The sequence below is a fragment of the Schistocerca americana genome, chromosome X (assembly GCF_021461395.2).
Source record: "Schistocerca americana isolate TAMUIC-IGC-003095 chromosome X, iqSchAmer2.1, whole genome shotgun sequence".
In the NCBI taxonomy this organism is placed as follows: Eukaryota; Metazoa; Arthropoda; class Insecta; order Orthoptera; family Acrididae; genus Schistocerca; species Schistocerca americana.
Window position 1 is genome coordinate 968,495,774 of NC_060130.1, and position 72,089 is coordinate 968,567,862.

General features: G+C 41.8%; 1 pseudogene; it reads right to left on the reverse strand.

Annotated features, from left to right (window-relative positions):
• Positions 1–29,017: 29,017 nt before the first annotated feature.
• On the reverse strand, positions 29,018–29,135 carry LOC124557133 (annotated as a pseudogene).
• Positions 29,136–72,089: the final 42,954 nt, after the last annotated feature.

Below are 72,089 nucleotides of genomic sequence, written 5' to 3' on the forward strand. Positions count from 1 at the left end.
ACCAGTCCTTTCATCTCTGCCGCGCAGCCGCCCCCATCTCCACTTCCCGTGGGCGTCCGCGGTCAGAGATAAGCGCCCACCTTACTTTCGCTGCAGAGATCCGCTACAGGTAGGATTTATAGCTAGCCTAGGACAAGTCTGTATAAGGAAATTCCGAGTATGCGCACTTCTATCGGTCGAAGTTACATGTACGTTTATTTCTGTAGATGAGGATAGCGGTTATCTGCAGGATTTCAAATGAAAATTGCACTTGATTATACCAGGCGCAAGAAGGCTTGTAAGTTGCGTTCACATTGTCAGAGGAGTTAGAAATTTGGCGAATCACAACTTTGATCAACGCACAGCCTTTCGCTGGCAATGGTGACTCTTTTGACAACACTCTCGATTCTACACAAGGCATCAGCACATCACTGAATCCTCCATTTAGGAGACTTGTGAGTGAGCCCGTCAGGTGCAACCTGATGCCTAGGGCAGGGCTCCAGAACGATAGGCGCTTGGATTTGAGCTCCGTGGCGTACCTGCAACACTATGTAATAAAAAGTATCCGGACAGCTGGCTGAAAATGACTTACAAGTTCGTGGCACCCTCCATCGATAGTGCTGGAATTCAATATGGTGTTGGCCCACCCCTACCCTTGATGACAGCTTCCACTCTCGCATGCATACGTTCAATGAAGTACTGGAAGGTTTCTTGGGGAATGGCAGCCCATTCTTCACGGAGTGCTGCGCTGAGGAGAGGTGTCGTTGTCGGTCTGTGAGGCCTGGCACGAAGTCGGCGTTCCAAAACATTCCAAAGGTATTCTACGGGTTTCAGGTCAGTACTCTGTGCAGGCCAGTCCATTACAGGAATGTTATTGTCGTGTAACAACTCCGCCACAGGCAGTGCATTATGAACAGGTGCTCCATCGTGTTGAAAGATGCAATCGCCATCCTCGAATTACTCTTCAACAGTGGGAAGCAGGAAGGTGCTTAAAACATCAGAGTAGGCCTGTGCTGTGATAGTGCCACGCAAAACAACAAGGGTTGCAAGCCCCCTCCATGAAAAACACGACTACGCCTTAACACCACCGCCTCCGAAATTTACTGTTAGGAGTACACACGCTGGAAGATGATGTTCACCGAGCATTTGCCATACCCACACCCTGCCATCGGATCGCCATATTGTCCACTGTGATTCGTTACTCCACACAACGTTTTTCCACTGCTTAATCGTCCAATGTTTACGCTCCTTACACCAAGCGAGGCGTCGTTTGGCATTTACCGGCGTGATGTGTGGCTCATGAGCAGCCACCCGACCATGACATCCAAGTTTTCTCACCTCCCACCTAATTGTCACAGTACTTGCAGTGGATCCTGATGCAGTTTGGAATTCCTGCGTGATGGTCTGGATGGATGTCTGCCTATTACACATTACGACCCCCTTCAACTGTCGGTGGTCTCTGTCAGTCAACAGACGAGGTCGGCCTGTATGCTTTTGAGCTGTACGTATCCATTCGCGTTTCCACATCACTATCACATCGGAAACAGTGGACCTAGGGATGTTTAGGAGTGTGGAAACCTCGCGTACAGACGTATGACACAAGTGACACTCAATTACCTGACCACGTTCGAAGTCCGTGAGTTCCACGGAAGCTTATATGGAGTACCTGGCAGTAGGTGGCAGCACAATGCACCTAATGTGTAAAACGTATGTTTTTGGGGGTCTCCGGATACTTTTGATCACATAGTGTATCCGTACTGGCGGATGTTCCTAAACGAATCTCACGAACGAGCGATTGCAGCAGTTTGTTGGACAATCAACAAAGTGCCGGACAAATAAGCCAATTGCCTGTAGTGTGAGTCGATAATCCGAGAAGTGCTTTATGTCAAAGCAGTTACATGGGTTAGGTTTAATTCTGTTCTGATGAAAGAGATAACTGAAGTCTGTGTAAATTTTGCTACAATTGTGATAGTAAGGCCACATCGAATCCTCATACACGCATTGTTAACGATCATCTTCATCATCGTCAACCAGTTGGCAACCCACTGCTGGTTAAAGGTTTCTATCAGACTTATGCATACATTAGGATCTTTAGATATACGTATACATGTTAATCCTGCATGTTTTCTAATCTGGTTTAAACACATTACATCACGACACCGTCTCCGTCTCTTATTATATACCGGCCGCTGGTGGCTGAGCGGTTCTAGGCGCTTCAGTCTGGAACCATGCGACCGCTACAGCCGCAGGTTCGAATCCTGCCTCGGGCATGGATGTGTGATGTCCTTAGGTTAGTTAGGTTTAATTAGTTCTAAGTTCTAGGGGACTGTTGACCTCAGATGTTAAGTCCCATAGTGCTCAGAGCCATTTGAACCATTTGAGTCTTATTATATCTTTAAATCAAGCAAAGTACTTCCTTGATCCCTCTAGCATCTATTCGTTTTGTTCCATGTCCCGACCATCTCCATCTCAGTTTCAATACAGTCATACACTCTTCCACTGTAGTATGTTTCTTTATCTGTTTGTTTTCCCGTCTCTCCAAGTAATTGCAGACATGCATCTTTCTGATGCGCAATTACGCGTCACTGCAGTAAGTCAAAACTTGTAAAACAAACAGGATGTGAACTTTCCGTGGCAGTCACACCGCAAGTCTGGTTTTGCAAGTGCTGTATAGTTGACCGAGAGAACTCGAGTCCATTTTTACTCTCCCTATTCGTTAATTTTGCTTCCCATCAAGTGATTGTCTTTAATATTATTTTCATTTTATCTACATCTACATGGATACTCAGTAAATCACGTTCAAGTACCTGGCAGAGGGTTCATCGAACGACCTACACTATAATTCTCTATTATTCCAATCTCCTATAGCGCACGGTAAGAACGAACACCTATATTTTTCAGTGCGAACTCTGATTTCAATTATTTTAACGTGATGATCGTTTCCCCTATGTAGGTCGGTGTCAACAAAATATTTTCGCATTCGGAAGAGAAAGCTGGTGATTGAAATTTCGTGAAAGGTTTCGCCGCAACGTAAAACGCCTTTGTTTTAATGTTATTTATCCAAGTCCTGCATGAGGTTCGTGACACTCTCTCGCCTCTTTCGGAAAAATACAAAACGTGCTGCTCTTCTTTGAATGTTCTCGATGTACTCCGTTAATCCTATCTGGTAGGGATCTCAGACCGCGCAGCATTACTCCAAAAGAGGATGGACAAGCGTGGTGTAGGCATTCTGTTTAGCAGATCTCTTACATTTTCTAAGTGTCCTGTCAGTAAAACGTAATATTTGGTTTGCCTTCCCCAAAACATTTTGTGTGCTTCTATTCAATTTATATTGTTCGTAATTGTAATTCCTAGGTATTTAGTTGAATTTATGGCCTTTAGATTTGACTGATTTATCGTGTAAACGAAGTTTAACGAGTTCCTTTTAGCACTCATGTGGATGACCTCACACTTTTCATTATTTATGGTCAATCGCCAATTAACGCACCATTCAGATATCTTTTCAAAAACGTTTTGCAATTTGTTTTCATCTTCTGATGAGTTTACTAGACGATAATCGACAGCACCATCTGCACACAACCTAAGATGACTGCTCAAATTGTCTCCTAAATCGTTAACATAGATAAGGAACTGCAGCGGGCCGATAACACTACCTTGGGGAATGCCAGAAATCACTTATGTTTCACTCGACGACTGACAGCCAGTTACTACGAACTCTTGAGCTCTCTGACAGGAAATCACGAATCCAGTCACGTAACTGAAATGATAAGCACGCAATTTCACTACAAGCCGCTTGTGCGGTACAGTGTCAAAAAACATATTTGAGAAATGATTCGTCTAAAAGCAAAAAATAAAATAGATTAGAGGAACATTTGACGAGGCTTTGAATGATGCTCGAGGTCATGTACAGCAAATGAGACGTCGACTGAGAATTTAAATCTGCGGTAGGTATGCGTATTCAATGTCAGAGATATGTAAACAGGCAGCATACGGCGCTGCGGTCGGCAACGTCTATATGGCAAGTGTCTGGCGCAGTTGTTAGATCTGTTACTGCTGCGACAATGGCAGGTTACCGGGATTTAAGTGAGTTTGAAAGTGGTGTTATAGTCGGCGCACAAGCGATGCGACACAGCATCTCCGAGGTAGCAATGTAGTGGGGATTTTCCCGTAAAATCATTTCATGCGTGTACCGTGGATATTAGGAATCCGGTAAAACATCAAATCTCCGACATCGCTGAGTCCGGGAAAAGATCCTGCAGGTACGGGACGAACGACAACGGAAGAGAATCGTTCAACGTGACAGATGTGGAACCCTTCCGCAAATTGCTACAGATTTCACTGCTGGGACATAAACAAGCGCCAGCGTGAGAAGCATTCAACAAAATATCATCGACATGGGCTTTCGGAGCCGAAGGCCAACTCGTGTACCGTTGATGACTGCACGACACAAGGCTTTACGCTCGTCTGGCCCCTTCAACACCGACATTGGACTGTTGATGACTGGAAACATGCTGCCTGGTCGGAGTCTCGTTACAAATTGTGTCGAGCGGATGGACTTGTACGAGTATGGAGACAGCCCCATGAATCCATGGACCCTGCATGTCAGCAGGGGACTGTTCAAGCTGGTGGAGGCTCTGCAATGGTGTGGGGCGTGTTCAGTTGGAGTGATATGGGACTCCAGATACGTCTAGACAGGTGACACGTACGTAAGCATCCTGTCTGATCGCCTGCATTCATTCATGTCCATTGTGCATTCCGACGGACTAGGGCAATTTCAGCTGGACAATGCGACACCCCACACGTCCAGAATTGCTACAAAGTGGCTCCAGGACATTCTTCTGAGTTTAAACACTTCCGCTGGCCACCAGACTCCCTAGACATGAGCATGTCTGGGGTGCCTTGCAACGTGCTGTTCAGAAGAGATCTCCATCCCCTGGAACTCTTACGGATTTATGGACAGCCCTGCAGGACTCGTGGTGTCAGTTCCCTCTCGCAGTACTTCAGATATTAGTCGAGTCCATGCCATGTCGAGTTGAAGCACTTCTGCGTGCTCGCGGGGAACCTACACGATATTAGGCAGGTGTACCAGTTTCTTTGGCTCTTCAGAGAGAGAGAGAGAGAGAGAGAGAATCTGACATGATATGAGGCCTTATATATATATGTATAATCATTTGTTTGTCTGTACATGTAAATCACATCTACCGACTTTCGTCCCTTATAACGACGCACCGCGAAAGAATTATCCGAGTGGTACGGAAATCAGTAAATGTGATGTACAGGTACAGCCAAGCAAACGAGGACAATTTCAGAAAAAATTGGATGATTTATTCAAGACGAAGAGTTTCACAAATTGAGCAAGTCAATAAGACGTTGGTCCGCCTCTGATCCTTATGCAAGCAGTTATTCGGCTTGGCATTGATTGATAGAGCAGTAGAATGTCGTGCGAATTCTGTCCAATTGATGCACTACATCGTCAAAATCCCGAGGTTGTTGGTGGGCCCTGCTCTTAATAGATCAAATGTTGTCAATTGTGGAGAGAAACTCTCGCTGTGTGCGGACGGGCATTACCTTGCTGAAGTGTAAGCCTAGATGTCTTACCACGAATGGCAACAAAACGGTGTTTAGCATATCGTTGACGTACCGCTGTGCTGTAAGGGTGCCTCGGATAACAACCAAAGGGATCCTGCTTGACAAATGTAATGTATTGCAAATACGTAGAAAGAAGGATCCTTTATTATATGATTATATGATAGCGGAACAAACACTGGTAGCAGTTACTTCTGTAAAATATCTGGGAGTATGCGTATGGAACGATTTGACGTTGGTTGGTGAGGCGGGTGCCAGGTTAAGATTCATTGGGAGAGTCCTTCGAAAATGTAGTCCATCAACAAAGGAGGTGGTTTACAAAACACTCGTTCGACCTATACTTGAGTATTGGTCATCAGTGTGGGACCCGTACCAGGTCGGGTTGACAGAGGAGATAGAGAAGATCCAAAGAAGAGCGGCGCGTTTCGTCACAGGGTTGTTTGGTAAGCGTGATAGCGTTAAGGAGATGTTTAGGAAACTCAAGTGGCAGACTCTGCAAGAGAGGCACTCTGCATCACGGTGTAGCTTGCTGTCCAGGTTTCGGGAGGGTGCGTTTCTGGATGAGGTATCGAATATATTGCTTCCCCCTACTTATACCTCCCGAGGAGATCACGAGTGTAAAATTAGAGAGATTCGAGTGCGCACGGAGGCTTTCCGGCAGTCGTTCTTCCCGCGAACCATACGCGACTGGAACAGGAAAGGGAGGTAATGACAGTGGCACGTAAAGTGCCCTCCGCCACACACCGTTGGGTGTCTTGCGGAGTATAAATGTAGATGTAGATGTGGATGTAGAAAAGGAATGGCACCCCAGACCATCAGTATAGGCGCTACAGTTTGGAACCGAGCGACCGCTACGGTCGCAGGTTCGAATCTTGCCTCGGGCATGGATGTGTGTGTTGTCCTTAGGTTAGTTAGGCTTAATTAGTTCTAAGTTCTAGGCGACTGATGACCTCAGAAGTTAAGTCGCATAGTGCTCAGAGCCATTTGAACCATCAGTCTAGGTTGTCGGGCTGTGTGGAGGGAGACAGCCAGGTTGATATCCCGTCATTGTCTGGGGAATCTCCACGCACGTCTTCGGCCTGGAATCTCACTGACGTCGATACCGAGGATGTTCGAGTGGTGCCTTGGCCAGCACGTTTCCAGACTCCCATTCATCGAAAACATCTGGTAATGGGATGCAGATAGACAGGTTGATCACCACTCACCAGCTACTACGATTAACGAACTATGTCATAGAGTTGAAGCAACAGGGAGTGACGTCTGCCTGTCTGTCATGTAACAAAGAAACCATATGGCAATTGGGTACATGAAATTCAGAACTCAAATATCAATCTTTCAAAGCAGTTAAATGAAATACTAAGAAATTATAGGGAAAATTGACTTTGAATCTGTCCGAGCAGCTTTAATATCCAAATGAAGATAATTTTTGCAACAAGCAGCGTACTTCTGTGGTAGAACGATCGCCTACCACGCAGAGGGCCTGGATTAGATTCCTGGCCGGTGCAAAATTCCTAAACAAAACTGCATGTTCATTGAACATTCCCGCGAAGCTTAAAATACCTAAAGAAAGGAAAAATCTATGGTCCTCCCCCACCGCCCCCCCCCTCGAACTGATAACAGCAGGATCATTAGTTCGAGTCTCGTTTCGGTCATTATTTTTTTGTTCATTCTGTTCACTTCGACGACCTACATCATTTACATGGAAAATTAATCACATGTATAACAATTAACATAATATATAATTGTCATATTTATAAGGGTTCAAGTAGACCACACGGCAATCGGATTTATGTAATTTTTTTATATTTGTTGTTGTATCGGCTTCTGTGGAGTCTGCACGGACAGAAACGAGGCAGGAATCCAAAAAGGTCTGTACTCTAAACTTTCTGAATACAGTGTGGCGCACGAAATATGTTACCAATTTACGACGCACATTAGATATCCCGCTGGGATCTCTACAGAAGTACCAGCAGAGCTTGGAAAAACAAGTGAGTTACGAAACGCCGTGTAATTCACGATACTGCCGCTAGGAGACTAGTAAGCAGCAATGGCTGACAATGGAAGACTGAAGACACAGCAACGATCGGCAATTGTGTTACTTTTTCATGAAACGAAAAGCCTTGTTGTGACTCAGAGGCGTTTTCGACAACAGTTTAACACACGATGGGTCCCTTGCTAGAAGACCATCCACAGGTTGTACAATAAATTTGTACAGAAAGGAACAGTATTGGAAGCGAAGCGACCTCGGCCTAAGCCTGTTTCTTCGCCGGAGAATATTGAAGCGGTACGAGTTGCTGTACAGAGAAGTCCCGGGAAATCGTGTAGAAAGGCAGCAGTGCAACAGGGAATATCCAGACGCTGCGTTCAACGCATTCTTAAAAGTGATCTCCATATGTACCCATACAAGATGACCTGTGCACAGAAGCTCACTGAAGAACACAAGCACCTGTTTGCTCAGTGGGCGGACGATAGGGAAGAAACTCTCAACAACGTTTGGTTTTCAGACGAGGCGCATTTTCATGTAGATGGTGTGGTTAACAAACAAAATGTACGCTTTTGGGCCACTGAAAACCCACAAGTGCTTCGTGAACGACAACATTATGCTCCGAGGATTACAGCGTGGGCAGCAATTTCCAGTCACGGACTTATGGGACCCTTTTTCTTTGAAGAAACTGTGAACAGCGAGCGTTATTTGAGCATGCTTCGCAATAGCTTGATTCCACAGCTTCTTGCTACTGTTTTACCCTCTAACACGCAGTGGTTCATGCAAAATGGAGCAAGGCCACATACTGCAAACACTGTGTTGGAGTTTTTACACGAGCATTTCGACATGCGGATCGTTTCACTCAGGTTGCCAGGTCGCTTCAATGACGGACAAAATTGGCCCCCCAATAGTCCAGACCTCAATTCATGTGACTTTTTTCTTTGGGGTTACCGAAAGGAAAAAAAATTCCCGAAACGTCCACGTGATTTAATGGAGCTCATTAGACTTGTTCTTCAAGCTTGCAGTGAGATTACGGACGACATGTGCCGTAGGGTAATCACTAACTTCAGTGTTCGTTTGAAGGAAGTTAGGAAACGAAATGGTGGACATATTGAGCATGTGCTGAGTTAGAACAAATCTCCATGGACGGCTCTTCATTGTAGTATATGTTCCTTTCAGATTGTATTGACAATAAAGTTTATATTTAAAAACAAAATGGTAACACATTTCGTGCGCCACCCTGTACTAGGATACTTTATTTCTAAAGAGAAAATAAACATAACTCAACTTGCTTCCTGTGACTCCCACAAACAAGTACTTTTCACTATTACTACTCACAAAACGCATGCTAAGCACGGCTTTCTATTACTCAGTACTTATGCTCTCGATGTCTGCGACTGAACTGGGGCCGACCAGCTATGGGTGGCTGGTTAAATTAGCGTTGACAGGGGACGCTGAACTCAGTCTTCCTGGAGGTGTGGCGTTGCCCGTTCTTTCCTTTGGCTCGCGGGTCGACGCCTTCTTGAGGCCGTTTCGTGGCGCTGCACTTTTCAGTGTGCACTCGCTGCTTTAGGACTGAGTATTTATGATACCTGAACTTGAGAACTCAAACATAAATCCAGCAAAGGAGTTCGATGGATTGGCGATAGAAACGTCTGAAAGATAGAATGTTCGTTTTACTAATCCTATTTTAGCGACGGAGGGCATAAACCCACAACTAGAAAAAAAAAAAAGAGAAAACTTCACACGGAAATGACTCTGTAATTACAGAATTCTATGCGACTCACACCAGGGTTATACTAACTTGTACCATATGTGAGGTAAAATGACATAGTTGTGACGTTTTTTACTAACTGAGCGTAGAATTTTAATTGATATTTCATCACTAATTACTAGCGGAAGAGAAACACTATCAGCAGTATCACTCACAGACAGGTAAGCAGTAAGTATGACGAGGAAAATTAAACGAGTCAAAATTAAGGACTATGCAAACTACAGCCAGTTTCCCACAATCAATATTTTCATCCTGCACTCCAAGGGGCAGAGAGGGATGTCTGAGGTCCGGCCAATTACAGAGCTTCGTTTCGTTTCCGTCAACTACCAGGAGAGCTGATGGTGGGGCAGACTGTTCCCAATAGGAAATGAGAGAAAGCGTTCAGTGACTTTGAAAGTAAAATTTTGTGGACCAATCTGAGTGAAAACCCTAAGAAGTTTTGGTCTTATGTAAAATCAGTAAGCAGTTCGAAATCCTCTATTCATTAACTTTGTTATCATACTGGCACTGAAACGGATGATAACAGAGAGAAGATCGAAATACTGAATTCGGTCTTCCGAAATTGTTTCACCGCTGAAGATTGTGACACAGTCCCTCCTTTCAATCTTCATACGATGTAGTTTGATAAGATATAAAGAGGAATAAGGAAGTACACAAAATTTGCGAGAGAGGTAGCGATTAAAGCGGCATAATTGATTTCAGGAGATGGACAGATCGTGACGTGTTGCTTTGATATATAAGTGAAGTTAGAATTTCTGCCCAGGAATACGTAATTTTAATGGCAAATTAATTGGAATATTTTGATTTATCATGTGTATTTTGTAAGATGTTTGGAAAATGATGATGGATAATTGTAAATGTTATGTTAAAAAAGGGTAAATTATTTGCTTGTAGAAAGTTCTAAGTGCATATTAAGTTCTGTGTAGAGTAGCCTATAAGTTGCTAAAAGAATGTCCAGTGGGAGGAAACCTACACAGCATCTTTATTTGAAAGTTATAAAGTGACATGATTTATGATAATGGATAGTAATTGTTGCCTGTTTACCTGATGGATTCCTCTAATACGAAAACCTTGTTTTCTAGTAGGAGAGTGGAATGAATGTTGGAAGGCTGGCCGGAGTGGCCGAACGGTTGTAGGCGCTTCAGTCTGGCACCGCGCGACCGCTACGGTCACAGGTTCGAATCCTGCCTCGGGCATGGATGTGTGTGACGTCCTTAGGTTAGTTAGGTTTAAGTAGTTCTAGGTTCTAGGGGACTGATGACCTCAGATGTTAAGTCCCATAGCGCTCAGAGCCATTTGAATGTTGGAAGGATTTACTCTGTATTTTGCCAATGTCCTAAGTAATTTTCCGTTGTTATTTAGCTTGTGTACTCATACGTTTCGATTCCACTGGGGAGGGCGTTCAGAACCTGATCTACGGTGTTTCGCTGTAACATATCATTAGGAGTAGGAAACTTTACTAGGGTCGTATCTCGATAGCTTTTAATCTTCAATCCTGACTAGAGATGGGCAAACCGAAACATCTAACTGTCTCGAAGCAAATGAAACAGTACAGTGTAATGTTTAGAAACGCTGTTTCGAAACAGTGGAACAGTTTGTGTGTTGTAGTCGTATAGGCGTACACTATATATAATTTTGAGTGTCCACTGTATAAATATTGCCATAAAACACAAATGAAGTGCGCGAGCGCCAATCATATCGCAGAAAGTACTAAACTTTCAGTCAGGTGACTTGGCAGTTTCGTATTTCCTGCGCCAAATGCGCTGCTTTCGTGTCATGTGACTTTCATACTTTCCAATTGGCTGAGGATAGACTTTTTATGTTTGACATAACAGATTTTGCAAAACTCAGTGCCCTGTATTCTCGTGCCTAATTGACTCTTTCCACATCCCAGAGACTCCTCTCCAAGGGATCCATGGTAAACGGTAAATGTAATGTAATGTAAATGATAGATTTTTCGAGTGATAATCTGAATGTGCTCTTGAAAAGGTATATCATGAGATATAATTTGTTGAGATAGCATTCTGGGAGCGAGGCACTGAATTAAGAAATTATACCATAAGGTCTGCAGTACTTTAGCCATCATTTATTTTGTGACTGGATGGTAACATAACGATAGGGACACGTATTTGTTTGCGCCATTTTACCAGCATGAATTATAGCTAAAAATGTGCTTTTAAAAATTCTTCATATTGGCAGCATCCAGAAGCTATTGATTCTTGTAAACTTGGAATTAAATCACAGAAAAATGAAAAATTTTGGTATCAGTCCAGTGCTCTTAATTCAGTCACATTTGTTATACTGCATAATAATATGGCCCAGAGCAGCAAATATACGCATATAAACAGGCTGTAAAAGCATCAGCAGAAATCAATAATTTGTGTTGCATGGCTGTTACCCAGACAGTCCTGCAGGAATAATTTCAATGAATACTGAATACTAACGGTTCCCTACGTGTAACTATATGGAAGGACCATGTTAAACAAAGAAGGGCACAGTATCACCCAAGAAACAAAAATGATTATTATATTAACATTTCAAGACACAAACTTGCCGATATAAATCCCACAAAGGTATTATGCTTATTATTCAGTAGTCTAACTGAGAGTGTGATGTATGTGACTTCAAAAGATAACTTAGAGAATACTTGAACACAGCAGTTTTCTTCAAACGGTTCAAATGGCTCTTAGCACTATGGGACTTAACATCTGAGGTCATCAGTCCCCTAGACTTAGAACTACTTAAACCTAACTAACCTAAGGACATCACAACATCCATGCCCGGGGCAGGATTCGGACCTTCGACCGTAGCAGCGCGCGGTTCCGGACTGAATTGCCTAGAACAGCTGTCACAGCGGCCGGCGCAGTTTTCTTCATTGTGGAGAAATATTTGTAGATCAGTCCAAAAGAACTAGAGCAATAATTGTGGCTCTAATCCAGTTCGAGTAATACTTTTATTTCTAGAGTTGCTTAAAAACTTCTAAATTTTTTAAATTAATTTTAAACATACAACTGTAGAACATCCAAAGTGCTCTGATTGTGATTTACATTTTATTGACAATCTTTTTGATGTATTCGATATTACTCTAGACATTAGTCAGAAGATAAATAAGTATTTTGTCTGATTGGACTCTGTTCACCAATAAGTCACAGTACAATGAACACATTAAAGACATGAAATGCACCTACTGGGAAACCTTGACTCACCTCAAAAGTCTAAAGCTGAATATCTATTCTTTAATTTTTTTCAACTAACCACTTGTGGTCCTTGCAGTATAGCACTCCTTGTGGATGATGCACATTTATGAATGTGCCAGTCACACTTTTCTTACTCACAGTTAAATTTTCCATTGTTTGTCACACAGAGCAGGCATGCAAAGTGACTGATGCACACGGATCAAAAAGTTACCATAACAGACTAGAGCATGTAACACAGTGGTGAAGTATGGCAGTTTTTCATCAAACATTCAAAAGTCGGCTGGATACAGCTAATAATATGTACACTTGATAGAAGTGGAAAACATGTTAAAACATTACAAGCTAATTGAAATGCAGAGATCGGTATGTTTCCTTGAAGTATAAAATCCAGGCTAAAATTTAAAACAATTCAAACAGTGTAATACCTTTGTGATACTTATGTATATCAAGGCTTTCTGGCTCTACACCACTTACAATTCATTCTAAAGAAGTTTGTTTGATGTTCAGGTATATGGAGCTCCCTGAAGTATTCACAGCAAGCAGATATATAATCATTTTATTATTAAAATCAGAGACGAAGTTAAGTTGCTGTTGGAATGCCATTTTTATCACAGTACATGAACGGCAAAAAGAAAACTATCAACGTGCCATTGTTGATATGCCTGAAAATTATTTGTGATACACAAGTAATAAAATGAAACTTCCTGGCAGATTAAAACTGTGTGCCGGACCGAGACTCGAACTCGGGACCTTTGCCTTTCGCAGGCAAGTGCTCTACCAACTGAGCTACCCAAGCACGACTCACGCCCCGTCCTCACAGTTTTACTTCTGGCAGTACCTCGCCTCCTACCTTCCAGCTCTCAGGAGAGCTGTGAAGTTTGGAAGGTCTTCCGGCACCCCTTTGCAGATATCTCCATGGAGTGAATTTTAAAATTTTCCCGGCGAATAGCGTGCTGTAACTATTCTGCGCATGCGTCGAAAACTTGATAGTTGAACCACACTGCCCGCCGGCAGCGCCCTCGTTGGTGGAAAAGCGGAACTCAGTCACCCTCTGCGTTGCTGTTCGCCACGGCCGTCGACGCACTCTGTCGTGTTCGATTTGAGCAAATCGTGGAGATGATGGGATTCCATGTACTGTCCAGCTGGTAGCCGCTGTCACGGTTTAACAGATTTTCCGCCAGTCGTATTTATACGGATTCTTTAATAATGGAGTCCCAGAAAGACGTTCCTGTGGACAAAATCATTGTTTTCTCATACTCCATTGAATGTCCAGTAGAAATACAATGTTCAGCAATAGCGGACTTGCTTGGCTGCAAAAGGCGGGTGTAACGTTGATGTTCAGTGCAGCGTTCTTTCACGGTGCGTGTGGTTTGACCTATGTAAGCTCACCTGAAGATAACTGGCAGGTGCCCAGTTGAAATATCGTGCGAAGTATTGAACGACGACCGGCTGCAAGCCCGAAATTTGTTTGAACATCTCTATGGAGATTTGTTTACCGTGGCATGTTCCGGTTGTCGTTTACTTCAAACACACGCCTTCTTCGTAATTATTGTCTTGCGCTACATGAGACGTGATTTGCTGTTATGTTCTTCATATTTTATGCTGTTTGGTTCAGTACTCTTCTTAAATAATTACCTGTTTTCTTTATGCCGCTGTTATTTTTATTTTCTAGAATGATGAACTTCTTACTTAGTTTAGTCTGGTATACCTTCTTATTCTTAGACAAATTCTCATAAACTACATTTCTGAGTTTCAGTATAATGAATCTGTTTATTTCTAGCTTTGTACCTATTTTGCTCTGGACACTATTACTCTTCAATCACTTAAATTACTAAAGTTTTTTTAAGACTGTCGGACCCTGTATGATTTTTATATTGCTTTTCTATTTGCTTCCTGTCAGCAATGAGTAAAACTATAGTTTTAAGTAGAATATTCACAAATTTAAAAACAGAACTTTTTTTATCCCTTGTTAACACATTCCTCGCTTTCTGCAGCTTCTGTTGTTTGCATTGCAGCAGTTTTTCAATTGCAATTTGTCATCTGCAACCATAGAGAACTGAATATAGAAAACTTATTTATTAAATTTTCTCGTTATGAGAGTACTAAAGCGCGATCTGTTTTAATTCCTAAAAACCAGTCAGAAGCCACGACCGTACAAAATATTTTTTATTCAAGACAACCAGTTTCAACAGCCTTAGCTATCACCTTCAGTTCCTAAAGTTTTTTGCAGAAAACCATGTTCATTTTACGCTGAATCTCATGCACAATATGTCAAGTGGATAAAACTCAGCACATTATAAAAGGTTAAGTATTGATAAACACACAACACCTTGTCCAAAAGGCCTTGTCCATGTACGTAATCCTCACAGACGCTTGCTACATGATACAGATACTGAAAGTATGTGGACATAGCCTTTTGACAAGATGCTATGCATTTTTAAATATTTTAGCGATGATAAACGTTTATAATGCGGTGAGTTTTATCCACCTGACATCTTGTGCATGAGGTTCAGCGTAAAATGAGCATGTTTTACTACGAAGACATGTTTAAGACGTGATGATGACAGCTAAAGCTGTTGAAACCGGTTGTCTTGAATAAAAAATATTTTCTGCGATATTGCCTTTTGAACAGTTTTTAACAATTAAAACTTATTTATATCGAAAATTACGCTCGGGAATGTTAAATTGTTGTTGTAACATTATTTTACGCTGTATGAAAGATGGTGTATCATAAACAAATAACTCAATACAGAGGAAAGTAAGGACAACCAATACCCACACTGACAAACACAGTACATATAGTGTTTTCAGCTCACATGTCAAGGCTGCAATCCAGTTTATACTGTACAGGAAACAGAAATTTCAATATAAGGTACACATAAAACGAAAAGCACTAAAACTGGTCGTGCTACATTTAGAGAACACCTTATGGATGAGAATCACAGACCAACAGACACAAAAAATCACCCAAAATTTTCAAAGGCAGCAACAGCCTCCCACAGAAACTAATAATTGAAGAAAACTACAAAATACAGAAAGATGTAGTAAAAGGAAAAGAAATAGTAAAAGAATACACAACTGTCTGCAATGGAACTCTCTTCCCTGAGATCAGAGAACTATCAGGTGACCCAACCCACACACACACACACACACACACACACACACACACACACACACGTACACACACACACACCCAAAACATCTCTCAAGACCTAAGATCACAGCAAGATTCAGCTGTTCGGCGACTTGTAAACAGTGAGACAGAATAGACTGCAGCTTCAGAGTGAAGACAATCAGCATACCGGCTAAAGTTGACACACATTACATACGCACTCACAACACGCACACAGGCACACAACCTTTCATATAGAGCAGGATAATGTAAAACATAACAGTCTAACATTCCCAAATGTAATTTTAGATGTAAATAAATTACTATATTAAGTTCTCTATAGTTACTCATGACAAAATATAAAAGAAAAACACGTATAATGCGAAGTACAGAAAATTACAGACACGGCAGCTTATGTTAACAAGGTATAAACAAGTTTCTGTTTCAAATTTGTGAGTAATTTACTTAAAAACTGTAATTCTGTATAAACAGAGAGTAAAAAACAATTTTTCTCTTATTTGACAGAAAGGAAATATAAGAGCCAGTGATGACGTTGTGACGTCAATGAAACATGTCTGGATGAAAAAGAAGAAAAAATGTATTTGCTCATGGCGGAACCTGTTCTTAAACAAATTTGATTTCTCTCAAATACCTTTTGGCTTATTAAAGGTCCTGGCAGATTGTTTTCACTTAGGATAAGAGTCACAAAGGATTTATGAAACAACGACCAATGTAATTTTTTAAAATTTTAATTTGTTGGCATCTGATATAAATAACAGACAGTCAGCACCTTATTTTATGAGTTATACAACTGACTGTTAAACCATCGTAAGGAAATAAATACAAATCTCGAGTAAAAATTGAAAGAATGGTACAAATTAACTATATTATTCTGAAAGAAAATCGTACAAATGAATGGTGCAGATTGACTATTTTGTTCTGAAAAGAAACAGCTATCTGATTTTCTGATTATACCGTTAAGTGCCCAGACCAAAGATGAAACAATATGTTGTGGTGTAACATGCTGCTACTGCGGTATAATGCCCTTCGATTGGAGCCGAAATTGCAGTAAATTGAAAACGCGCTGAGGTGCAGGGAGTAACTAATCATTATATTTTTGCTTTGTGCCAGGCGTGATCGTCATTAATCAAATCGAACGTCACCTCTTTGCAGAAATAAAACGTTTAGTCTTGGACGTGCGCAATGTACCTGAACATCTAAGAAGTAAACAGGGGTAGTTGTATCAAACATCACTTTATTAAAATAAGGAAGTGAATACAAAATTCATAAAAGGAGACTGTATTCAGGTCGCATCGACTGGGCAGACACGTTACAATGACTCGGTTTTAGGACGCTGATGAGCTAGCTTCGCGGTTTGATCTCACCCACGTATTGCATCGGCTGTCAATGGCGAAGAATTGGCGGTCGCAGCGCGATGACGCGCGGTGGCGTGTTTTATGGATATCTGGGAGAGCGGTTGCCTTGTGATTGACTGCTGTCGCCAGTTGAACGCTTCGGTCCTTTTGTGCGGATAAAACGGATTAACACCCTTGTCTGTTGACCGAGGCTACTGGGCAAGATCTCCTAGCCGTTAGGGCAGGACTGGAGTGGCATGTAGAAAGGTTAAGCATGGAACGGAATTGCAGAAGGAGAAACAAAGTAATCGGAACTGAACACGACGGGAGTGCCCGTGAGATTGACTCATTGGCGGTAGGGTGAAAAGTTGAGTCCGTACTGTAATCTGATGGCAAAAGCAGAAGCTGGATCAGAGTCGGCTGAATGGTATCAGAAATGGAAACAATGTCGAATGATCGTGAAATTGAGCATCAAATGGAATGAAATCCAGCAAGACTGGAATGGTAATCGCTTCAGCATGGAATACAGTAAATCAAAATTGGATCGAATCATCATAAAATCTTCAATAAGAAATGCGTCAAGACAAATTTGAGGTACTAAGTTCGCTTCTACTCCTCGGGTCGCCGGTTTTTGGCCAACATCTTCTACCTCTTGTGCTTGAAGAACACTCAACCTTTGTCATTTCATTTTATCATTAGCTAACGACCTAATGGAGCCAGCCAACAGACCTTCCCTACTGTGCAGTTCTCCTCTACTTCATTTCTCGTTATAGGGTACCAGCTCTCTTCTGGACTACGCCAGAAGCAGTTAAATTTTTGTATTTGCTGTGAACAGTCGCGTCCTCCAATCCAGCAAACGATCTCTCCGTGTCGTATTCACTGAAGGGCTCTCCTTCGGCGCCAGGTCTATGCGATTGAATAATCTTGAATGGCCACAGAGTGGCGGAACACCTGTGAGAAAGTAGCCTGTCCGTTGTGTTTCTGTAGGACGCAATGAAATCCATCGACATCTACACGACTATTCTGCAGTTCAAAATTAACCCCTTAACACCTGAATACATTTCTAGATGAAAGACAAAAATAAAGAATCGTGGTGCTTTAGAGGTACCTGAAACACTCAGGGGAATGCAGCACTTGCCAGAAGCGTTGGTAGCTCACGAAGAAGCAGCATCTGCCGGCTCTGACATTGAAAAACGGTTAACCCTAGTTATTAGCACAACACTGGTACGATGCAAATTCGCGACACTCAACATTAAGGGGTTAAATGCCTGCCTGACGATTCATCAAACCACTTTCAAGCTATATCTCTACCGTTTCACTCTTGAACAGCGCCCGAAAAAAAACAACAGTAAATCTTTTCGTGCGAGCTCTGATTTCTTTTATTTTTATTGTGATGACCATTTCGTGAAAAGATGCTACCGTAACGGAAAACGTCTTTGCTTTAATGATTGGCACTGCAACTCCCGTATCATATTCGTGACACTCTTTCCTCTTTTTCGCGATAACACAAAACGAGCCACCCTTCTTTGAACTTTTTAGATGTTGTCCAAAATCAATCCTATCTGATGTGAATCCCACACCGCACAACAGTACTCCAGAAGAGGACGTACAAGCGTCGTTTAGGCAGTCTTTTTAGTATGTCTGTTGCATCTTCTATGTATACTACCAATAAAACACTGTCTTTTGTTGGCTTGCTCCACAACATTATCTATATTATCGTTCCAATTTAAATTATTCGTGACGCCTAAATATTTCACCGAATTACAGCCTTTAACTTTGTGTGACTTATCGTGTAACCGAAATGTAACGAATTCCTCTTAGTATTCATGTGAATGACTTCACACTTTTCATTACTTAGAGTAAATCGCCACTTTCCGCACCTTACAGATATCGCGTCTAAATCATTTTGGAATGATTTTTATCTTCTGATAAATTTAAGAGACGGTAAAGGACAGCATTATGTGCAGATAATCTAAGAGTGTTGCTCAGATTATCTTCTAAATCGTTTGTATAGATTAGGTTCAGCAGTGGGTCTATAATACTTCCTTGGGGAACGCCTGATACCACTTCAATTTTTCTCGATGTTTTCGCGTCAATTATTACAAACTGTGACCTTTCTGACAGAAAATCTCGCGTCCAGTCGCACAACTGAGACGATACTCCGTAGGCATGCAATTTGGTTGGAAGTTGCTTGTGGAGAACAGTGCCAAAAGCACTGGATTTAGAAATTTAGAAATATGGAATCAATTTGAGAATCCCTTGTCGACAGCACTTATTACGTCTGTGAATAAAGAGCTAGTTGTGTTTTACAAGAACGATATTTTCTGAGCCCGTGGTGTCTATCTGTCAACAGATCGTTTTCTTCTAGGTGATTAATAATGTTCAAACACAGTGTAAAGTCCCAAAATCCTACGGCAAATCGAAGTTATTGATATGGGTCTGTAATTCAGCGGAATACGCCTATTATTTTTCTGGGGTGTTCGTATGAGCTGTTCAGCTGTCTAGTCCTTGGTGCCGATCTTTCGTTGAGCGAGCGGTTGTATATGATTTCTAAGTATGGAGATATTGTATGAGCATACTGTGAAAGGAACCTAACTGGCATACCATGGTACCTGAGGTCTTGCGTTTACTGAGTTATTTAAGCTGCTTCACTATACCGAGGATATCTACTTCTGAGTTCCTCATGTTTGCACTTGTTTTTGATTCGAATTCTGAAATATTTACTTGGTCTTCTCTAATGAAGCAATGTTGGAAAACCGTGTTTAGTAACTCTTCTTTACTGGCACTGTCATCGGTGACATTACCAGTACTTAGCGAAAGGATGTGTTTTTCAAATGAAGAAAACCGTAAGCCGATCTGAGCTCGAGTGGTCATAAACCCGAACAGCAAGAGTCTCTCCTGTTCAGTCATGCTAAGCTGACGGCGCCTCTTTCCTGTCAGTCACCTTTCTTTCGTGGTAAGTTCTCTCCAGGGTGAACTGTAAACTGCCCAATGTTTCCCCAACACAATGGCAAGAAATTAAGTGTCCCGTTTTGTATATAACGCCTGTTACACGCTACCATTCTTTCACATTCGTGAAAATGTAGACGTGGCTTCAAAAAATGATTCAAATGGCTCTGAGCACTATGGGACTCAACTGCTGTGGTCATCAGTCCCCTAGAACTTAGAACTACTTAAACCTAACTAACCTAAGGACAGCACACACATCCATGCCCGAGGCAGGATTCGAACCTGCGACCGCAGCAGTCGCACGGTTCCTGACTGCGCGCCTAGAACCGCGAGACCACCGCGCCCGGCGTAGACGTGGCACCAAGGCTTATTGCAGGGAGTACATTATTTATTCCTGAATGGCAGACACAGATGTGAAGGGTTACCATGTACTCGGTGCACAGTAATGTGATCCTCGCTTCTTGTAGTCAGATGTGGTCGCACTGGAAACTGGAAGACGAGAATACCTGACCTCACGTTCCAGTGGAGTCTAATACTGGACCGCTATCAGATCCGTATGGCCCACATATTTGGAGATCACGCGATTCAGCCTATCGAATGTACTGAGACCCACAATGAGGCCCCTGTCAAACTCTGTTAGGAGCTGGTATCGCTGTCTCACACGCGTACATGACTCTTCCGTATGTTTCACAGAGATCACCCAACGTTTGACTCTGTTCACTCCCCTTATATACCCTACCAGGTCTGCTGACAATACTAAACACCAACAACACTAATTCTCTCTGGAGGCCGTTCTAAGTGTCACAGAGAAGTGTAACTCTAACTATTACATATCTATCTAAGGTGTGTACGTGTATGAAGCTACAGTGACAAACGACTTTGTCTTCTGGATGCTTCACTTTTATTGCCAGGCGTGTATACAGCTGCTCTGACAGTATGTTTGCCCTAGAGATAGCTGTTTGTTACTTGCAAAACAGTGGAATTAACCAGGTGCCTTTCTGAATAGGAAAACTTCTGTAATTTGCGAATCCCTTGTTCCGCCGTCGCCCTGCACTCAGAACGGGAAGGCCATAGGGTCACAGGGCCTCAATTCTCACTCGGCCCCAGGATTACTTCTTCAACTACTGCTTCTTACCACGCTGCTAACCATTTGTCAACGCGAAAAGTGCCAAGTTCACCATGAATTGGAGCCCCACGTTAGACTTCAAATCCTATATAAGTGGTAAATAAAGCACACCATCTACAATAGCATCACACCTCTTAAAGGTTGAGTTCCGGAAACCAACCTTCGGGTTGAAGACATCTTTAGTTTTATTATAGTACAGAATGTACAATATGTACATTCTTCACTGTTCAATCTAAAGTGGCAGCTCCTCCAGCCAAAGAACCGACTGCTTATAGTGCTACAATCACTGGAATCAGAAAAGCAATGATTTCACCAGATGTCTCAAGTAGTGGTAGAGCCCTTGGCATTTAAACATGCTTCTTCTATTTCCTGCCTGCTTCAAAGGATTTTTAGTTTTTAATGCACACTCCTTTAATATACAATGAGCTGCTTACATAATTTGTATGAAATTCAGTTCACCATCCAATTTAAGTTTGGTATGCATTGCTTTATCAACTACAAATGTTGCAGTATGCGGTCCTCCAAGCCTATATACAAACACAGAAAGCTAAAAGGCATAATAGAACGTTGGAGGCCATCACTATCGGTAAAGGAATACAATTAAAAACATACAAGAAAAGATTTGGACTGCGTATGAAAAGCGCCCTCTAACTATACTACCAGACAGACCTCTTACCAAAACAGAGCTGCGTAAGTTCGTCAAGAAACTTAAAATCCCCAGTTTTTGTGGAGTTTTTATGCGGGATTCGTTGCCAAAGATGATGTGGAAATGCAAGGAATCTGGGGCTTAATTTATGTGTTACATGAGGATACCGAAAGACCATCGACTAATTCCACTTATTTGGTGATTTGAGACCTCCTTGTGAACTGGGCCAATACTTCACTGACAAAAACCACGTGTTTTACAATTATCATCGTTACTAAGTTCATATAGCTGCTGCCATTTCTGTCTAATGTTTTCCTGATGAATGTATAAAAACGAAATGTATAAAATGTAAAAACAAAACAATGTATGTAAAAACAAAATGTATAAAAACAAAACAATTACATCAGTTGAGGTTAAGATGTGATGTACACTCTTACTTTAAAATAGTGCTCATAGATATTAAGAGGGAACTATTTTCCCACAACACATTTAACCACAGTGGATTGGAATATTGCACTGATCATCTGGAAACCTATAATATAACAGCATACCTATCACCACAGAGACGAATAGCGAACTATACCCAGAAAGTAGCTAGGTAAATACCTCCTAGTTCACATGATATTAAGATTAAGGTGTGTAAATAAAGCAAATTGTACAAGGCTTTGTGTTATGCGCAAACACTAATACGCTTAAAACAGAGTTAAAAACAACAAGACAGACAAAAGATTTTAGCCAGGAAGGTCCACTGGATCGCTGCTAGGTTTCTCGAGGAGCCAAGTGTTACTGGATAATACAGAATTCTGTTATTCAGCATCTCACCTTTTCTAGCTCCTACCTCAATAAAACTTTCGAGTCCCATTACCGTTGATTGTCTCGGTTTTTCTGTCAATGTATAGACACATGCACTCTGCACTCCCAGAATGAGTGTACAACACAAATGCTAATTTCTCCATTGTGTGCAGTATGCTGATGTAGTTGCATATTGGTGCATTACCTTTTAAGCACAAATTCATGGAAGTCTTATTTATATTGATCATCGTTCAATTTCCTCATGTTACTAGTCACCAGGAAGCTATACTGCGTGCAGTTCCAGCAATCAGCGCATGTGCTAAAAAATTTATCGAAACTTACTTTCGGTTCCTACATGCTCTTGGTAAATATGTTTTAAATTTATATTTTTCTCTTTGAATAGGATAATAAAGTTTGCATTATCCCTTCCAGCTGCTTTGGAATCCTGGAATATGTCTGGCTCAAATAAATGGCAGTTCAAGTATATCTGCATACTGGATCCTGGTTTTCCATTACGTTGTCGTCAAATATTACTACAATGTTTCATTTTGCTTTCTCAGGCGGTGAAATATTTGTGTTTTCATTGAATTTCTGGTAGGTTACTATATCAATGACATGAAAAATGTCCTGTAATAGTTGTTATTTATGCTGAAATAGAGTTTTTGAAAATACACATACATACTCGAAGTGAATGCCTTTAGTATGTCTAAACAACGATAGAACAAGACTACACTTCCTGCAGCAGGTGCTCTGACAATCAAAGAACGTATATTATCAGGATGTAGCGAACCATTCATCTTCGTCTTCTGTTCTCCGTTATCACTGCAGGACCAATCGCTTACCAGAAGACGAGCAGGTATGGTTTCCGTAGACTCAACTCACTTGTCAGTTTGCTAATTTAGGAGCTAGACCTGCTGCTTGTTTAGTGTTCTGTCTCTCAGTTTGCTCTCTTGACGTATTCCGTGTGCTAAGACGTCAGTGGCTTGTGTATGGTTTCAATTGGTTTAATTCTTTGGACGTTAAAACACTCGATACTGACAGCTAGATATGATCTGTGTCCTGCACCATTATATAAACTGCTGCAGCAAAGAGTCTGTTTGTGTGCTGCTCCAGTGCATCAGGGAGCCGTTACACTAAGGGAAAAGTAATAAGTGAAAACCGAGAAAACACAATAAATACTACTACTACTAATAATAATAAGAAACACAGAGTGGTGTTAATTCTCACAGTAAAGTATGAGAGTCAGTTTCTTCAGTCTGGACGAAGCAGATTTTTGATGTTGTTTTATGACGATCAACCTTTCACTATGAGCAAATGATGTGGATGAGTGGTGGGTGTAGGCAACTGCAGCATCATAGAAACTGGAAGAACTATTTTCGGCCTCACCCATGTCCCTAGGTTTACCATCCTGGATTCCTGTCTTGGATTCTAGCACAGGTGACCTTCTTCCACTGTGACGATACAGGAAAACCCAGTAGGACAGGCGAAATCTGGCAACCAGGCAGATTGCGCCAGCTATGGAATGTTTGTGGGCTATGAAAGCGATGAATAGGTCCTAGAACTGTTAAACCATGTGGCATGTGACTGTGTTGGAGCTAATATGTCTTTGGTAGCAGTACCAAACACTTTTGAATGCTATGACACTGCATCTATTAATAGCCTCCATACCAGCAATGTTGGTAAATGACACAGAACTTGTACCAACCTGTCACGTTCGGTCTGCAGTCTGCACTGAATTCTCATGTAACATGGTGGTGTATTGGATAATTTGCTAACATTTTGCTGTAACATTCACCATTTTATTACATATTACAAATGAATGCATTTTCATTGATTGTGAATGTAACTCCAACAAGTCATCTTTATGATGACAGTCTACACTGATATCCAGAAAGAACTGTGGATTCCGTAACATGAAGCATACTTGGCATTGATGACAAATTACTGTAGCCATAACATCTAGAAACTTTATACTGCCGAGTGCAAACATTTCTATATGGAATCACATTGAATATTCCCTGTCAAGTAGCTCCATATACATTTTGAGGAAAATGTTAGAAGTCTATACAATGCTGATATGCATGTGTCTAGCAGACCAAAGCAGCACTGTTGAGATGATTTTACTTTTGTAACAGGGCAAACCACATCAGTGCTTAAACCTGAAGGCAGTGCCCAGGACCAGGGCATTGTCTGCCAACCTGTTGATGGCCCAGGTATTTTCTATCTCAGCAGAAGTCGCTGCTCCCATGCCAGCACACTTATGACCGTCAACATCCAGGTAGTGGAAGAGTTTACAAGAAGCCTTCCCAGTTTGGCCAACTGCCATGTGCTGAAAGCCTCTATTGTCATTGCCTCTGTTCTAGAGGTTTCTGTGGTGACACAAAAACGCTGCACTTCTGCAACGTCAGCCTGGAGCAGATGCATTTAAACCTGACAACAGCCATTCAGGAATCGCTGAACAGCTGGACAGTTATGTGATGTCCTGTCTGTATCGTTCAGCACTGTGCTGATGTCGTTACTGTCTCTACCATTACCGGTCCCCGAACATGACCGCCTGGTCATCTTGACAGATATCAACAATTGGCTTCCTCGCCCTGTAACAATGGGGCGAGACGCAGCCTGGTGTATCCCCAGAAGAGCAGCCGCCAGGCCATGGTGACTACGCCTTCTTCAATGCAGCAGCCTCATCGGGAGTGTGCAGTCAGTGTCTGGCTGGATCTTGGCTTACTGGAAGATGCTGCGTGGCTTATTCACTTTGCTTGTCATCGATGCCAGCAGCTCAGTCTAATAACTGTAAAGAAACAAAAGTTAAGAAGTACTTATCGATATAAACTGTCTATTTCTGCTGCCTCTGCATCCATCTTTGGCAAAGTACCGCCGCCTACATCCACTCTTCCACAGAAACTCCATTATAACTGGTGCCAGAAGAATCACCTCTCCTGCTGCACCCGTTGTAAGTAGTGTCAGAAGAACAACTGAAGATGAAGTTGGACGGCAAACAGAAGGCAGCAGCTGGTTTCGTGGTTCTGTAGCAGACATCCTATGCAGAAATGTGAGTAATGGCCGAATTTATAGTTTTTTGGACCTGTTCGGTTGTTTCTCTATTCTTTCTTCTTCCTTTTCATTTTATGTCGGATATACACACATAAAAAAAAGTTTTGCATCACCTCGGTTCCGAGAGTTCTGGAACCTGCACAGAAAATTGGAATAGAGATCTACATAAACATCATTTCCGCCCTTTTTATTGCTCATGAAAACCACACATTGCATGTTGTACCACCATAAAGAGAGACCTTCAGAGGTGTTGGTCCAGGTTGCTGTAGACACCAGTACCTCTAATACCCAGTAGCACGTCCTCTTGCATTGTTGCACGCCTGTATTCGTCGTGGCATACTATCCGCAAGTTCATCAAGGCACTGTTGGTCAAGATTGTCCCACTCCTCAGCGGCGATTCGGCGTAGTTTCCTCACAGTGGTTGGTGGGTCACGTCGTCCATAAACAGTCCTTTTCAGTCTATACCAGACATGTTCGATAGAGTTCATGTCTGGAGAACGTGCTGGCCACTCTATTCGAGCGATGTCGTTATCCTGAAAGAAGTCATTCACAAGATGTGCACAATGGGGGCACGAATTGTTGTCCATAAAGACGAATGCCTCGCCAATATGCTGCCGATGTGGTTGCACTATCGGTCGAAGGATGGCATTCACGTATCGTAAAGCCGTTACGGCGCCTTCCATGACGACCAGCGGCGTACGTCGGCCCCACATAATGCCACCACAAAACAGCAGGGAACCTCCACGTTGCTGCATTCCGTGGACAGTGTGTCTAAGGTGTTCAGCCTGACCGGGGTGCCTCCAAATATGTCTCTGACGATTGTCTGGTTGAAGGCATATGCGACATTCATCGGTGAAGAGAACGTGATGCCAATCCTGAGCGGTCCATTCGGCATGTTGCTCGGCCCATTTTTTCCGCGCTGCATGGTGTGGTTGCAAAGATGGACCTCGCCATGGACGTCGGGAGTGAAGTTGCGCATCATGCAGCCTATTGTGTACAGTTTAAGTCATAACACAATGTCCTGTGGCTGCACGAAAAGCATTATTCAACATGGTGATGTTGCTGTCAGGGTTCGTCTGGCCCATAATCTGTAGGTAGTGGTCATCCATTGCAGTAGTAGTCCTTGGGCGGCCTCAGCGAGGCGCATCATCGACAGTTCCGGCCTCTGTGTATCTCCTCCATGTCCGAACAACATCGCTTTGGTTCACTCCGAGACGCCTGGACACTTCCTTGTTGAGAGCCCTTCCTGGCACAAAGTAACAAAGCGGACGCGGTCGCCCGCGGTATTGACCGTCTAGGCATGGTTGAACTACAGACAACACGAGCCGTGTATCTCCTTCTTGGTGGAACGACTGGAACTGATCGGCGGTCGGACCCCCTCCGTCTAATAGGCGCTGCTCATGCATGGTTGTTTACATCTTAGGGCGGGTTTAGTGACATCTCTGAACAGTCAAAGGGGCTGTGCCTGTGATAAAACATCCACAGTCAACGTCTGTCTTCAGGAGTTCTGGGAACCGGGGTGATGCAAAACTTTTTTTGATGTGTGTGCTATATGCTTGAGTTGGTAGTAAGTAGGCAATATGGGTAAACAGGCTTCGGCTCAAGATGCAACTCAGCATCTGATAGAAGATGCAGTTCAGTTACAGACAGAGTTAGGAGGACTAAGGGAGGAAAGGAGGGTATGGTCTCATTCTAGTGCGCCTATAATTGATACTAACATCTCCTCTCTTTGTCACACCATTATCTGGGAAATCGGGAGGAAATGTTTTTGCGTTATGTGATACCTTAGATGCAGCTGCTAGATTTGTAAATTAGAGTAATGAGCAATTACTGAGTGCAGCTAAACTGAAGTTAACAGGAGATACTAGGGTATATGTAATGTGACACTAGAAATTAAGAGAAGTGCAGTTGGTTGACGACTTCAGGAAGAGCTGGCAGAAAGATGTAGGTGGAAAAATACATTGAGATACTATTGTGAGCAGCTTAACGGGGTATTTCAGAAACATGAGGAAATAGTAGAGAACATCATGGATTGCATTCGCAAAATTAATATCAGTACATATGAGCCCACTGACAATGATATGTGAATAAGGCCACGTTTCCAGGAAGATGAGCAGAGAGCAAGTGTTTTTACGGGATTTACAACCAGAAAGTCATTCAGAATTCATATGGAATTTCAAAAGCTCTGAATGAAGCAGTATAAACTGCGGTAGCACTAGTTGAAAGTGATGTGGTCGCCAAATCACGGGAAGAGAGAGTAATATTTAATACAGGTATCAATTTTTTTTAGATATGGTCATATAGGTCATGTGAAGCCTAGTTGCAGGGAATAACAGTGTCGTAAATGAACATTTTGGACATTTCAAACGGAATTGTACAAATGAAAGTTCGCAGTGACAAGGAAAGTTGGCACAAGGTGGACCTTGTACCCTGCCGTCAAACGAGGCAGGGAGCAGTGTGTCCAATATACAATACCCCAGTAAGAGTCAGCATGGGTCACCTCTGAGTGGAATCAGTGACCGACTATTTCCTACCGGTTACGTGAAAGGAATGCTGCAAATTCTTATTAGATACGGGATCTCAAGACTGACTCAATTTGATGGCGCTAGGATTTCAAATGTAGGGAAGTAACTTCTGGGTTACTGTAGAAGTTCTCCTTATGGTTGACAGTGGTTGTGATGTCACGCTTGGTTTAGATTTCCTAGTTATACATCATGCCAAATTTGACTTGTAACGGCATGTAGTAGAACTGGATTAGATACTGTGTCTTCTAGGTTTTACGAGCAGGAACCATTGCTGTCATAAGGATCACCCCTGCACCTAAACTGTGTACAAAGTCCCTTAAAGTCAATTCATGGGACATCATATCGAAAAAGTACCGGAAAATTAATCTGGGATGACTTAGAAGCCGATTTTCCAGTTAACTCTTTGTGTATTGTTGACCCATTGCCTGAGAATGAAGATTTAAATAAAGCACAGTATTTTACATGATGTAATTTACCCTATATATGGGAAATTGAGGGAATGCAGTTGTGCCTGTAAAAACTGATAAATTTAATACTGGGGAGGTGGACCTATCACTAGGTACTCTGATAATCTGTTTAGAGAAGAGCTACGTAGGAATTTCACAACAACCTATGCGACACCGGGACGCTCTGTTAGATTAACTGCACTGAGGAGGAAAGTATCACATCTAGAGGGACAGGATATGGAGGACAAGGAGAGACTATTAGAAGAATAACTAAAACTAACTAAACTGCTTCAAACAGGCCATGAAGGCCCAACGGTACTGATCGGCCGCTGTGTCATCCTCAGCTCATAGACGTCACTGGATGCGGATATGGAGGGGCACGTGGTCAGCCCACCACTCTCCCGGCCGTATGTCAGTTTCCGAGACCTGAGCCGCCACTTCTCAATCAAGCGGCTCCTCAGTTTGCCTCACAAGGGCTGAGTGCACCCCGCTTGCCAACAGCGCTTGGCACACCGGATGGTCACCCATCCAAGTGCTACCCCAGCCCGACAGCTCTCAACTTCGGTGATCTGACGGGAACCGGTGTTACCACTGCGGCAAGACCATCGGCATTAGAAGAATACAATGAGTTATTTGATCCTCTTGGACCACTGCTTGCCAAGCCATCAATTCAACACCATATTCCCACTGGAAATGAGTCCCCTGTCTACAACAAAGCATACAGTACCACAACATATTCAAACTGTCATAGAAGATCATATGTCATAGAAGAGTTTACACATCAACAACTTCAAGATGGGATCATAGAAGAGAGTAATAGCTACAGGTCTGCACCTATTATCATCATACCAAGAAAATCATCAGATGGAAGTAAAGCATACAGGTTTTATTGCAACTACCATTACCGCACTCAAACCTGTAAACAACTACAGATGCCTACCCTATGTCTAATGTAACAGAGACTTTAGATAATATAGGCCAGTGTCATTATTTTACAACTGTAGACTTATGAAGTGAGTATCATCAGTCAGAGGCAGTGCCTGAAGATCACCAAAAAAAAGCGTTTTCGAATCTGTGTAGCCATTATAAATATCGTTGCATGCCTTTTCTACTGAAAAACGTGTCAGGAACTTTCCAGCACATGTTAGATGGTGGACTGCGCGGTTTGAAACCAATGTAAAGCATTGTCTACTTAAATGATATCATTTTGTTCGTCATGGATATCCAGGAGCGTATAATACGTTTACACTCAGCTTGGAAAAATGTCATTTTGTTTTGCAAGAAGTCCGTTACTTAAGTCATATTATCAACCAAACCCTGTATGCATCGATCTGTGACTTGTTAATGCCGTAAAAGATTTCCCAAGACCTGCTACAGCAAAGAAATTGCAGTCATATTTAGGCCTAGTCAATGTTTATCGGAAATTGAATACAAAATCCTTACTGCATGACATGTCTCATCCATTTACTGAAAAAAGGAGTGAACTTTCAGTGGTCTCGAAATTGTGAAACAACAGTTGTAAAACCAAAAGATTTATTGACCTGTACTGCAGTTCTCACTTTTCCAGGTCACCAGAAAGAATTTATACTGGCATGTGATGCTAACAGTTTTTGGTGGAGTGCATTTTATGTCAAGAGGCGAATGGACGAGAACATTCAAAAGCATGTGTGTCAAGACAATTTAATAAGGCAAAGAAAAATTATTTGACCTCTGAGAAAGAAATGCTAGTACTATTATATGGAAAAATTTGTTCTTCGCTTTTATTTGTATGGACGATGATTTAAAGTAATAACTGATCATGCAAAATTGAAATGGTTACTAAGACTTGAAAATCCAACTAGTCGTCTCACTTGATGGGTGTTACGACTTAGTGAATTAGATTTTGAAGTAGTACAATGACTGGGAAAGTCACATGGAAAAGCTGACTGTCTCAGTCGGAAAATCCGCGCCACGGCACGCGCTGGGGTACAAATGGCAGAATGAAGTGAGGCAGAAAGCACTGAGCAAGACTGCCAGCTGTTTGCTAAGCAACTACAATTTAGCACGGAAGCGGAGTGCAGTACAGAAAGACAATGTTTGGTACACATAGTGGTACCTGCGAAATTATGAAATGAGGTGTTGAGGGTGGCTCATGATCGAGTTCTTTTACATTTTACATTACATTTATCGTTTCTAGCTAGATACAGTGGCAACAGAGCAATAAAATGCAGAGTGGCGCAAAATTGCTGGTAGATGACATGCAAATAGAATGTCTATAGTTAAGTAAAAAATTGTGTCCCATACGCTCAAAGGGCAGAAGTCAGTCTTCAAAAGATTTCATTGCACAGGTTACCAGAGGCAGATAAACCCTGTCAGACGATTCACACTGACATATTCGGACTGTTTGCTTAAACGATAGGGAGAAACCGTACAATACTAACGATAATGGTTCAAATGACTCTAAGCACTATGGGACTTAACATCTGAGGTCATCAGTCCCCTAGACGTAGAACTACTTACACTTAACTAGCCTAAGGACATCACACACGTCCATCTCCGAGACAGGATTCGAACCAGCGACCGTAGTAGCAGCGGGGTTCCGGACTGAAGCGCCTAGAACCGCTCGGCCACAAAGGCCGGCTGGTAACTATAACTGAGCAATTTTCGCATTTCGTGTGTGTGATAGCAATACCTAACCAGCAGGTATAAACAGTGGCGCAAGTGAGTGTCAACCAATGGAGACTAAAGTTTGGAACACCTGAGACAGTGATAACTTATCGAGAGACTAATTTTATGTCCAATTTAATGAAGAAGTTATGCCATATATTCCTGATTCAGAAACTCAGAACCACTGCGTTATACCCGCAGGCAGATGGACATACTGAGATAGCCCATTTTATGGAATTAAAAAAAAAATTAGGTTGCCATGTTAACATCTAACAAAATGACTGATACTCCTTACTCCGTCGTGTTTTTACAACACGCAATTAAAAAATCCACAAGAGTGCAGAACTATTGCCCTATGAGGTTGGTTTACTTAAATCGTGTCTGTCCTTTTAAAGGAACCCCAGGGGTGCTGCCTCAATTTACAACGGTACCATTAGAAGGGGGGAGGAGAGTGCCTGAGAAAAAGGAAAATAAGGTGACAATTAGGCAAGAAAAGCAGGACATTTCTCCAGATATTCCGCCACATCGCTATGCACATAGTCCACAAACAGGAATAATAAACTAATGACATGATGTCCTATTTATTTAGGGCGCTACACGGTTCTATCCCTGGACAGGAGGGAGCAGTTCCAGCTCCAGGCATTGAACGCATGACAAAAGGGAAAAAGTCATAGAGAATCAGACTCCTATGATGTTGCAGGTTGGCAGAAGCCCTTAAGCATATCCTCTCACAAGTGGCATTTTGTTTACCTTGTAAGTAGGCTGTTTAGGTTTTTTTATTGGTATCGCCACGTAGCACTCTGTATGAAAATCACTGGCTGTGCTGTGTGCAGTCTGTGGCTAGTTTGCATTGTTGTCTGCCATTGTAGTGTTGGGCAGCTGGATGTTAACAGCGCATAGCGTTCGGCAGTTGAAGGTGAGCCGCCAGCAGTGGTGGATGTGGGGAGAGAAATGGCGGAATTTTGAAATTTGTAAGACTGGATGTCATGAACTGCTATATATATTATGACTATTAAGGTAAATACATTGTTTGTTCTCTATCAAAATCTTTCATTTGCTAACTATGCCTGTGAGTAGTTAGTGCCTTCAGTAGTTTGAATCTTTTATTTAGCTGGCAGTAGTGGCGCTCGCTGTATTGCAGTAGTGCGAATAACGAAGATTTTTGGTGAGGTAAGTGGTTTGTGAAAGGTATAGGTTAATGTTAGTCAGGGCCATTCTTTTGTAGGGATAATTGAAAGTCAGATTGCGTTGCGCTAAAAATATTGTGTGTCAGTTTAAGCGCAGTCTTGTATAATTGTTCAAAGGGGACGTTTCATATGTCGACCCTTAGCCGAGGATACCTCACTGGAATCTTCTGATTTTTTCTTGTAGTTTGTGTAATTAGTGTAGCTATTGTTTATTGCTAGCGCGTAATTGTAGAGAGAATCTCCTTTGTAGTTGCAGTCTTTCATTGTTGTTGTGGCATGCATGTAGATTTGCACAAAGTATTTCGCAGCTGTGCTTGCAATTAACTAGATATTATTTTCAGTGCTATGGTAATGTGTTTTCTTATTTTGCTCTTCAAATTGTGCTTTTCTGTGTTATCGTGTGAAATATTGTGACAATAATGGCGTGTGAAAAACGTAACACTAGGCTCCAAAGTAAACTGAAAAATAATAGTGACGACGAGCGTAGCTTATCAGCACCACTGTGTGATGAATTAACAGACATTCAAAGTAGTAATTTGGTAACTGCGCATAGGGAAATGGAGCGGGCGGCAAATAATGGTGTAGACAGTGAAACAATTAGTGAACAGGGAAGCATTATCGATCGATCGGTCGGCAACAGCTCGCCTCAGGATTCCGAAATGACAGGACACAATCTTGCAAATACTGTAGATTCAGGTTTTGCGTCCTCACCGTTTTCTCAAATAAATCAAGACACATTTTCTGCTTTTCAAAATGCGAATATTGCCGGTTCAAATGCACTGCCGAATAGCACTGAGGAACATGTTTCAGACACCAGTGCATTGTTATTACAGTTAATGCAACAAATGGGACAAAGGCTACAAAAGTTAGACACAATGGAACAAAATCTTCAAAAGTTAGACACAACGCTTGAACAAAATCAGAAACAAATGGGACAAAATCTTCAAAAGTTAGACACAATGGAACAAAATCTTCAAAAGTTAGACACAATGGAACAACACCAGAGACAAACACAGCAACAGTTAGACACAATGGAACAAAATCTTCACACCACGCTTGAACAAACACGTGAAGATTTAACTACTGAGTTACATAAAATCGAATCGAAATGTCAAAAAGTCTGTAACGACATAAAAACACAAATTTGTGAGCATTTCCAACCTATTTTTTCGCGTCATGAAAATGCATTACAGAATCATGAAGCAGCCATAAAAGAACTGGAAACTATTGTTCATGGAAATCACGACACCTTGCAAGCTAAAACTGACTCAGTTGCATCTACCGATTCGGTTATGCAACTTGCAAAAACTCAGGAAAACTTAAAAGACACAGTAGATACGATTTCAACACAAATGTACACTCTGAAACTTGGTTCAGAAAAACACACAGAGGAAATAATTTCACTAACGGATAAAGTAGCCAAACTTTCAGATCAGTTCACTAACTTATCTACAAAGGTAGATGATGGCCTGAAAGACACAAGACCTGTAGCCTTCACTGACACTGAAGAGAATGAACAAATTAGAAAATTCAAACAAAATCAAAATCAAATCAATACACAGTGAAAAAGAGAAATCCGGGAAGTACAAGATCAGTTGGCACAAGTAATACAAGAATTACATATTTCAGAGGACACTCGCACTCCAGTACGGGAAGAGGGACATAGAAATACGGAACAACCACAAAATAATAACACAGGACACTTCGGAAATTATGAAAGAAATTGGCAAGGCACATTGGATTTTGAGATGGAACCGCCAAAACGAAGTAACAATGAGCGATGTGCGACTCGCCGATACGATGATTTTGACTATAAGCTGTTCATTACTACACGTAAATTCAAAACATTTAAGAATTCAGACAACGACATTCATCCACAAGCATGGCTTCATCAATTCTCTCATTGTTTTCCTCCCAACTGGTCATTGGAGCACAGGTTAGAATTTATGTGTGGCTATTTAGAGAATGAACCAGCTGTAAGAATGCGATCGGTCATTCACGATTGCCAGAGTGAAGCAGAATTTTATCATGCCTTCCTCTCAGCGCATTGGTCTCAAGCCACACAAGACCGAGTAAAACATAGCATCATAATGATGAAACGTTTCGAACAATCTGAATTTTCCAGTCTTATGAAATATTTTGAAGACATGTTGCATAAGAATCAGTATCTTTCAAACCCATACAGCCCCTCAGAACTCATCCACATTTGCTTAATCAAATTGCCTGAACATTTACGACGTATTATTTTAGCAGGACGTTGCAAAGACGACATTGAAGCTTTTCAGGGACTGTTACAAGAACTGGAAATTGACACTGATAATCGTGGAACGCGAAAACAGGAGTACAACAATTACAGGTCACATTTGTCACAATTCCGCGATGACAGAAATAGTACACGACAAGGCTATTCTTACAACGTAAATCGTGACCAAAATCGACACCACCCGTATGATAACTCTGGCAGAGTAATAATAGTTACAGAGAAAGATCGCATTTCCGTAGTAATGAATATGACAGAGATTACCATAGAAACAGACAATATGGGAACAAAAACAATTATTATCAAGGGAGACAGAATAACTTCAGACGCAACAGTTCAGGGCGCAGTTACGATTCCGCTAGAAATTCTCCACCACATGACCGACAAACAAGAAACTATGTAAACTACCGACAAAACGACAGACCTGAATTCCATCAGAACTGGCGGGATTCAAATAGAGCAGAGCACTCTGGACAAGGTGAATTTGTAGAAGTTAGGTCTCCTAATCCCAATAACGACGCACGCCAACAAAGAGACAGACAATGACTCGCACCGCAGGCAGCCACGTGCACCGGCTGGCTCAGGGAAAAATTACATAGACGCTAACCCTGAGAAAAATTTTAGCATTATTTACCGATGTACCATATACCACATGATAATTCCACTGAAGCTGAAACTCTGCATACTAGGAAGAGTAAAGGTTTACACCACATTTCACATGTAAAACCGTTTATTGAAAGATAATCTGCTTTTTAACTTTGTCTTTGCCATGAAATTTTTCACTTCACATTTCTAGTATGGATTGTCAGACTTAGAAACTGTTACCATGCAACAATGTTTGAAGTTAAATATCCAATCAAGAACCAAGAGAACTTATTTAAACAGAAATTACGAATGCATTGTTATAGTGAACAGACATCACAGTGTTATTGTGTGTGTACATTCTTGCTTGTTAGTTGCACGATTATGTAACGACTATAAGGCTTACATACTTAGAACATATACTGGCTGCTAATGAGATTTTAATGCAACATTTTGGTTTACTTAAAACTACATTCTGGATTTAAAGTACTTTCAGTGAGATACCAGATGACACAGTGGTTAGTTTATGTGACAGCTACACGATTTTATCACGACGCTACTAATGAGTGACAATTTACAATGTTGCTCTTGCGGTGTTTCTGTTTTATATCTGCACAGTTTTTCTGAATTATTCTGGAAAGTAAAACATGTTTTAGTAGTAACTTTTGTGGTAAAGCTACAATGAGACAGCCTTTTCCGTAGCACAACAACACGTTACAGCACAGTACTTTCTTCATCACGGCAATAAGCGTAATAACTAAGATATCTATACGCAAAGCATTTCACTTTTGTTTATCATGAGTGGTTAGGGACTCTGGTTTGTGAAAAAGGTTGTTGGAAACCAAGAATCGTACTTTAAGAGATATGAAATGTATGTAAATGCATGAATGTATTACAATGCCGACGAAAATTTTTTGGACACTGTTATGTCAATAGGATTTTGTTTCTACAGATTTGTAACGCAATTCTTGACCTGTGAAATATTTTTATATGAGACTGTAACTGTATTGCAAACTGGTGTCGTAAATATTTCGGTAAGAAAGCCAAGTGACCTTGACATAATGTGTCTTGAGTGGCCAGCTGTGTCAGACGCCTGGAGAAAAAGCCATCAGTATGTGCCTTTTCAGAGACACAGGTAAAAAAAAGGGGGGGCCATTATCCTCGGTATTGACATTCCTTTGTGGAAAGCATCGCAAATACGACACGCTCAAACTTGAAAACATATGATAACACTGTGGAGCTCTTAATTTATGATATTTACTGAAATGCCTAATGAAATGACGAGAAATATTTTTATGTCTATACACCTGATTATGACTACTGTCTTTCTAGTTGAGAGATTTTTTTTTACTACCTTATGAAATGCCATATGGCTAATGAATGATGTTTCATGCCTTCATTTGTACATATTTGTTCATTTTCTTTAATATCTAGTTTCTAGCTGCACTGCAGCATTGGTTATTATAAAATTTAATAGATGTACTAATATCACTATTTTCTGTCTACAGACCCAGTAAAGAGTACGTTTATGATATTCTTTCTTAGAAATGAGAGCACAAATAGGCATTTCCCTTCACAGGAATTGCATAAATAATTTTTTTAATGACTTGGTAACTTTCTTGCAGAGTACATTTTTGCGATGCATCACTCTAGTGTTAAGATGTGACATAGGTATTACACATGGCCATTTTTACTGTAATATTTTTTCTGCTTGAGCTATGTCATGCTTAGATATAAGTTATTGCATTTGCTGCTGCTGTTTGCCAGGCATAGAGCTACTAAATTTCACTTTGTATTACTCTATTAAGCTAGTTTTACTACTGATTTATTTTTCTTGTTGCTGCATATTGGCTCATATTAGTTGTAATGTTGCATTGCTTGGTAATTTAGATTTACTGCAGCTTGCTTTGCCAATTTGAATTTTTTTGTCATTGCTGTTTGTGTTAATTGTTTTGTGCTGCTGCATTGCCTCGTCCCTTAGTTTAGCATCTGAGCTCAGTAGATTTAAGTTAGCTTAAGAGGGGGTACGCTATATAAGAGAACGAGTTGTGATGAATTGGAAGAAATGCGTTGAGAAGTTATATGAAAAAAGTACAGAAAACAGGTATAGATAGGACTTTTTGGAAATAATGAAGAACGAAGGGAGATCTCCAAGAAGTAAAGAAAGTTTTGTCTGCAAAATACTGCAGTAAAACAAACCCTGTCCTTTCCTTGTGTAAACCCACTATGTGTTTGTGTACTCTTGTGTATTTGTCTTTCTTTCCTGTCTTAGTGTGTTTAGCTAATAAGAGTTATGTTCTAGAATTATTCTGATAATATGTTATTTTCTTTGTAAAGATATTTGGAGATTATTTGTTCTGTTCTGTTTTAATGCTCATGTGTGAAGTTGATGTTTCAAAAGTTATTCTGATATTTTATGTATGTACTCATGTCATAATTCCTGTAACACTGATGTATATGTTATTTCAATTCTTTTGTAAAGCCTGTACTACAAATGTTATCTGTATTGTTATGTTCTTTAATGATGTATTTTGTACCTTTGTAATTGTATTCTTTAGTTATAAAATTGTAATTGACACCAGTTCATCATATTATTAACTTGTAAGTTCCATTTCACTGCACTCGTTTCTGTTGGTCATAGTATATGGACAATATGTGAGAAGTAGGGACTGTTAGTGTTTGCACATGTGTTAATAATTCAGCAAAGGACTGGATAACAGCATTGCTGGTTCTAAGGACAATTCCAAAAACTTTGTGAGTGCATAAGTGGTGGTTATGGACTTGCTATATTGTCCGCAAGACTCTTCGATGGTGATTGTGCACCTGCACAGTCGCAACAGATGGCTGTTGGCCGTCTCTACAAGGTCTACAGTGGGTCTGCACCTCTGGTGGCCCACTAATACCATACTCTCTACCAGGACTACAGTGGGTCTGCTCTGTGATGACCTACCTACCAATATTCTTCAAAACTTCGACTGACTCAGCTGTGGGTTTGCTCTGTTGTGGCCCATTACCTGTCCGCATGTCAAGAGTCGGCACTGTCTTTCCGTTGGAAGGACAACACTACTTCTTCAAGACTGCATGGAAATCCACTACTTCAGTGTGCATTTTCTTTTACTGCTCAGACTTTGAGAAAAACACTGCAATTTTACTGTGATGAAATGATCAGGACTGTCTTTATCGACTGTGAGAAAATTTTGGCTTATGACCAACGTTGTATCAATAAGTGTGTGCATTTGATATCTTTGTAATTGTAACTATGAAAAATTTTTTCAAATCTGTATTGGCCACTGCCCAAAACAATTTGTAAAATTTTTTGTGGGGAGCATGGGGGCTATGTAGGTAGGCTGTTTAGGTTTTTTTATTGGTAACGCCACGTAGCACTCTGTATGAAAATCACTGGCTGTGCTGTGTGCAGTCTGTGGCTAGTTTGCATTGGTGTCTGCCATTGTAGTGTTGGGCAGCTGGATGTTAACAGCGTGTAGCGTGGCGCAGTTGGTGGTGAGCCGCCAGCAGTGGTGGATGTGGGGAGAGAGATGGCGGAGTTTTGAAATTTGTAAGACTGGATGTCATGAACTGCTATATATATTATGACTATTAAGGTAAATACATTGTTTGTTCTCTATCAAAATCCTTCATTTGCTAACTATGCCTATCTGTAGTTAGTGAGTTCCGTAGTTTGAATCTTTTATTTACCTGGCAGTAGTGGCGCTCGCTGTATTGCAGTAGTGCGAGTAACGAAGATTTTTGGTGAGGTAAGTGGTTTGTGAAAGGTATAGGTTAATGTTAGTCAGGGCCATTCTTTGTAGGGATTATTGAAAGTCAGACTGCGTTGCGCTAAAAATATTGTGTGTCAGTTTAAGCACAGTCTTGTATAATCGTTCAAAGGGGACGTTTCAACCTGACAAATGGCCTTAATAATGTCAGATCATTAGTGGACCTTAAGGTTGGATCGTAATGTTTGGGTAACTCATGATGGAAAACTAGACAAGACTGCACGATACACAGGGAGAGTATCCGTTGCTACAGTTAGCTTTAACACTATTACAGAAACAGCTACGCCAAACTACGGAGGTAGCCCCCCAAGTCCGACGTAATAGAGGATGGTGAGACGTTGGCGGTCGAATCCTGAAAACCGTTTCCGGTACTTCCGACTCAGAGGATCTAGAAAAGATAAGGCTTTGTTGCAAGGCTGTAGAACGCAACCAGGGAACAGTAAACCTACACAGTACTCGGCTCGCCAGCCTGAAAGAGGACGTACAGACGCACCCTTAGAGATCCTACCCACTGAAAAACTGACTTACATGAACAACGCTTTAGACCCGACGCTGCTCACCTCCCTAGATGTTAGCTGCGCAAAATGGCCGCATATCGATAGAGGACTTTTTAGACCACAAAAAAGGAAGCATATGGAACATCATAGCCAACTGAGAACTATATGAACCTCAGGCTCAGCTGCCTGCATGATTTTAGCAGTTATAGGTGTTGCTCATTACCAGTTCAAACGGCAAGTAGCCCAAATTTCATCCGTGCCAGTGTTCAACCTACGATTTCAAACCAGTAGTAATGGCACCAACGAGGAAAGGTCTGACAATGAACAGAATACATCGTGAATAAAAACTCGGGGTGAACAAGAACTAATGGGGTCGAAAATGAAGTGTAAATATTGTAAAGGACCAAGTGTCGCCATAAGCGAAGTAGGGCACATATAGCGTAAATACGTCTTAATAAAACGATGTTACAGCTATTTTTCAACAGAGATAAGGAGACCAGAATATTTTTAGGAGGGAGGGACTTTATCAGGATAAACCACAGTAGTACTTAGATCCAAAGGCAGTGGTCCAGGATCCAAGCATTGTCCAGAGGTTGGTCGACCATCCAGTGCATCTCAGCAGAAGTCACGACTCTCTTGTCATTAGCCTTCCGTATGTCAAGAGCCAGGAGTGCAACGGCCTACGAGAAGCCTCCGTGGTTTGAGTGACTGCCGCGTGCTGGCAGTCGTTACTGTCATTGACTCTGTCCTAGACCTTTCTGCTGCGACACAAAAACGCTGCACTTCCACAGTGTCAGCCCAGAGTAACTGCATTTAAACCCGAGCGTGACCAGCCCATCATCGTCGAACAGAACGTACAGTCTGTGTCGTTCAGCGCAGTGCCAATGGCGCTGCCCCCTCTACCGCCTGACCACCCGGACAGCACAGCCCCTGTCACCTTCTCTGGACTACGATGTTGGGGCTCCGCCATACTCGGCCCTCCCGAGGTATCAACGAGGACTTCCTCGCCCCGTACCACTTTGGGCGAGATGCAGCCAAGCCTCTACAAAACGGGGCAGCCGCCTGGCCGCGCCGACCACGTCACGGCCGACGAAGCTCCCCAGACACAGCAGCTCTTTTAGCCCTATCACTGTTTTACACTGGAAAAACGTCGTCTTCCCTCCATGGATTCTCATTTGAGTTCCTGAAGCATCTCCTCTAATACTCTCGTGTTGATCGAACTTACCGGTAACAAGTCTAGCAACACGCCTCAGAATTACTTCGATGTCTACCTTTAATTCGACATGGTGCGGATCCCTAATATTCGAGCAGTACAGAAGAATGAATCCCACTAGTGTTCTATACGGGGTCTCCATTACAGATGAGCTAAACTTTCCTAGAAGTCTCCCAGTAAACCGAAGTCGACCATTCGCCTTCCCTATTACTGACCTCATCTCCTCTATCCAGTTCACATCGCTTTGCAGTGTTGCGTCTAAATATTTAATCTAAGTGACTGTTCAAGAAGCACAGCACCAATATTGCAGGATTACTTCTCCTACTCGTCTTTGTTAACCTGCGTTTTTCTACATTTGGAGCAAACAGTCATTCATCACAACAAATATAAATTCTGTCTAAATCATCGTGTGTCCTTCTACAGTCACTCAACGACGACACTTTCCCGTACACTACAGCGTCTTCGCCAGCCGTGATGGCCGAGCGGTTCTAGACGCTTCAGTCCGGAACCGCGCTGCTGCTAAGGTCGCAGGTTCGAATCCTGCCTCGAGCATGGATGTGTGTGATGTCCTTAGGTTAGTTAGGTTTAAGTAGTTCTAAGTCTAGGGGACTGATGACCTCAGAAGTTAAGTCCCATAGTGCTTAGAGCCATTTGAACCATTTGAATAGCGTCTTCAGCAAACAGTTGCTCAGTGCTGCTCACCTTATCCGTCAGGTGGTTTATGTATATAGAGAACAGGAGTAGTCCTACCACATTTCCGTGAAGCACTCGTGGCTGTACTCTTATGTCTGATGAACACTCACCGCTTAGGACAACGTACTAGGTTCTACTACTGAAGAAGTCTTGAAGCCATTCAGATATCCGAGAACCTATTCCGATTGCTCCGACGTTCGTTAACAGTATACAATGGGGCATTGTGTCAAACGCGTCTCCGTGAATCTAGAAGTATGAAATCTGCATGTTACCATTCATCCATGGTTCGCAGATAATCGTGCGAGAAAAGGATAAACTGAGTTTCACACGAGCGATACTTTCTAAATCCATGCTGATTTGTGTTAAGAAGTTTCATCTGTCTCAAGGGAATTTATTATATTCGAACTTGCGATATATTCAAGAATTCTGCAGCAGACCTATCTTAAGATTACTAAACAGCAAATTTTGCATGTCTGTCCTTTTACCTTTCGTGTCTTAAAAACCCACCTGCTCTTTCCCTGTCAATTGGGTCTTTGGGCTGGGTGAGGGATTCACGATAAATACTAGCTAAGTGATGGACTAATGCCGAAGAGTACTCTCTGTAAAATCGAATTTAGATTCCTATTTGTTTTCAACTCTTTCAGTAGCTTCCCAACGCCAGGGATACCTATGTCTATGTGCTCCAGACGGGAGTCTGTGCGACTGTCAAACCATGGTATGTCTTTAAGATTCTTTTGCGTGAATGATTACTTCAATGTGAATTTAACTTCAGCTTTCCTTTTTCTGTCCTGCGTCGGCACACAAGACTGGTCGACAAGTGACTATATAGAATCCGCTTAATGAATTTACGTAGGGTCAGAACTTGGTCGGGTGTATGCTTCGGGCATCGATCTTTTTATAAACGCAAGAATTTCTAATAACTTTTGCCTGTAGACATTTATGCGATCTTTTTTTTTTAACTGTTAGTAAAGCAATCTCTGTTTTCTCAGCATTTTGCGAATTTTGCTCCTTAATCCATTTACTCGGCACATACTTTTCTGGAGCGTGATTTACAATCAGTTTCAACTTTGGCCTTAAGTCCTCTACATCCATCATATTCGACCAAAATGACGCCCTTTAACTGTCGTAATAAGAGGCTAATAACTCCTTATCTGCTCTTTCCAGCAGAATAACCTTCTTAGACTTCTTGGCGAATTTATTAACTTTAGTAGCCGTCGTCGGTACGATGATATCATTATCACTGACCTCTGTCTTTATACTGATACTTTCAGTAAGGTCAGGTGGGTTTGTGACTACAAGGTCTAAAATATTTCAAATGGGTGTGGGTTATTGTATTAACCGCTGAAGACAGTTTTTGGGAAATATGGTCAGAAGTACTTCCGAAGACTGTCTGTGTTTTCCACCTGCAATGAATCTATAGACTTCCTAGTCTATACTCGGTAGGTTACACTTACAACTGTTACGGCGGTATCGGGTGGCCGATAAAAACCTCCGACGATAAACTTGAGTTACCATGGGCCGGTTACCGCCGTCAAGATAACTTTACAGTCAGAATCAATTTCGACCTTGTAACCTTCCAACAGAAAAAATATAGTTATAATATTCACATTTAGTGTAACCTCCCAACAGAAAAAATCTCGTTTAAGTTCCCAGCAAACAATTTCTTTCCAATAATAAAATTTCAAGTTTTAATGTGACCTTCCATTAAAAACTGACTGCATATCGAGATTAATAAGTTTTGACGTCAGCAGCGCTGCGTCATGGCCCTGTGAAATCATCCTGAATAAACCGAAAAATTTTTACCTCACAATGATGTCGCCGGATAACGCTATCTACATATCAGCTCATATAAGAAATTTTTTGGCACAGCCCAGGGCAATGCTGACCACTAGATTTTCATTTGTAGGAAAACAACTGATTTTATTTTGCTTAATCAGCATGAGTATGCACAGGAAAAATTCGTAAAATCTTTAAACTCAGATAAGTGACTGGCAAAAGTTTTCTTCAGAACAAAAGTTGTTATTGAAACATTTCTGCAAGGAATTAAATGGGACTTTAACAATACAATTGTGGTTAAACCAGTTGTGGCAATTAACATATGCGCGCGGCAACAAAGAACAATAATATTTTTTTCATTTACCTGCACGACCGGCCCAACAGGAGTCAACCGCTGCACTGCCCTGCCCAAACTCCATAACTCAAGTGCTCTGTGCGAGCTACAAAACACGACTGCTCTCTGCGAGCTACTAAACTCGACTACTGCCAATACTGCTCTGACCTGCGATTTCATTTAGCATAGATATTCCATATCGCAGGCAGCGCGTGAGCAATCCATCGAAATTACATCTGCTCAAGTGCGCTAGCGAATAGTAGCGAACCCCTAATGAACCCCTTACATAACCCCCCACTGGGGATAAAAATTTGGCAGCGATGGTGAATCAATTGGACTTACCATGAGCAACAAATTTTTCTATTGCAAATAGATATAACGTATTTAGTTTACTAAGTCTACAGTCACAGAGTATATAGGACATTATTGATAAATAATATAAGTGCAGAACATATCAAGAAAGTCATAAAGTGCACACGCACTGTAAAAGTCTTTAGCATGTTTAGGAGAACTCATCATATTAACAAATGAAATGAAGTGCACACGTTCTGTATAAGTCTTTAGCATTTTTACAAGAACTGGAAAAGGAATGGGAAGGATAGCATCACGGTTATAGCACAGTGAGTTGCACATAGCTGCACTAAAAGTCCATATCTATTCATAGAAGCACAACACCAAGTGAGACAATCTGACGTTCTCTTCCCTGGAGTATTGATCAGTGTAGCCAAGACACGGAAATGTTGTATTAATACTGTATGTTATCATTTTGGTAGTACACTAGGTACACCAAACAGTAGCTCCATAATAACATTTCCATCGTTCAAGGTGGTGGACAGCTTGATATGTCAACACCATATTCTTGTAGAATCCATAGTCCCACATCAACGTAGAATTAGTGCAAAAACCAAACAGAGTGCTCTGTGACCATAAGGATGTACAGGATAAAGGAATGCCTCAGTAATTGGTGGTAATTAGGTCAGAAGGTGAAGGATACATTGAGTCATATACTAATCATCATTCAGAAGTACATATTAGTATATCATCTTAGTTGAATAACTGTTGGCACTCAGTGGCCTCTTGTTTCATTATGTATTACAAAGCATTCATTTAGCATTACAAAACATCATTCAGAAGTACATATTGATATATCATCTTAATTAAATAAGCGTTGGCACTCAGTGGCCTGTTGTTTCATTATGTATTACAAATGATATAGAAGTCATTCTCCAAAAACAAGAGTTATTGCATGTAGCAATAAGCTGCTAGTGAGTACATATGATATTATGCAAGTGACGTATGTAAGACATCTGACCTAGTACTCAAGGTGCTTAGCGTAATAATACATGCAGGTAATGGAATCAATACATCAGACAGAATAGAATGTTGCATTATATTTTGGACTAGCAATATTTTTTAGACTGGTAACATTATTTATTTGTGTACTGGTAATAGTTGGGACTAGTAATAATTTTTTGTGTGCTAGCAATGCATTGAATTGGGATTAATATTTAATTGTTGGAACATGAAAATTTTTGTCTTTTATCTACTGCTGCAAATAAAGTAATGAAAGTCGTTCGTCATGAGTCAGCTGCAGCAAGGTTAGCAAACAAGTAGAGTATATGTGATCACATTCATGAATCACAGAAACAACTGGGTAAACTGCAAGTACTGGAACAGGTTTAATAACTAAGTGCCTGTAGCATATAACATAAGGACATATTTCAGAAATGATATTAATATCATGAGAAGCTTCTCCTGGAAAAAATACAAAGTGGATTATTGAGCTGAAAGAAGAAATGTGTTCATATTTTGATGAAAACTAGTAAACTTCGAATTAACGGGTAATGAAACGTGTACTTAATATGTATGTATTCTAGCTGTCTTTCACAAAACATTCGGTCATTATATAAAGCGACATATGACATACTGTCAAAAATAAATGCAATAAATACTTAAATAACTACATAGCACCTTTTAACTAATGGAAAATATATAAACTTCATCATTATCATCATCTGCAAAGAAAACCATCGTTATTCATATTACCATATTCTTCATACAACTATTCATCATCATTTATTATTTCATTTGCAAAGAAATAGACACTTCATGATTCATTATTCATATTACCACTGTCTTCATACAACTATTAATGATTATACATTATTTCATATATTATAGAGTTTCTTACTTCTAGCATATTTCATCACTAAAATTAACATGTGTAGTTTTGTCTGACAGCCTGCCACAATCGTGTCATATTCTGAAAGAAAAATAATTAGTAAAGACTGCTATCATATGGTGTGTATGGTATATTCATGTTAATGCTTCTTAATTCCGATCCATTTACTTTTCATGACAAAGTATTGCATCTTCTTTCTTTCATTCTGATGGTAAAATATCCACGTCATTTTACAGTAAATACTGTGGTTGTTTAATTTATTTCTTTTACAGGGTATTCTTTTCTGAAAATGATGAATATGGACTATTATCTTGCATTTATATCATATACTCATTGAAGGAACTGATGGTTCTAATGATACAACTGAGCATACAACATAGCATGATAGAAAATATATTAGGTCAAATCCATAGACAAGAATATTTTCAACTGCAGAAGTGAATACACAATATCATAATGCAGTAACATAAAAATGTAGAACAGTCAAGATAGTGGGATATCATAAGGCAAAATGTTAAGGTTAACTGGTGTTTGTTACATCTTACATGGTGCATACAGAGAATATTCTTCTTCCTATAGGAAAAGTATCGTATATACATTATAAAGTGGAAATGTCTCAGGTCTGTGATTAGAGTACGTGGATTGACTTGCTAAGTTCAACTTATTGGGACTTTCCCAAGAGAAGTATGTCATTTAGAATATGTGCACGGTCTGATATATAATGACAAGAAAAGCGACCTGCTAAACTTACCTTGCCAGGCACTTGCCACGGAAAATACGATCATCATCATTAAGTGGTCATATAAATGTAAGTTTATGTGGACAAAATGGCATTACAGTGTGATAAATCTTATAGTATGTTCATTCTATAAAGTGTTTAATATTTGAAATGTGGTGGTTGCCCTTGGATTTTCTAGTTCATTAAAGTTTCAGTGTGTATTACATTGGGGTGAGGAATGCTGCGAATTCTATATGGACCAGCGTATAGAAGCTCAAATATACTGCATCTACTCTTTCCTCTGTTGGATAAATAGTGTGTGCGTACTAATATCTTTTGTCCTATGTGAATTCACAGCGTTTACAAACCTGTTTTTGCTGTCTTCTGCGGCGCTGCGCGGCACGCTTGATATTGTTGAGCACAATGTCAATTATTTCATGGTGGCGTAGTCGACGAGATGTAGGAAAAGATATCAATTCTTTAATTTTGTTGGGTGGTTCAACGTTTTTCAAGATAACAGTAGGAGATAACATAGTAGATTCATTTGGTAAAGAGTTAATTACATCCTGGAATGAGAATAGGTGTGTGTCCCAATCAATATGTTTTTTTGTGGCAATATATCCTACATAATTTACCAATTTCTTGCATCAGTCGTTCAGAAGGATTCGAAGAAGCATGACACTTGGATATGTAGATTGGAGAAATGTTTCTAGCTTCTAACATGCGTGTCCATGTTGTAGATCGAAATTGTGGTCCACTGTCGGAAATTACTTTCAATGCATGACCTACATGAGGTAGAAAATGTTTTAAAATGCATTTGAAACAGATTTAGTTGTAGCTTTGCGTAGCGGAGTGAATACAACAAATTTCGAAGTGAGTTCAACAGCGACAAAGATGTAACAAAAACCTCTATTAGATCTGGGGATAGGTCCAAAAATGTCTAAAGCGGCCATATGTCTTAATTTATTGAATACAATAGGATATAACGGTGGAATATGTGAAGTCATGTCTGATTTAACTTTCTGGCAGATTTTACATGACGCTAATACTCGTCGAATACGTTTCTCCCTGTTGGAAAAATAACAATTCTGTCGTAGATAAGAAAACTTTTTCTGGCTCCATAATGTGCGTAGCTTAAATGAGCATACCAAATTAATTTTTGCGTACAGTATAATTGTTTCTAATGGTGACATTATTCCTATCTTGCCAAAAGTATTTAATTTCTTTCCACACGTTGTCTACGCTCTGTTCTTTCGCTATGTCTCGTAATGACAACTAAATAAAATGTTCAAATGGAACTTGTTGAATATACACGAGGCTGAAATTTGTTTGGCAGAAGTTGGTTGCGACGTCTTGCCGATTGTTGCTGAGAGAAAGGAATAGTGCGTCTGCTACAATATTTTTTGTACCGGGAATGTGAACAGTTGTAAAATTAAATCCCTGTAAATAAAGTTTCCATCTGCTTAACCTGTCATGTGTAAATTTAGCAGAAAGTAAAAACTGTATAGCTCTATGATCCGTGTAAACGGTAGTATGTCTCCCATAAAGAAAATGCCTAAATCTAGTAAATATCCATGCAACACATAATGTTTCAAGCTCTGTAACAGAATAATTGCATTCAGCGGGTGACAGAATGTGACTTGCTAAAGCGATGTTTTTAATTACTGTGGTACCGTCTTCAATTTCCTGAAAAATGTGTACGCCTAGAGCGGTGTTAGAACTGTCAGTGGCAATGGAAAAATTTCTGGTATGATATGAGTGTGATAAAAGTGATGCATTCAACAAGGCATGTTTCAGATTAACAAATTCAGACTGTGCTTGGCTATCCCAGGACCAAATAGTGTGTTTATCAGTCAACTGGCATAATCTAGGGGTGTCTAAATCAGAGTAATGAATAAATTTACGAAAAAAGTTAATGAATCCTAAAAAGCTACGTAGTTGTTTCTTGGTCGTTGGAACAGTAATGTCACGTAGCGCTTGAAGTTTTTCCGGGTCAGGCACAATGCCTTCTGCTAATATTACATGTCCAAGAAGTTTTATGGAGGTTCTGCCAAAGTGCGACTTGCTAAGATTAACTGTGAGTCCTTGTGCAAAAGTTTGTAACAGCTATTCAAGAATCAAATTATGTTGAGACCAGTTAGCTTCTGCGATAAGGATGTCGTCTACGTACGTTGTGATTCTGTCTTTAAATTCTGTCGGAAGTACTGAATTCAGACAACGAATAAATGCTGCTGAAGAAATTGTTAGACCAAACGGTAATTTGCAAAATTTATAACAATCACCAAAACAGAGAAAAGCTGTGTACTTTCTGCAGTTCGGATGGAGCTGAATCTGCCAAAATTCCGGTTTTAAATCTAAGGTGGAATAAATAGCAGTACCATGAAATTTCTGTAGAAGTTCCTCTAGTGTCTGTGGGCGATCAGTTTCATTAATAATAATGTCGTTGACATGACGGGAATCAAGTACGAGGCGAAGTGAGCCATCCTTTTTCGTAACAATATGGAGCGGGTTTATATACCTTGTTGCCGAGCGTTATTATTCGGCGGAGCCGATGCTGTACTTGCAGGCGGCGAAACATTAAAGCCTGCCAGACCTTGTAAACCAGATTGTTGGTTAGGTATGCCAACTGGCTGGTTTTGTTGCTGTTGTGGGGAAAAGCCTCGATTGTTGCCAAAATGTGTTTGCGGTTGCTAATAATTTTGAGGATACTGATGATTAAAATTTTGTTTGTTATTGAAGTTGTGGTAGTTGTCATTTCTGGAGCGTCTATCTCCTTTGCTATTAAAATAGCGTGACTGGTCGTAGTTGTCGTATACCTGTTGGCCTTGGTTGTGTCGTGAAAAATTTTTATTGATGAAAGAATAATCTGACTGCTGAACTTCCAAAAGCTGTAATAAATCTCTAAAAGCCGAAATGTTTTCTTTCTGTTGTCCAGTTAAGAGCGAAACTCTTAACGATAGTGGTAATTTTGAAATATATAGTTGGATTAATGCTGACTCACTGTATGGTTCGCATAAATATTGGTTTTGCTTGCGACCGAACCGCCGAATCTTTCCATCAGTAAATGGGGTATGTTCTCAAGTGACTCCGTTGTTTTAACCCCTCCACTGACAGAATGACCCGCTTCCTACTTCCGTATGTATAAAGCCAATACGGACTTGTAGCTGTCACGCCTTTGCGCTTACTGCTACGTATTTTAACCGTAAATAGCTCAGTCCTAATGGTAAGAGTTAGTAGTGAATTCTGGCGTTATTAATCTTTGAAGACAGCACAGCTGCCACAAGCTCAGCTCACTTTTACTCCACTCCTACCCTCGCCATTACACCACATTAACTAAGTGCTACATGGACCTTGCTAAATTCACTTGCGTATACATTTTTGACCGTTACTCGCCAGTATTTACCTATTGGATTAGTACACTCCTAACCGGACTATTTCTCAAAGAGCTGTGATGATTAAACGGGTTCGATCCAGGGCCTACAGTGCCCTACAGTTCACACGGTAACACTGCCTACCTGACCCACTTAACTTGGTAGTGAGCTTATGTATCCAATCACCACTGCTAGCAGCAGTGGATAATCCTATCAGCACGACGAGAGCAGCAGACTTACCGTCGAATCCTCCTGAAAATACTTATAACTACGGTCGCCAGCTCTGAAGGAGCAAAAGAATAAATCAGTTTTTTGGCTCGTTTCAAAGTGAAACGGCTTAAGTTGAATTTAAACTTAATTCTGAATATTACTATTTCTGATCATTCTAGGTGATTCTACAAAACAAATACTCTCTCAATTTCTGTGAGGTGGCTTGGTAATTACCACCAAGACAACTTATGCAACTTAGGTTAACAAAATTCTATCCTTCAACTTATTTAATGATTTTGGATATTACTCTTTGGACAATTGCTATAGAATTAGTTAAGTGACTTTACTTGAAAGGTTACTCAGAAAAATTTAAGTAACTATAAATAGGCGACTCATTCTGGTGTGACCATTGCTCTTTTCTACATTCTTAAACGCTAAAGTATTCTACAACCAAAAGAATTGTAAATGAAAGAGGCGATGGTGGCCTCAGTCTGATTTCACTACACTATGTTTCAGGTTACTACACTTTACAATGAACAACATGCCTCGTAATTTTACTCATTACTATATTCTGTCTTCTGCACTTGCACAAAAGAAAACTGGTATTCTCCTTTTACATGTATACAAAGTTCGATTTAACAATTGCAAGCAGTCTTGCCTTGGGTAGACGTGTCGGTGCTGGTGGTGAGATGCAGGTGGCTAACGCAGCTCTTCACGCCTCATGCCCTTAATGGCGGCTGGAACTACGAGCTGTAGCACTCGTATAAGCTACTGCCCGTCCGCCATGAAATCTGGGCGCAGGAACTCTTACAATCAGCCCCAGTGGCATAGAGACGGCTTTGACAACCATTCGTCGTGTTCCACTCCACAAACGGCGACGATATTCTCCTTTTCGCTGTTGCACAGTCACTTTTGCGTGAGCACAGTTATGCACGTCCGCTCACGTCAACACTCCCCAGGCCATTCCATTGTTCAGTCCCTGTGTCTCCAGCTACCTCTAGCTACGCTCGTATCACCAAGAGTGGGGGCGTTCCCCTACCACTTTTTCACCGAAATCATTTAGTATTTAAGAATATTTATATTTATTACCCTGGAGTTCATACCAGTCATAATAATTTACTACTAGCGCCTTATAACATTAAATCATACAGTAATAACTTATAATTACCATCAAAAAGAATACAGTTGACTCCGAGAGTTTAGTGCATTGTCTGAGACAGCGCTAATTCCCAGTTTCGCCAATAGATGGCATCAGGGTGCACTCCCTGGCAGTCTCACACCAGCGCGCCCGTTTCCGACGCGCGGGCTCCAAATTACTGTCAGCCCACCATCATTTCAGTTCCGTTACATGCTGTAGCATATGTTCAAAAACTTGCGTGATAGTGGAGAAATTTGTGTTTTCATAATTTGGTAGGCTAATTAACTGATCTTTAATTCCGCGCTGTGTCGTCTTTGACCAATACGCTGACAGAAAAGCATTTTGAAATTCTCCTACCGAGTAACATCGGCTCGCGATCGGTCTCATACGAGTTGCCGGTTCGCCTTCCAAAAACCTGCAAATAAATTTTAATTTGTGTGTTACAGGCCAAGTTGGTGAAAATGCAAAAGTAAATTGTTGTATCCAGTCCAAAGGGTGAATCTGTGTTCTGTCATTCTTAAATACCTTAAATTTTCTCACGGACAGAAAGTGCTTGTAATCAAAATTATCGTTTCTAAATGTCTGAGCAAGATCAGGGTTGTATAAGAATCTGTTTGTCTGTGTCTTTTCGGAATCTAAGTCACGTACTCTCTGTAATCTGCCTAAGGTGTATTGGCTATGGGAGTGAGACAAATGTTCAGAATGCGGTGTATGCTGTGACATGTTAGAGGTTGAAACATTTATTATTTCTGTCACTTCATGCTGTAAAGAAGACATTTTTCGACGTAGTATATTATTTGATGTGCCTAGCTCACTGATTGTTTGCTGTATATTTTGGAATTCGGGTGTCTGATTAAAGGAAACTGGTGACGTATTGTCTGATTTAGTCTCATTACTGTTTTCGATAACGTCAATTCGACTGACCAATTCATCAAATTTTTCGGTCAGTGCTTTTAGCTGATTGTCGTTTTTGGTGTCACAAGCATCAATTTGTGTTTTCATTTTACGTGTGGTTTTGTTTAATTTATTAACATCTGCTGTAATGGTATCGGGATCCTGTACTAATTCCAGTTGTTAAAGTCTGTTGCTAACTGAAAGTCTTCTATGTATTTATTTTCCAAGGTCTGAATACTAGTGTCTGTTTTTGTTTTCAGATCGGTAAGTTCATTCTGTAGCTCTGTGTTCGATTGTTTGACTGTGTTAATCTCATCTGATATTGTAGCAATGTTTGTGTGTACATATGCTTTTACTTTCGCGAACAATTTACGCTTGTCTTCCTGTCTCTGTGTAGTAATTGTTTCCATGACTTATTTCTTTACTTTATTCTGTTCCTCTATGAATTTGCGGTAATGCGTTTCGTTGTTTTGTAGGTGGTGATTAAAACGTTGGTCAATTTGGGTGTTCTGTTGTTCAAATTTCTCGTCAACTTTCGCATCCAAGGTGCGTGAAAGTTCTGCTACTACTGCTTTAAGCTCATCGTGTAACCGTGTTGTTTTTTCCGAACATTGTTTAGCGACTGTGCTGATTTCATCTCTAAGTAATTTTGTTGTGGCCTCATGTGTATTGCGTATCTGTTGTGCAACGTATCTAATTTCCTCCCTGCTGTTCCTGGCACAAGTCTTAATTTCCTCACGTAATTGTTTTTTAGTTTCAGTACATTGCACAGCAATGGCTGTAATCTGTTCATTAATCTGTTTGAAGTTTTAATTAGTATGTTTGATCGACCTGTCGTGTTTTTCATTCGACTGTTTGAAATTTTCATGAAGTTGTTTGTTCGATTCACTGAGTTGTAGCAATATTGCCATAATTTGATCAACGTCAAATTTAGCTTCTCTGTTTCCTGTGCTGTGTGATAGTGTATCTGCATTTGATACGTGTTCTGCAACCATTTGGTCATTGTCTGATTGATGAAAATGTTTGCTGATTGGTTGTGCACTGTTGGCCACTACATCGGAATTAAATAAACCTGACATAATTTGAGTAAATTGTTCATCTTCATTATTAACATTTATCTGCTCACTGTGTAAATTTTGCACATCTGGTGTGTCAAACTGGGCAGCGTTCGTTGTGGCGGAACGCGCCACGTCATCAATTATTGTTAAATTTACAGTGGACATAATTAAATTTGTTTGCTCATCATTTATGTTTGAATTGTTACTGGTAGTGGCACACACCGATTGTCTAAAGTTGCGAGATTAAAATTATGACACTGAGTATCTCTAATATTGTCAGTCAAACTGTTCAGGCCGTGTTTTCATTTAATACACTTCGCGATGTACTGTTTGCAGTTTTTCAGGCATTTTTCATAAATCAAAGGTAGACACAAAATCAAATAAAGACAAAGCGGACACAAAGTGGAACGAGTACAATGACAATAAAGAGCAGTAAATTGTCAATGATCTGCGAAAAAAATATGACAAATAGCAAATGCGTTGCACCAGATCCAAACTACACTTAACACTAGATAAATAAGAGTAGATATATAGCTGAATACTTCTCAGAATATTCTCAAAATACAATCCTGGCCGGATGTCGACAAGTGTTACCTCCCAACAGAAAAATATTATAATATTTACATTTGGTGTAACCTCCCAACAGAAAAACAGCATCAACGGGTGCGGGGCAAAGTCAGGACATGCGGGGACCAAGCAGCAATCGGTATTGTAATTGTCAACTGTCGAAGCTGCGTTGGTAAAGTACCGGAACTTCAAGCGCTGATAGAAAGCACCGAAGCTGAAATCGTTATAGGTACAGAAAGCTGGCTTAAGCCAGAGATAAATTCTGCCGAAATTTTTACAAAGGTACAGACGGTGTTTAGAAAGGATAGATTGCATGCAACCGGTGGTGGAGTGTTCGTCGCTGTTAGTAGTAGTTTATCCTGTAGTGAAGTAGAAGTGGATAGTTCCTGTGAATTATTATGGGTGGAGGTTACACTAAACAACCGAACTAGGTTAATAATTGGCTCCTTTTACCGACCTCCCGACTCAGCAGCATTAGTGGCAGAACAACTGAGAGAAAATTTGGAATACATTTCACATAAATTTTCTCAGCATGTTATAGTCTTAGGTGGAGATTTCAATTTACCAGATATAGACTGGGACACTCAGATGTTTAGGACGGGTAGTAGGGACAGAGCATCGAGTGACATTATACTGAGTGCACTATCCGAAAATTACCTCGAGCAATTAAACAGAGAACCGACTCGTGGAGATAACATCTTGGACCTACTGATAACAAACAGACCCGAACTTTTCGACTCTGTATGTACAGAACAGGGAATCAGTGATCATAAGGCCGTTGCAGCATCCCTGAATATGGAAGTTAATAGGAATATAAAAAAAGGGAGGAAGGTTTATCTGTTTAGCAAGAGTAATAGAAGGCAGATTTCAGACTACCTAACAGATCAAAACGAAAATTTCTGTTCCGACACTGACAATGTTGAGTGTTTATGGAAAAAGTTCAAGGCAATCGTAAAATGCGTTTTAGACAGGTACGTGCCGAGTAAAACTGTGAGGGACGGGAAAAACCCACCGTGGTACAACAACAATGTTAGGAAACTACTGCGAAAGCAAAGAGAGCTCCACTCCAAGTTTAAACGCAGCCAAAACCTCTCAGACAAACAGAAGCTAAACGATGTCAAAGTTAGCGTAAGGAGGGCTATGCGTGAAGCGTTCATTGAATTCGAAAGTAAAATTCTATGTACCGACTTGACAGAAAATCCTAGGAAGTTCTGGTCTTACGTTAAATCAGTAAGTGGCTCGAAACAGCATATCCAGACACTACGGGATGATGATGGCATTGAAACAGAGGATGACACACGTAAAGCTGAAATACTAAACACCTTTTTCCAAAGCTGTTTCACAGAGGAAGACCGCACTGCAGTTCCTTCTCTAAATCCTCGCACAAACGAAAAAATGGCTGACATCGAAATAAGTGTCCAATCAATAGAAAAGCAACTGGAATCACTCAATAGAGGAAAGTCCACTGGACCTGACGGGATACCAATTCGATTCTACACAGAGTACGCGAAAGAACTTGCCCCCCTTCTAACAGCCGTGTACCGCAAGTCTCTAGAGGAACGGAGAGTTCCAAATGATTGGAAAAGAGCACAGATAGTCCCAGTCTTCAAGAAGGGTCGTCGAGCAGATGCGCAAAACTATAGACCTATATCTCTTACGTCGATCTCTTGTAGAATTTTAGAACATGTTTTTTGCTCGCGTATCATGTCATTTCTGGAAACCCAGAATCTACTATGTAGGAATCAACATGGATTCCGGAAACAACGATCGTGTGAGACCCAACTCGCTTTATTTGTTCATGAGACCCAGAAAATATTAGATACAGGCTCCCAGGTAGATGCTATTTTTCTTGACTTCCGGAAGGCGTTCGATACAGTTCCGCACTGTCGCCTGATAAACAAAGTAAGAGCCTACGGAATATCAGACCAGCTGTGTGGCTGGATTGAAGAGTTTTTAGCAAACAGAACACAGCATGTTGTTATCAATGGAGAGACGTCTACAGACGTTAAAGTAACCTCTGGCGTGCCACAGGGGAGTGTTATGGGACCATTGCTTTTCACAATATACATAAATGACTTAGTATATAGTGTCGGAAGTTCCATGCGGCTTTTCGCGGATGATGCTGTAGTATACAGAGAAGTTGCAGCATTAGAAAATTGTAGCGAAATGCAGGAAGATCTGCAGCGGATAGGCACTTGGTGCAGGGAGTGGCAACTGACCCTTAACATAGACAAATGTAATGTATTGCGAATACATAGAAAGAAGGATCCTTTATTGTATGATTATATGATAGCGGAACAAACACTGGTAGCAGTTACTTCTGTAAAATATCTGGGAGTATGCGTGCGGAACGATTTGAAGTGGAATGATCATATAAAATTAATTGTTGGTAAGGCGGGTACCAGGTTGAGATTCATTGGGAGAGTCCTTAGAAAATGTAGTCCATCAACAAAGGAGGTGGCTTACAAAACACTCGTTCGACCTATACTTGAGTATTGCTCATCAGTGTGGGATCCGTACCAGATCGGTCTGACGGAGGAGATAGAGAAGATCCAAAGAAGAGCGGCGCGTTTCGTCACAGGGTTATTTGGTAACCGTGAAAGCGTTACGGAGATGTTTAATAAACTCAAGTGGCAGACTCTGCAAGAGAGGCGCTCTGCATCGCGGTGTAGATTGCTCGCCAGGTTTCGAGAGGGTGCGTTTCTGGATGAGGTATCGAATATATTGCTTCCCCCTACTTATACCTCCCGAGGAGATCACGAATGTAAAATTAGAGAGATTAGAGCGCGCACGGAGGCTTTCAGACAGTCGTTCTTCCCGCGAACCATACGCGACTGGAACAGGAAAGGGAGGTAATGACAGTGGCACGTAAAGTGCCCTCCGCCACACACCGTTGGGTGGCTTGCGGAGTATCAATGTAGATGTAGATGTAGAAAAATCTCGTTTAAATTCCCAACAGAGAAATTTCTTTTCAATAATAAAATTTCAAGTTTTAATGTGACCTTCCATTAAAGACTGACTGCATATCAAGATTATCGCTGCCTCATGGCCCTGTGAAATCATCCTGAATAAACAGAAAAATTCTTACCTCACAATGATGTCGCCAGATAACGCTGTCTATATATCTGCTCATATAAGGTATTTATTGGCACAGTCCAGGGCAATTCAGGCCAATAGATTTTCATTTGTAGGAAAACAACTGATTTTCTTTTGCTTAATCAACATGAGTATGCACAGGAAAAATTCGTAAAATCTTTACAACTCAGATAAGTGACTGGCAATAGTTTTCTTCAGAACAAAAGTTAATTTTGAAACATTTCTGCGAGGAATGGCTTTAACATTACAATTGTGGTTAAATCAGTTGTGGCAATTAACATATGCGCGCAGCAACAAAACACAATAATTTTTTTTGTCTTTTACCTTATACCACATCGGTCAGACACCGCCATCGTTCTGCACGACCGGCCCAACACAAGTCAACCGCTGCACTGCCCTGTCCAGACTCTATAACTCAGGTGCTCTGTGTGAGCTACAAAACACGACTGCTCTCTGCGAGCTACTAAACTTGACAACTGCCAACGCTGCTCTGACCTGTGATTCTACACTCCTGGAAATTGAAATAAGAGCACCGTGAATTCATTGTCCCAGGAAGGGGAAACTTTATTGACACATTCCTGGGGTCAGATACATCACATGATCACACTGACAGAACCACAGGCACATAGACACAGGCAACAGAGCATGCACAATGTCGGCACTAGTACAGTGTATATCCACCTTTCGCAGCAATGCAGGCTGCTATTCTCCCATGGAGACGATCGTAGAGATGCTGGATGTAGTCCTGTGGAACGGCTTGCCATGCCATTTCCACCTGGCGCCTCAGTTGGACCAGCGTTCGTGCTGGACGTGCAGACCGCGTGAGACGACGCTTCATCCAGTCCCAAACATGCTCAATGGGGGACAGATCCGGAGATCTTGCTGGCCAGGGTAGTTGACTTACACCTTCTAGAGCACGTTGGGTGGCACGGGATACATGCGGACGTGCATTGTCCTGTTGGAACAGCAAGTTCCCTTGCCGGTCTAGGAATGGTAGGACGATGGGTTCGATGACGGTTTGGATGTACCATGCACTATTCAGTGTCCCCTCGACGATCACCAGTGGTGTACGGCCAGTGTAGGAGATCGCTCCCCACACCATGATGCCGGGTGTTGGCCCTGTGTGCCTCGGTCGTATGCAGTCCTGATTGTGGCGCTCACCTGCACGGCGCCAAACACGCATACGACCATCATTGGCACCAAGGCAGAAGCGACTCTCATCGCTGAAGACGACACGTCTCCATTCGTCCCTCCATTCACGCCTGTCGCGACACCACTGGAGGCGGGCTGCACGATATTGGGGCGTGAGCGGAAGACGGCCTAACGGTGTGCGGGACCGTAGCCCAGCTTCATGGAGACGGTTGCGAATGGTCCTCGCCGATACCCCAGGAGCAACAGTGTCCCTCATTTGCTGGGAAGTGGCGATGCGGTCCCCTACGGCACTGCGTAGGATCCTACGGTCTTGGCGTGCATCCGTGCGTCGCTGCGGTCCGGTCCCAGGTCGACGGGCATGTGCACCTTCCGCCGACCACTGGCGACAACATCGATGTACTGTGGAGACCTCACGCCCCACGTGTTGAGCAATTCGGCGGTACGTCCACCCGGCCTCCCGCATGCCCACTATACGCCCTCGCTCAAAGTCCGTCAACTGCACATACGGTTCACGTCCACGCTGTCGCGGCATGCTACCAGTGTTAAAGACTGCGATGGAGCTCCGTATGCCACGGCAAACTGGCTGACACTGACGGCGGCGGTGCACAAATGCTGCGCAGCTAGCGCCATTCGACGGCCAACACCGCGGTTCCTGGTGTGTCCGCTGTGCCGTGCGTGTGATCATTGCTTGTACAGCCCTCTCGCAGTGTCCGGAGCAAGTATGGTGGGTCTGACACACCGGTGTCAATGTGTTCTTTTTTCCATTTCCAGGAGTGTATTTAGCATAGATATTCCATATCGCAGGCAGCGCGTGAGCAATCCATCGAAATTTCATCTGCTCAAGTGCGCTAGCGAATATTAATGAACCTCTAATGAACCCCTTACAACCTTGATAGAACCAATATTTTGGTGGAGTGCAATGAACACTCCCCACTTCCTTATGGCGTGTAGCCCTGCTTTTCGATCTACATTCTATGCCTCGTGAAATATTTCGCCGCTTTCTGCTCCGGGCTTCATCCAGCTTTCGGTTCGGAATACAATTTTAGCTCGGCGCTATCACAGAGTGCAGTATATGCAGGGTCTTTTCTACGAATGCTTCGGAAATTTACTGTTACAATTTTAACATCCGAAGTTTCCTTACTTTGTACTCGACCTGAGTTTCTTTTCTGGGTATCGACTGGTGAGCGTTCCTCAGATGACCCCAAACTATCTCCTAGCCTGCAAAACCATTTGTGCACTCCACATGTACTCTGCTACGGATGTAGCAGGTCCTTCTGCATAATGCATCCTTGATCTATCAAAGAGACTCCTACATTTTCTCATCCATAAAGCAGGTCCAAAGTCTGCAGCCAAGGTTGTCACAGACCTCCCACTTGCCTACCCTACTTCCGCCAGCCACCCATACGAACTGTGGATAGCCTCAGATCCTGAACGAAAGGCGTCGTTGTTGCTGACTTGAGCCATAACTTGGAGATGTACCCTCGATAGCTGCACAAAGGATCGCCTGCGCACATTGGATGAGGCCCCCTCGCCAGAAATATCGAGTGCACATTGGTCTTCCGTCCAGTCCTGGACTCTATTTCCCTGAGGGGCTCCACAAGCGCCTAACATTTGAACACCAGATGATTATCAAACCCCTTGCCCCATGTGCCTGCTCGGACCCCACTGAAGGAGCGGTTATGTGTCCACTCACAGCGTGAATGGCCGAGGTCAGACGGCTGTTGGCTGTTGGTCTCAACCGATGCGAACGAGTTACAACCTGCCACTCCCTCTGCGGTGAGCGCGTTTCATCCGCATCGGACACGCTGGAAGATACTTCGGCAGCAGAGTTCGTGGCCGGCGCAAACGACACGCGACGCGCGACTCGCCAGTTTCTCCGCTGCCGCTACATCCCGAGACAGCAAGCAGCCTGCAGACGCTGACCGTAGCCATAGGCGTCTTCAACTGCCCGCAAACTGGGGCCAGCTCCTCCTGCGTCCACACACAGTATGCAGACTCCCTAGCCATCTTGCTACTAAAATTTAAATGAAAACAATGGGTAAAAATAGATAAAAATAAGCCCTGTTGTCTTCTAGACAAGGATTTGTACTTCTAAACATAAAAAAAAACCAACGCAATGTACTGAAATGTCTCTGTTGGATTCCTTTCATGTTAAGTTTTTACATTCCACTTCTAAATTTACTGTGGTGTTTCTGACTACCTGGGAGGAGACTGAGCAGTGGAACATGTTACTTTTGCACATAATCAAGAACGACCTGTCACACTAGCACACTTTAAAACACAGTTTATATGTAATTCATGTCACACAGTCTCATACGGAACCTACATCCGCTTTCTTTTATATACTGTATATGATAAGATACTGTCATCCCCCTTTCCTTCTGTGTGAAAGGATGAATGAGCAAATGTATTTCTAGTTGCATGCTTGATGGTAGCTGACAAGCCTGTCTGCTAGAGAACAGTAGGACCAACGTCGGAACAGGTAGCTACTCTTTCTAAAAGCAAAGAGGTTTCTATTCTTAATATGGTCCTGTCCATCCCTTGTCATGTTGGTATAGGAAGCTGCCTCTCTGCTCACTCCCGTTTTGTATCTGGAAGCATCCTTCGTAGGGGCCCACGGCAGTGGGTCCGCGGCGAGCGTCTTAGTGGTAAGATCTCCGGCTAAGCGCGTGTCTGCTAAGTCCGTAGGACAATGGATTTCTTAAGGTCAGCGTAACTGAGAATTTAATCACCTTTATTTCAGGTTTAGATCTAAAATATCTAATGTTATCTTAAATTGCAATGCGTGAAGTTCAGGATATCTTCCAGTAGTTGCTTTGCCACTACTTTGTGAATAAAGTGGAATCACATGTGGATGATCCGTAACTCTAACTAAGATCATCAATTTTAAATGCGAATGTGCGTGAGATTATAGCGTCTCGTCTTGACAATATTTTTCAATATAGCAACTTTTCTTTATGTTCAACCCACGTGGGGTGTGCTTTGTGAGACCAGTACCACGTGCTTATACAATTGTTTGACCCATCAGGTTAATAGTAAGACGATAGTAACCAGTTCGAGGTTTTTCTTTTGTAATTTGTGTTTCGATGTAAGTTATTTCAATTATCAAAATTATTGTGGAGTTACACTCTTTGTGTAAACCAAGTCGACCACGTGAAGCATGTAGTGTAAGCATCAAAGTAGACCTCAGCTATTCTTTTCGGAAAGATTTCACAGAGAGTTAGTATGAATTTAGTATACCAGTGGTAATTTCATGACGGACAGGATTGAGCTACGAACGTAACTTCTTTGGGTGAAAATTGAATCGGTTGGTTGTGGTTAATTTCCTCTTGCATGTGTTTCAACGTTCTTCGTGTGTTATTTTATGAATGCAGTGTTGTATGCAGACTCCCAATCTTGGCTCCATATTTGATGTGTTCCGTAAGATTACAAACTCACATTTTCACAATCCTAAATAAGGCACCAGTTTAGTTATGAATCAAGTTTAAAATGCTGAAATTTTAACGGTACACTGATCAATGTGAAAATAAATGTCTAAATATGAACTGATTTATTTCTTTTTATTTAAATTCTATTTTTATATATACATCACCGGTTGTCGTTAGATGACTGTTAAAAGATTATAATTAATGTTAGTCTGGTTGGCAATTTGGTAAACTAGACTGGATGCCTGGTGAAAGAGTTGCTCAGTAATGCAAGGATAACTTCCCCAGATAGCTCACAGCTTTTAACCCGCTTTTACTATCTTGAATATCAGCACCGCTTTCAGAACAAATTAATGCATCAACATTACAGTACTATTAAACACTAAACCTTTCATCGACACTAGTTCACTGTTCACTGGTAGACAAGCAAATGCAAATAGGTCGCGGAATCAAATAAATAAAGCAACAATAACGACTGCTGTGGCAGAAAACTTCACTACAGAGTTAACTCACTCTACATAAATTGTTGAAAAATACGTAGTCTCTTGCAACAAAATAAACAGTACTGCTAAAAACAGATAAATAAAATACTTTTCACTTCAGCATCTAAAACACCACTTACTTATACGATGTATACAGCGTGTATACAAACGGTAAGCTGCTGCTGCTGAATTCCACCCTGTTGTGGGGCTGGAGCCCTACTGAATGTCTACTGTTTGCAATGTCCATAGAACTTGTGGTGTGGCATTATTGCACAATAACTGATTAACCGTTGCTTCGTTGACTGTGGTACGAAGGACAAAATTAAAATCGTTTGTTGGTCAAGATTTAAACATGAGTATTAGCTGATAAACTTTTGAGATGCATAGAACGATGCGAGTTGAGTACAATGGACACACTAGCTACAACGCTGTTGTCGCAAGTGATGCTTTCAAATACATGGGTGGGAAGAGATAATCCAAGTCATAAGTTTCCAGCACAGAAAGACTACTGGACATACACTCCTGGAAATTGAAATAAGAACACCGTGAATTCATTGTCCCAGGAAGGGGAAACTTTATTGACACATTCCTGGGGTCAGATACATCACATGATCACACTGACAGAACCACAGGCACATAGACACAGGCAACAGAGCATGCACAATGTCGGCGCTAGTACAGTGTATATCCACCTTTCGCAGCAATGCAGGCTGCTATTCTCCCATGGAGACGATCGTAGAGATGTTGGATGTAGTCCTGTGGAACGGCTTGCCATGCCATTTCCACCTGGCGCCTCAGTTGGACCAGCGTTCGTGCTGGACGTGCAGACCGCGTGAGACGACGCTTCATCCAGTCCCAAACATGCTCAATGGGGGACAGATCCGGAGATCTTGCTGGCCAGGGTAGTTGACTTACACCTTCTAGAGCATGTTGGGTGGCACGGGATACATGCGGACGTGCATTGTCCTGTTGGAACAGCAAGTTCCCTTGCCGGTCTAGGAATGGTAGAACGATGGGTTCGATGACGGTTTGGATGTACCGTGCACTATTCAGTGTCCCCTCGACGATCACCAGTGGTGTACGGCCAGTGTAGGAGATCGCTCCCCACACCATGATGCCGGGTGTTCTACATCTACTACATCTACATTGATACTCCGCAAGCCACCCAACGGTGTGTGGCGGAGGGCACTTTACGTGCCACTGTCATTACCTCCCTTTCCTGTTCCAGTCGCGTATGGTTCGCGGGAAGAACGACTGTCTGAAAGCCTCCGTGCGCGCTCTAATCTCTCTAATTTTACATTCGTGATCTCCTCGGGAAGTATAAGTAGGGGGAAGCAATATATTCGATACCTCATCCAGAAACGCACCCTCTCGAAACCTAGCGAGCAAGCTACACCGCGATGCAGAGCGCCTCTCTTGCAGAGTCTGCCACTTGAGTTTATTAAACATCTCCGTAACGCTATCACGGTTTCCAAATAACCCAGTGACGAAACGCGCCGCTCTTCTTTGGATCTTCTCTATCTCCTCCGTCAACCCGACCTGGTACGGATCCCACACTGATGAGCAATACTCAAGTATAGGTCGAACGAGTGTTTTGTAAGCCACCTCCTTTGTTGATGGACTACATTTTCTAAGCACTCTCCCAATGAATCTCAACCTGGTACCCGCCTTACCAACAATTAGTTTTATATGATCATTCCACTTCAAATCGTTCCGTACGCATACTCCCAGATATTTTACAGAAGTAACTGCTACCAGTGTTTGTTCCGCTATCATATAATCATACAATAAAGGATCCTTCTTTCTATGTATTCGCAATACATTACATTTGTCTATGTTAAGGGTCAGTTGCCACTCCCTGCACCAAGTGCCTATCCGCTGCAGATCTTCCTGTATTTCGCTACAATTTTCTAATGCAGCAACTTCTCTGTATACTACAGCATCATCCGCGAAAAGCCGCATGGAACTTCCGACACTATCTACTAAGTCATTTATATATATTGTGAAAAGCAATGGTCCTATAACACTCCCCTGTGGCACGCCAGAGGTTACTTTAACGTCTGTAGACGTCTCTCCATTGATAACAACATGCTGTGTTCTGTTTGCTAAAAACTCTTCAATCCAGCCACACAGCTGGTCTGATATTCCGTAGGCTCTTACTTTGTTTATCAGGCGACAGTGCGGAACTGTATCGAACGCCTTCCGGAAGTCAAGAAAAATAGCATCTACCTGGGAGCCTGTATCTAATATTTTCTGGGTCTCATGAACAAATAAGGCGAGTTGGGTCTCACACGATCGCTGTTTCCGGAATCCATGTTGATTCCTACATAGTAGATTCTGGGTTTCCAGAAATGACATGATACGCGAGCAAAAAACATGTTCTAAAATTCTACAAGAGATCGACGTAAGAGATATAGGTCTATAGTTTTGCGCATCTGCTCGACGACCCTTCTTGAAGACTGGGACTATCTGTGCTCTTTTCCAATCATTTGGAACCCTCCGTTCCTCTAGAGACTTGCGGTACACGGCTGTTAGAAGGGGGGCTAGTTCTTTCGCGTACTCTGTGTAGAATCGAATTGGTATCCCGTCAGGTCCAGTGGACTTTCCTCTATTGAGTGATTCCAGTTGCTTTTCTATTCCTTGGACACTTATTTCGATGTCAGCCATTTTTTCGTTTGTGCGAGGATTTAGAGAAGGAACTGCAGTGCGGTCTTCCTCTGTGAAACAGCTTTGGAAAAAGGTGTTTAGTATTTCAGCTTTACGCGAGTCATCCTCTGTTTCAATGCCATCATCATCCCGTAGTGTCTGGATATGGTGTTTCGAGCCACTTACTGATTTAACGTAAGACCAGAACTTCCTAGGATTTTCTGTCAAGTCGGTACATAGAATTTTACTTTCGAATTCAATGAACGCTTCACGCATAGCCCTCCTTACTCTAACTTTGACATCGTTTAGCTTCTGTTTGTCTGAGAGGTTTTGGCTGCGTTTAAACTTGGAGTGGAGCTCTCTTTGCTTTCGCAGTAGTTTCCTAACTTTCTTGTTGTACCACGGTGGGTTTTTCCCGTCCCTCACAGTTTTACTCGGCACGTACCTGTCTAAAACGCATTTTACGATTGCCTTGAACTTTTTCCATAAACACTCAACATTGTCAGTGTCGGAACAGAAATTTTCGTTTTGATCTGTTAGGTAGTCTGAAATCTGCCTTCTATTACTCTTGCTAAACAGATAAACCTTCCTCCCTTTTTTTATATTCCTATTAACTTCCATATTCAGGGATGCTGCAACGGCCTTATGATCACTGATTCCCTGCTCTGTACATACAGATTCGAAAAGTTCGGGTCTGTTTGTTATCAGTAGGTCCAATATGTTATCTCCACGAGTCGGTTCTCTGTTTAATTGCTCGAGGTAATTTTCGGATAGTGCACTCAGTATAATGTCACTCGATGCTCTGTCCCTACCACCCGTCCTAAACATCTGAGTGTCCCAGTCTATATCTGGTAAATTGAAATCTCCACCTAAGACTATAACATGCTGAGAAAATTTATGTGAAATGTATTCCAAATTTTCTCTCAGTTGTTCTGCCACTAATGCTGCTGAGTCGGGAGGTCGGTAAAAGGAGCCAATTATTAACCTAGTTCGGTTGTTTAGTGTAACCTCCACCCATAATAATTCACAGGAACTATCCACTTCTACTTCACTACAGGATAAACTACTACTAACAGCGATGAACACTCCACCACCGGTTGCATGCAATCTATCCTTTCTAAACACCGTCTGTACCTTTGTAAAAATTTCGGCAGAATTTATCTCTGGCTTAAGCCAGCTTTCTGTACCTATAACGATTTCAGCTTCGGTGCTTTCTATCAGCGCTTGAAGTTCCGGTACTTTACCAACGCAGCTTCGACAGTTGACAATTAGAATACCGATTGCTGCTTGTTCCCCGCATGTCCTGACTTTTCCCCGCACCCGTTGAGGCTGTTGCCCTTTCTGTACTTGCCCAAGGCCATCTAACCTAAAAAACCGCCCAGCCCACGCCACACAACCCCTGCTACCCGTGTAGCCCTGTGTGTCTCGGTCGTATGCAGTCCTGATTGTGGCGCTCACCTGCACGGCGCCAAACACGCATACGACCATCATTGGCACCAAGGCAGAAGCGACTCTCATCGCTGAAGACAACACGTCTCCATTCGTCCCTCCATTCACGCCTGTCGCGACACCACTGGAGGCGGGCTGCACGATATTGGGGCGTGAGCGGATGACGGCCTAACGGTGTGCGGGACCGTAGCCCAGCTTTATGGAGACGGTTGCGAATGGTCCTCGCCGATACCCCAGGAGCAACAGTGTCCCTAATTTGCTGGGAAGTAGCGGTGCGGTCCCCTACGGCACTGCGTAGGATCCTACGGTCTTGGCGTGCATCCGTGCGTCTCTGAGGTCCGGTCCCAGGTCGACGGGCACGTGCACCTTCCGCCGACCACTGGCGACAACATCGATGTACTGTGGAGACCTCACGCCCCACGTGTTGAGCAATTCGGCGGTACGTCCACCCGGCCTCCCGCATGCCCACTATACGCCCTCGCTCAAAGTCCGTCAACTGCACATGTGGTTCACGTCCACGCTGTCGCGGCATGCTACCAGTGTTAAAGACTGCGATGGAGCTCCGTATGCCACGGCAAACTGGCTGACACTGACGGCGGCGGTGCACAAATGCTGCGCAGCTAGCGCCATTCGACGGCCAACACCGCGGTTCCTGGTGTGTCCGCTGTGCCGTGCGTGTGATCATTGCTTGTACAGCCCTCTCGCAGTGTCCGGAGCAAGTATGGTGGGTCTGACACACCGGTGTCAATGTGTTCTTTTTTCCATTTCCAGGAGTGTATTTCAGTTGATTCCTTTCTTGCATTTGGATCGCGTAAAAGTTTTATTTAAGAAGGATGTTGTAACGGCGGTGGGGACACGAGACAGAAACTCACTGATGAATGTAAACTACGAAAACGTTCTGAAAAGTAATGCCTCCGAATTTTTTACGTGGAAACGCGTAAAGCTTTTTAAATAAAACAAACGTGTTAACATTCTACATCTTTGCTCTTCATGTCTTCGTATTTATTTGCCAACACAGTCACTCTGGCGATGAACACACTTATCCCAACGACAGACCAGTTTGCTGATACTGTCACCGTAGAATGATCGACTTTGTTGACGGAGCAGCAACCTCACCTCTCCTTGTACCGCTTCATCGCTATCAAAGTAAAGTCGTCGAAAGTGTTGTCTAAGTTCTGGAATCAGATGAAAATCAGGTGGGGCCAAGACAGGACTGTATGGAGGAAGATCGATGACAGTGAACCCAAAGCATAAGATTCTTGCAAATGTCTCTGCGCTCGTGCGTGGTCTGGCGTTCTCATTCTGAAGGCCCCACGGTAGCTGAGTAGTCAGCGCAACAGACTGTCAATCCAAAGGGCCCGGGTTCGATTCCCAGCTGGGTCGGAGATTTTCTCCGCTCAGGGACTGGGTGTTGTGTTGTCCTAATCATCATCATTTCATCCCCATCGACGCGCAAGTCGCCGACGTGGCGTCAAATCGAAAGACTTGCACCAGGCGAACGGTCTACCCGACGGGAGGCCCTCGTCACGCGACATTTCATTTCATTCTGAAGGAGAGGGAGCTCCATGTGTGGCCGAAAACATTCAGATCGAAACTCAACTACGACACTCTTTCTCTCACGCACCGATATAGTTACGTTACACATCGCCATGTGACATGCTACAATTCGGAGCCCTCTAGCGGCAGAGGGCTGAAAATATGTAGACATGAGGAATAAAGATGTAGAATGTTAATAATTTTTGTTTGCTTTTCAGAGTTTTCACGTAAAAATTTCTGAGGCATTACTTTTCAGCACGCTCTCATAATTTTTCTGTACGTGTTTACAACATCGACGCAGCGAACTCTACATTTTTGTGATGCAAAAGTCTTTAGAAAGCGCTCCTACGGAAATGTGATTGTAAATATAATTTGACTGTAAACTATTTGATCTAAATGATTTAATACGTGATGTTTGACTCATAACTAATGACACAGTGTAAATAAAGTGTCACAACACGAAATGATTTGATTGTAATTTAAAACAGTGAAGCTTAATTGCAAATCCTAATAATTATATGCATGGGATGTAAAACTGTTAAGTGCTTCTCCTTTCGTACCAATTTGATAGCAGAGGATGTTTGCAGCAAGAATCGGTCGTAAACAGAAGAATACGTGGACATTACTCAATCAAGCAATAACCCTCGATCAGTCTCACAAAAACTTGGGGATTGTAACTAAACGAAATGTAGTCTGGTTGATCTCTCCCCTGACTGTATAGCTTTCTATAGTGTAATCAAGCCAAAAGCTCTAAACAACCCGGACAGTACATAAAGAGAACACGCACTGTAAATGAGGAACTCTCTCTCCCTTTCAATGTCGCTGACATCGATACTGCGTAGACTGAAACTATACGTGCCAACCCCCAAGCTCCGTCTGGGTACAGTCTACATTTTTACTCCGTGCTGGAAATTTAGAACACTTACATTTACCATCACCCTCCAATGAAACGCGCTAAAGTTTTCACATTTCTTAAACCAGACAAACCCACTGAGATCGTCGAAAACTACCAGCTCATAGACTTCTAAATATTACGCATAAACGCTTTAAAGAGACTCATGTGTCCTCTAAACACGCCAGTGACTTATCTCGCCTCATCACGGCCATTTTTCAAAATCGATTAAAAACGTCATTGAGTTCACCGTCCTAACTGCTGCCGTCAACAATATGTGTGGGAGACCTTTCTAAGGTACGTCAAACATTATTATGCAAGGTATTTCGTACTGTCACCTATAATAAGTTTAATTTTTGTAGCCTTAAGCTCATTATAAGCAACAAGACCAGTTGAACAACGTGTCAGCTGTAGCTATGATACGGTGCGTCGTCTGGAAGGTGCGCGGCAAAGCGGCGAACGCTGTCCACTGGATGGCGGTACATCAAAGGAAGAGCGCCTTGTATTTGGACGGAGTTTGAGGCATTGGCCGGGCGCGGTGTTGGAGTGTAGTTTACCGGGTACGTGCATTTCCATTGTACGTGGACGGTGTCGTTATTGGGTTGTCAGAACAGTAACTGAGTGGAATCCCAGAGAAATTAAATACTTAACAAAACTTTACAGAGGAAAATGGGGTCCTTAAGAAAATAACTATCTACAATAAAAAGAAAGAAAAAGCCTCGGAAGCGATGTGCACGCGGTTGTAGTGTATTCCTGGATTCCTCATTTAAAACCGGTTCTTGAAACTTTGTAAGCAGACTCTCTCTGGATAGTTTTCGTCTATCTTCAAGAGTCTACCAGTTCAGTTTCTTCAGCATCTCTGTGACACTTTCCAATGGGTCAAACAATCGTGTGACCATTCGCGCTGCCCTTCTCTTTATACATTCATTATCCCCTTTTCTGTCCTATTTTGAATAGGTTTCACACACTTGAGCAACATTCTAGAGATATTACAGTCATAGGATATTACGTTTTTTCGTTTTGTGAAGTGCACAATTTTACATTTCTGAACACTTACAGCAAGTTACCAATCTTTGCATCACTGTGAAATCTTACTAAGATCTGACTGAATATTTATGTGACTTCTTTCAGACGGTACCTCGTTATAGAGAACTGTATCATCTGCAAAAATTCTCAGGTTATTATTAACAGTATGTGCAAGATCATTAATATACAACATGAGTAGTAAGGGTCCCAACACACTTCACTTGCGCACAAGCAAAGTCACTTCTACATCTGACGACGACTCTCCGTTCAAGATAATACGCTGCGTCCTCCATATCCAAACGCGAATATAGTTTGATACCCTATATGATCGTACTTTCGACAATACTTGTAGGTGTGGTACTGAAACAAATGCTTTCTGAAAATCAAAAATTACTGTATTTACGTGACTGCCTTGATCCAAAGCTTTCAGTAGGTTACGTGAGAAAAGTGCGAGTTGGATTTTGCATGTTAAATGTTTTAGAATCCATGCTAGGTGGCATGGAGGAGGTCATTCTGTTTGAGACACCTCATTATGTTTGAGTTCAGAATATGTTCTAAGATTCTACAACAAATCGATGTCAAGGATACTGAATGGTAGTTTTGTGGATCACCCTTCTTTATTTTGATTCTGATTTTGTGGTAAGTTCCTGTGGGATGAAACTGCTGAGGTCATCGATCCCTAGGCTTACACACTACTTAATTTGAATTAAACTAACTTACGCTAAGGACAACACACACACATCCATACCTGAGGGAGGACTCGAACCTCCGACGGGGGGAGCCGCGCGAATCGTGTCAAGGCGCCCTAGACTGCGCGGCTACCCACCCTTCTTGCAAACGGGTGTGACCTACGCTTTCTTCCAAATAATGGGGACCTAAGATAGATCATAGTTGGTCGGGGGCTGACTCAGCCGCAAATTCAGTGTGGAATCTGATAGGGATTCCGTTACATCTAGTAGCTTTGTTCAATTATAACGATTTCAGTTGTTTCTCATTTCAACTTTTGCTTTGCTACCCTCAATTTCAGTTCTTGTCTTATTAACGAATGACTGGACAGTAACTTTGATGCCACTTACAGCTTTAAATATGAGCAGAATTTCCTTAGATTCTGTGAAAGATTATTTGACAATATTCTTCTACGATAATTACTGAAGGCTTTCTTGACAGCCAAACGCATTTCATTCAGCATCTCTCTGTCTATAGTCCTACGTTTTGTTTCACTCCTGTTATGCTGTAGTCTCTGTTTCTATAAAAGTTTCTTTACAGTAGATGTGTACTATGGAGGGTCCCTCCCATTATGAACTGTTCTACTGGGGCACATCTATCCAGTGCGAGGTCAACAATTTTTTTTTAAACTTGAGCCATAGTTCCTCTACTTGCTCCTGTCCTGTGCTGAAAGTTCCAAGTTCCTTATTGAGATATGACACTACTGCTTTTTTCCTAGTTTATTGAACATATACATCTCTCTACTTGTTTTAATCGTCGTTTTTACTTTGGTAATCATTGTTGCAACAACCGCCTCATGGTCAGGATTAGATGTGGACATCCTCAAAGAGGTCAGGTCTGTTTGTTGCCATTACATCAAATACATTTCCATCACGAGTAGGGTTCCTAATTACCTGCTCCAGGTACTTTTCGGAGAAGGCGTTTAGTTATGTTTCACAGGATGTCTCGCTGCGCCCACCATTAACAAAACTGTAATGTCGGTTCAAAAAATGCGGAATTTATTGCGAGACAGCGTGGAATATGCCCGCTTCTGCTCCTATAGTTCTACAAACTTCCGAATGGTGGCGGCAGTGTCGTAACCTTCAAAATGGCGTCTGTAACGGAGGAGTGTCCCCAAACAGAGAGCTGTCACTGAGTTTCTTTTGGCGAAAAACCAGAGCATTGCAAATATTCCCAGGTGCTTTCAGGCCCCTCTTTCCCACTGGGGACTCTGGGAACGTGCCCACGGCCCCGCGACCTACAGCGGCCCCTAGCTCCTGCCAGATCACTAAACAATAACCGATGTTTGTTACCGAAAAATAAATTTATTTCGAAAATATCGAACGATAATGATTGACCACAATATCTACTTGCTTATTTGCATTGCGCAGTGCACAGTTTTCCAAGGAGAGAATAGTGACATAAAATTAAAGTGACCGATCGACTTAAGTAAACCGACTCGACGATCGGGAATTGCCCTGTATTTGTATGCGATGTTGTGAAGTTTGTTTCGTTTGTACTTGTTACTGACTGTACTCTGAGATATTCTTTGGTTGAATCGTCGTTTGCCTGTTTTGTTTTGTGTTAGCGACTATTTTCGGTGTAAAATATATATACTGAATTATAATATAAAATGTCGAAACGGTCATATCCTAGTAGATCTGCAAAAAGAAAAAAAATCTGTACATAAAAAGGAAGTAATTGAAAAGTTACCAAAATTAATAACATGTTTTACTACCACTACTACTGGAGCAACTTCCGTAAGTAGCAATCAAATAATAAATGTTCACATGATGAGTCGTGTCGGTCACAAATTACGGGAATTTCTGAATGTTCATGTTCCACACCAATGTCAGATTTCTACCAATTTCCCTGTGACGGAAGTGCAATAACTTCGGTGACTTCACTAGCACCGACAGCTGTGCCAGTTGAACAAAAGTTTTCCGCCCCAGAAGAAATATCACACGATCCCGCTGATTATTGTCATGAAAATTTTAGAGAAAGAAATCGCGAAATTTTGATTCGTAGGGGATCTGTATATTTTCAGAATAAA